This window comes from Sturnus vulgaris, chromosome 4, assembly GCF_052056855.1.
Source record: "Sturnus vulgaris isolate bStuVul1 chromosome 4, bStuVul1.hap1, whole genome shotgun sequence".
Classification (NCBI taxonomy): domain Eukaryota; kingdom Metazoa; phylum Chordata; class Aves; order Passeriformes; family Sturnidae; genus Sturnus; species Sturnus vulgaris.
Window position 1 is genome coordinate 65,541,209 of NC_142246.1, and position 72,089 is coordinate 65,613,297.

A 72,089-nucleotide genomic window follows, 5' to 3' on the forward strand; every position below is an offset into this window, starting at 1 on the left:
CATAAAGCAAGTTCTGCATATCTAAGTCTACTAAACAGTTCCTTGGAAGAACATGCAATCATTTTAAAGTATACATAATAGTTTTAAAGCAGTAGAATTATTTTTACTATGAATTATTCATCTTCTGTACTCATCATGTAAAGGGGAGGTGACTTCTTTTATCAACAAAATACTTTTTATTGACACCAAGAACAGCATTTAATTGAACCTCTTTCCCCAATTATCGTCAAAAAAGAGTTTACACTTGTACTTTGGAAAAATGTTTTAGGAAGATTTATCAGAGCTGCAAAAAAAGCTGTCCATGAACTAATGGAATTATGCTATCTTTGAATTCTCTCCACCAGAACTTAGAATGGTCACTAATTCCTTTCTTTGCTCTTTTGGTGTTTGCAAAGGGGTTCACTAAAGCCTGAATTGATATAATTATTGGCTTGGATTGTTAGAGATTTAGGCCAGATGGCTATGGGTTTCTAAAGTCCCAGTTGCTTGTGTTAGCTTTTCTAGTTTGCCTATAGGGTTTGGGGATCAGCAATTTGAAAGGGCTGCAAACTTGTAAAACAGTATTATTCATGGGGGCAGAATGTTCATCAGCGTGACCCAGTACTAAATACATTCATTATGGGCATTTCTATTCTGCACAATTTGCCACACGGTGCTAGTTTGTGGAAGAAAAAAAAAAGAGACAATGGCTTATAAAATGCTTTTGAATGCTTAAAAAGAAGGAGAGTTCACACTGAGCCTCCTCTGCTTTCTTTTCCAGCAAAAACCTTCTTAGTGACTTTGGCTGAGCTCTGCTGAGAGTAAGTAAATTGGTCAAAGAAGAGATTTACTATTTACATTTTTGGATATGCCATAGGGGGACCATAAGAGAGGGAGAAGAGCAATAAAGGAGTGATGGTATCCTTGTGGGCAACGCTAATAAACAAATGGACAGAGTTAGCAGAAAAACAAAGAGAAACATAGCAAACCTGTGGATAAAATGATAAAAACATATGTTAAAAGGAACTAGAAGTCACATAAATAGACACATTTGGAGTGAGAAGAATGCATCACCTTCCATGTCCGGAATGCAGCCTGAAGCTCACACATGGATTTGTAACATTTCTGGTGTGCACAAAATGCATGCTCGACTCAGACATAATATTATATTTTTGTGTGCAAATGTGTGGGAGTGTAAATAGTTTTCTGCAACAGCAGAGAGGGGAGGAATTTGTCGTTTTCTAAACAATCTGTCTTGTGGCTTCTTTTCCTTTAAAATACTTGGCATGTAGAAGGTGTGCTTAGCCCAGACTGTCACGGTGGAGCATGAAGTGCTGTTTCAAACAGGATGAAAAAGATCATCTGAAGTAGGGCTGGAACAGCACATAAAAAAGCTCAGAGACAAAATCGCACACATGAACACACAGAGGAACGGGGCTCCGGCAGAGGCGGCTGCGCTGAGGGCAGAGATGCTGCGAGAGGCAGCGGGGAAGGACCGGAGAATGCCAAATGTTCCTGACTTGGGAAGGAGGAGGGCAGGTTTCGCGGAGCGGAGAGGCTCTCGCAGGGCTCCGGGCAGGAGCACATAAATTGGGAACATGCAGGTTGTGGGTAAACAAGCAGCAAGAAGACGCTCTTGCGGCACGGATAGCGAGACGTCAGTCCCAGCTCTTTTACTAAGCGAACCCACTCGAAAGCTCCCAGCGAGTTAAACAGGGGCTAACCTAAAGTATGGAAATAAGGAGCGCGATCGCATTTCTCGCGGCAGGAAGGGGAGGAATCAAAACCACAAAACCCCGCTTGAAACTGCCATGAAAATTCGGGGGGTGGGGAGGAGAGACGTTGATTTAAAGTTGCCCATTAGCCATTTGCGCCCCCCAGCCCCCATCCGTGGCCGGCCCGGAGGCCGCCCGCGCTCCCTCCCGCTGCCCCCGCCCCGGCGCGCCGGGCTGCGCGCCCCCTCCCCTCCCTTTCCCTCCCCTTCCCATCCTTTCCCTTCCCTTCTCCTCCCATTGGCTGCACCGGGCTCAGCACAGGCCGGGCAGAAAGCTTTGTCTGGGGACTTGGAGTGAAGTTGCGGAGGATTTTAGGCTGGAGCCGGCGAGGGAGGGCGTTCAGTCGGGCGGCGAGTGCGGAGAAGGGCGGGAGGACGGGATCGGATCCATCCCGCCAGCGCCCGGCGCTCCCTGGATGCAGGCGGCGGGAGAGGAGCGCGCTGCCCCGGAGCATCCCCGCCTGCAAGAGGAGCGCCGAGTCAAATTGAGAAAGCGTGGATTGCTTACAGATTGTATCTGGATGTCCCGGCACGGTGTGTATAAAAAAAAGCAAAAAGTTTTCTGATCTGTAAGTTATTAATACTTGGCTGGCTAAAAAAAAAAAAAAAAAAAAAAAAAAAAGGCGTTTTCAAGCTGGAAAGGACCAGATGTGCTTTGGATTTAAGGTACCGAAAGAAGGCAGAATAATTGCTTTTTAACTTATTGGGAGAAATTAATTGCGAAAACTTACAAATGTATCGAATCGACGGTAAAATGCACTTTCTGTTCATTTTTGCACTGATCATAATATCTTGCAATAATGCTGTGCTGGGCAAGAATTTGAAATACAGGATTTATGAGGAGCAGAGGGTTGGATCAGTAATTGCAAGACTATCGGAGGATGTTGCTGATGTTTTACTAAAAATGCCTAACCCTTCCTCGGTTCGGTTTAGAGCCATGCAGAGGGGGAATTCTCCCTTGCTTGTAGTCCGTGAGGATAATGGAGAAATCAGCATAGGAGCTAAAATTGATCGGGAACAACTGTGCCAGAAAAACTTAAACTGCTCCATAGAGTTTGATGTGATCACTCTGCCCACTGAACATCTGCAGCTTTTCCATGTTGAAGTTGAAGTGCTGGATATTAATGACAACTCTCCGCAGTTTTCCAGAGCTCTTATCCCTATCGAGATATCAGAGAGTGCAGCTGTAGGAACTCGGATCCCTCTGGACAGTGCTTTTGATCCAGATGTGGGAGACAACTCCCTTCACACTTACTCCCTTTCTGCAAACGATTTTTTTAGCATTGATGTGAGAACCAGGACTGATGGTGCTAAGTATGCAGAGCTGATTGTGGTCAGAGAGCTGGATCGCGAGCTGAAGTCCACTTACGAACTCCAACTCACTGCCTCTGACAAAGGGGTGCCTCAGAGATCTGGGTCATCCCTCCTGAAAATCAGCATTTCCGATTCCAATGACAACAGCCCTGTGTTCGAACAGCAGTCATACATTATCCAGCTCTTGGAAAACTCTCCTATTGGGACTTTGCTCATAGACCTCAATGCTACTGATCCAGATGAGGGCGCCAATGGGAAGGTCGTGTACTCCTTTAGCAGTCATGTGTCTGCCAAAATTATAGAAACTTTTAGGATAGACCCAGAAAAAGGTCACCTGACCCTGCTGAAGCAAGTGGACTATGAAGCAACCAAATCCTACGAAATTGACGCTCAGGCTCAGGATATGGGGCCAAATTCTATTCCAGCTCACTGCAAAATTATAATTAAAGTTGTGGATGTGAATGACAACAAACCAGAAATCAACTTAAATCTGATGTCCACGGAGAGAGAAGAGGTAGCTTGCATTTCTGAGGGGTCACCTCTGGACACCTTTGTTGCCCTGGTCAGAGTGCAAGATAAGGATTCTGGTGTCAATGGAGAGATCGTCTGTAAGCTCCATGGGCATGGCCACTTTAAACTTCAAAAGACTTATGAAAATAACTATTTAATCTTGACTAATGCCACTCTTGATAGGGAAAAGAGATCTGAATACATCTTGACTGTAATAGCAGAGGACAAGGGAACGCCAAGTCTCTCCACAGTGAAACACTTTACTGTCCAAATCAGTGATGAAAATGACAACCCACCCCGCTTCCAGACAAACAGATATGAAGTTGTTATCTTGGAAAACAACTCTCCGGGAGCATACATCACTTCAGTCACAGCCACAGACCCAGATCTGGGTGACAATGGGCAGGTGACATACACTATTTTGGAGAACTCTGTTTTGGGAAGCTCTATAACCACCTATGTGACCATCGATCCCTCCAACGGGGCTATCTATGCCCTGCGAACCTTTGACCACGAAGAAGTAAATCAAATTGCCTTCGTGGTCCAAGCTAGGGATGGAGGGAGCCAGCAGCTCGTTAGCAACACCACGGTCGTGCTCACCATCATTGATGAAAATGACAACGCTCCCGTCATCGTGGGGCCGGCGCTACGCAACAGCACAGCAGAAATCTCCATCCCTAAAGATGCTGAAATCGGCTTTCTTGTCACCAGGATAAGGGCTACAGACAGAGACTCCGGTATGAACTCTGAACTCAGCTGCTCCATAGCAGCTGACAAGGAAAACAGCATCTTTGTGATGGATCCCCAAACTTGTGACATCTCTATCAATGTGAGTGTTGAATCGGTTCCAGCAAAACAATGGGAGTTTTTGGTGATAGTCCAGGATAAAGGCAGCCCTCAGCTCAGTACTAAAGCTCTTCTGAAATGTACCATTTTGGAGCATGTTTATTCATTTTCAAGCACCGAAGCAACTTTGGTGAGCCAGCCCTCCCTGGACATCTCCATGATAACGATTATATCCTTAGGATCAATATGTGCTGTGTTACTGGTTATCATGGTTATCTTTGCTACGAGGTGCAATCGAGAGAAAAAGGACACCAGGTCTTACAACTGCCGTGTGGCCGAATCCACCTACCAGCACCACCCAAAACGTCCCTCCAGGCAGATCCACAAAGGGGACATCACGCTGGTGCCAACAGTTAATGGCACTCTACCCATCAGATCTCACCACAGAGCTTCACCATCATCATCCCCCGCCCTGGAGAGGGGGCAGATGGGCAGCAGGCAGAGCCACCACAGCCACCAGTCACTGAACAGCCTGGTGACCATCTCCTCCAACCACGTGCCTGAGAATTTCTCCCTGGAACTCACCCACGCTACACCGGCTGTCGAGGTAAGGTCCAGACCTTGGTTTTGCACATCCATGTGTGCAGACACTCGTTTGGAGCCTTACACACACCCCTGTGTGCAGCCTGTGAGAGCAAGGGCCAGCCAGGTCTGTGCCTCATGGGAATGTGTCATGGATTTCTCTTCTATGTCACAGCTTTTCAGTTTTACTCCAACATCAACAGATTCCATTACCCTGAGGAACAGGGTTAGATCTGTTGTTAATAGCATTATTCCTTGGTTCTTCCCTGTAAGGTCAAAACAATGGAGTGGAACATAGTGCTCTGCACTGGTTAACTGTTCACTCTTTCTTCCTTGCCTCCCCTCTCTCTCCTCTCTGTAAAGCTCCATCTGAGAAAGAGTGCCTGAATATTTATATTAAGAAACAATCCAGGAAACTCTTTTATTAATGGGGATGCAGAACTAAAAACATTCTGACACAGTTTGAGTACAGCTGCAGTAATATATGATCACAGTATCTCAAACTTTGAGACTCCCTGTCTCAGTTTTTACTGCAAATGCTGGGTCATGGCTTAAATAAACGAGAGCTGTGTCCTGGTAACTCTTTACATGTAAAGCAAGGCTGGTTTTTGTTGTTTTTTTTTTTTTTTAATTAGGATCCTGGAATTATACATGCTTGATTTTAATATATTAAACCAAGGCTAAACTCCACCTCTGTTTAATTGCTAGTTTTACTTATTAAGGAATTAATTATTATGAGTTCAGAGACTAATGAACAGCAATGAACTTCCTCATTTTACAGAGTCTTCAGATGTTTCCAGTATCAGACACTACACTACCAAATAGTCTGTTGTACTGCATTATATATGTGCAGGAATTTGATTTAATTAAATCTTAAAGGAGAAAAAAAATAAACCACAAACAAACCTGTGAAACAAATTAATGCTTTTATGGCTAGGAGCTTGAGCTTTCATTTCAAGGAATCAGTCTTTTCACCTTTTCTTTAGCAGGTTTCTCAGCTTCTCTCGATGCTTCACCAGGGCCAGTATCAACCAAGGCCAAGTTTTCGAGGAAACAAGTATTCCAGAAGCTACAGGTAAGAATCCTGATTGTTCTGCTACATCTGAATGTACATGGATCAGAAAATACAGACGTATTTTTAAACAGAAAGTGGACTATAGCATACTTGAGATAATGTAGTTCTCCACAATTCTCTTTACAGATATGCCCTACAAGATATGGATAAATTCAGCTTGAAAGACAGTGGCCGGGGTGATAGTGAAGCTGGAGACAGTGATTATGATTTGGGGAGAGAGTCTCCAATTGACAGACTTCTTGGGGAAGGATTCAGTGACCTTTTCCTTACAGATGGGAGAATTCCTGCAGGTAAGAGCACAATGGAAGCTGAGCAGTTTATTTACAGTTCAGCCTGGCTGTCACTTTGATAAAACTACTACTGAGAAAGCAAAAATTCTTCAAGCTTTCAAGTCCTGTGTTTCCTTCCTTTTTCTTTGCTTCATGATAAATACTGAGTTGAAGCCTTGATGTATCTACTGAAATGAAACCTGAGATACAACTGCAAATCTACCCAGAGCAATGCCTACTTTTTTTGTTACTCACATCATGAGCTGGCTCCAGATTCCTCCTAAAAGTATGATGTACTCCAAGTCCTCAGACTTTTAATGACTGGGTGGATGTTTTTGCAAAGCCAGGCAGTTGTGGTTTGTTAAAAATACAGTGAACTATAATTTGGGAGATAGGTTTCTGCAGTGGATTTTATCCATGTGATACAAATTTTTACCATTCAGAAACTGAGTGTGAAAGTGAACTAGAAATATAGATGGAGAAGAAAGAAAAATGTTTTTCCCACTGAAAAATGATCTTGAGTAGCAGGGGAAGGTTCTAAATATTACCCAAATTTTAAATCTTGCAACCCTAATTCCTTTAAGCAAGAGCTTAAGAGGTACAATTCAGGGGCAGAGGGCAGAAAAGAAAAAAAAATTAGAAAAAGGTGAGTGGCAGTAGTATAAACATACGTATACATATTCATGTGTATGAAGTGTTGCTTTTTAATTTATGCCCAAATAAAAGTTGAATAAAAGGTCGTGGGAATTCATGCTTAATACAGATAGAATAATTTTGTAATCACTTTAATAATTATACAGCCTCTGGTTGTACCCTAGATCTTGTTCTTGCTTCAGATCCTATTTAGTTTTCTCTGTATAACCAGAGGGCCAGATAATTTCAGTAGGGTTCACTGAACGAAGTTTATAAATTTAACAAGTTTAGTAAAGTAATTTTATAAATGGAGGCCCTTTTGCTTTGGGGGTTGGTGCAGCTCATGGCCTTCCTAAAGTGACCCCCATGCATTAACCGGGGTTGTTATGCTCAACAAGACAGAAAGCCAAAAGTTCAAGTACGTGTTTTTCCTATGCATTTTAACTTCAAAATTTTCTGTGCACATTTTGCTCCAGTCTAGGTCTTGTATCACTTACCCAGCCATTCCCCTACCTCCTCAAATGTGCTCAGAGCTGGAGGCCTTGAGGAGTTACTCTGTTTTCAGAATCCTTAACCTAAATCTGGACTTCTGATATATTTTTATCCTCATCCTCCCTAACTCCTACTACTTATTCCTCTGCCAGCTAGCATGAGCCATGTCTCATTCTCTCCTATGCTTTAGCAAGGAGGCAGGGGGGGATCTGCTGGAGCTCTCAGTTGGCCTGGGGAGCTTGAAGTGCAATGGTGTTTGCACTGGCATCCAGCCCTGCTGCTGCCAAGGAGGAGTGATGCCTTTACAGTGGGCAACTGGGGGCTGCCAGCAGACAGGAATGGTTGTCCTCTTAGCTGGCTGAAATGCCCATGACCTATTTTCAGCTCTTACAGTTCCCTCTCTAAAACAGTAAGCCTAAGGATAGGATTTCCAAAAAATGCCAGGCTAATTAAATTCAAAGTGAAGGAAACTCCTCTCAGTGCAGACGGAACTGGGTTGGGCTATCAAGATTGGTATTTAGTCTCACCCTGATGTCCATTTACTGCTATGCATGGCCTTAATCCTTCAGATAAGTCTCTTGAACCTGTTCAGATGAGGCCTGAATTGATCTACAATCCCAGTATATGAAAAGGAAAAGAAAACTTCCTGAAGGCTTCCTGTTCTCCATTCTGAAAGGTTTCTGCATTGTCAGTCTGGAGACACAGGCAAAAATGCTGTGGGAAGTTTGTCTGTTTAAGGTGGAACAAGAAAGGAATGGAGCCAGTCCCTCAAAACTCCACAAATTACATGATCAGAAAGTTCCATAACTGTCCTTGAAAGACTTTTTTCTTTTTCTTCTTTTTAAATCTTAACCAGCAAGCTTTAGATTCTGGAAAAGAAATTAAAAGAAAAAAAGAAAAGCTGTTGTGCATCTGGACATTTTAAAACTTATTGCTGATTTAAGGACAGATTGTGTCACCATTCAGTTATTCAGTTACTTCAGAGTATTTTTTGATCTTACGTTCAGGAATGTCGGAATTTATTATTTTAAATCAAAACCATTCCTGGTAACAACGGCTTCAAAACTGGCACTAAGACAAACTTCACTACTAATGAAATGCTAGACCACTGAAAGTATCTAATGAATTTAAAGGAGTCTTAAAGGAATCTTCTTCATTAGAAGTGTAATCCTCACCTTCTGGGATGACTTGAGAACTGTTCATGGATCACTTAGATGTCTTTTGACAGTTCTAACTCTTGGGCATTTTCTGTTAAAACGTCATGCATGGCAACAAACACTTGCAGGCATTTCAGTCACTTGTATCAAAACTTCAGCTACGGATATATTCTAGTTTGTTTTGTTTGTTTGAAACTTCCTGGATCAGCAGTTATTTTGCAATAGATTGTGCAATATCCAGGCTGCAGTCTAAGCTTGTAGTCTTGAAAATATTCATACTGTTGCATGCATGGCACAGAGAAAGTTTATACTCACAGGAATGGAAAGGCCATTAGGAAAGCAAACAATATGATAGGCTGTGTAAAGTGCAAAAATAAATAGTGCTGACAGTATGAGAGTGGGTCTTTATAAATCACTAGTATGCCCTAAAGTGAAATACTCTCTTCAATTCTGCTGACACCACCACAAAAAGATTTTTTGATAAACGGAGTGGATCCAGAGCCAGATGGGAAATGTGTTGAGAGAGCAAGGAAAACTTCCAGGGCATGACTGCAAACATTTCTTATGCAGTCAGTATATACTGAGAAAGAGCAAGAAACTCTATTCTGCGTGGGATAATCTATCCATTAAGTGATTAGGGCAGGAGTTTCTTATGGTCAAAATATGCAAAATGCAAAGAGTCTGTCATTTCTGAAAGCTGTCTTTTGAAGCTGGTGACTCAAACCCGTTCAGGCCCCAGCAGCACCCAGATCCTCTCCAGCATATCTGGCAGGCACACAGACACCCAGCCTAAGGCGAGGCTTTGTGTCCTACCATGTGTTCCCTTTGAGTGGAAAATTTAGCGTCTCTCCTGGCACATCCCTCTCTTCAGGTCTGTCAAACTGGGCTTTGCCTGTCTCTGCTTCCAGGAGCCATTCCCAGAACTCTTGGAATGTTTGCAAAGGACTCTTGCAGTGCCCCTCCGTGGGCCAGTTTGGACCAGTGCAGCGCTCAGGGTTGCAGTCATTTGCCCCATCTTATTGTTTCTCCCTGAGAGACATCAATAAACCGAGAAGCTGAGAGAGCAGCTCTGCTGTCCCTGTGCTCTTCACCCCTCATGGCTGGCCTGGATTCCCATCCCGTGGGATGCCCTCCTTATGCCAAGGCCTGAGCCAGCACGGGCCAGCAACCTGAGCTCCAGAGCTGCAAGTGCACCTGAGAGCATAAATCCAGTATAAACACCAGAGTCACACAGGCTGGGCATTAGATCCTAGGTGTTCTGATAGCATACCAAAATTTAAACTGATTTAGTTAAAAAGGTAATATGGCAGTGGATCACTTTGAGTTCTACATACACTTCTTTGTCAGAAAAAAGTAGTTGTTTAGTGGAAAAGGAGATCCCTCTGCATGTTATTATTCTTTGCTCTTTTTTTCTGCTGTCTATTTATTCCCACTTGATTGCTCTGATATGCCTCACTAGTTGCATGTGGAAGACTTCACTAAAACACAAGTGAGTGCTTGGAGGTAGAAATTTCTTCCTTCTATTTTATATTTTTTTAATGAGCCAGAACTGTGCAAAGGGCTTGTGTGGCTTCAAGCCACAAGCGCTTGTTTTTCCACGTGGAATTTACGTGTTTATCTTCAGGCTTAGTTAAGAGATTGCATTACTGTCTTACGTGAGCTGCATTGGTTGTTCTCGTTCTTGGGAGTGGAAGTACGAGGCCATTTGTGCTCGCCACCTTGAAGGTGAAACCAAACCGTGGATTTGATCATCTCTGGGGAGGTTCCAGAGATGTTCTCCTGCAGAGACAGGCCGAGTGCAGGTGCTGGGAGCAGCAGGAGGGAGGGGACGCTCACCCTGCTCGTGTCTCTCTTGCAGCCATGCGCCTGTGCACGGACGAGTGCAGGGTCCTGGGCCACTCGGACCAGTGCTGGATGCCACCTCTGCCCTCTCCCTCCTCCGACTACAGAAGCAACATGTTCATCCCTGGGGAGGAGTTCCAGGCACCCCAGCAGCACCTGCAGCAGCAGCAGCAGCAGCAGCACCAGAGCCTCGAGGAGGACGCCCAGGCAGCGGACGCCGGTGAGAAGAAGAAGAGCTTTTCAACATTTGGGAAGGACTGCCAGAGCGAGGAGGAGCCAGGGGACACCTGCACCTCCTCGCTGCTCTCCGAAATGAGCAGCGTCTTCCAGCGCCTGCTGCCTCCCTCGCTGGATGCCTACGCGGAGTGCAGTGAGATGGATCGCTCCAACTCGCTGGAGCGCAGGAAGGGACATCTGCCAGCCAAGAATGTCAATTATCCGCCGGGGGTGGCAGCCTGGGCAGCCAGCACGCACTTCCAAAACCCGGCCAACACCGGGCCCGCTCTGGGGACTCACTCGGGAGCGCAGCCTTCGTCCAAATGGCTGCCAGCCATGGAGGAGATCCCGGAGAATTACGAGGAAGATGATTTTGACAATGTGCTCAACCACCTCAGCGATGGCAAACATGAACTCATGGATGCCAGTGAGCTGGTGGCAGAAATTAACAAGCTGCTGCAAGATGTCCGGCAGAACTAATTGTTTCAAAAACCTATTTTTCCATTTTTATGGAAAACTGGAAGGGGGAAAAAAGAAAAAAAAGGAATAAAAAATAGACTGAGGAGAACTGGCATTGCCAACTAGTTGCATTTATCATAAATGTGTCTGTGTATGTTGAATATTAAAATACTGTATTTTCATATGTACACAATGCAAGTGTGATTATCTTTATCTGTATTTTAAAAATACATTTGTACCTTATATTTATGTGTAATTTAACAAATAAATTTTATTTTTGTACACCCACAGCAAGCATGTTTTCCTAAATGTATATAGATGGTACCACCCTTGTCAAACTGAGATCATTCTTGCCACACAGGCATGTTTAAAAAAAAAAAAAAAAAAAGAAGAAGGATATTGTTTCCCTTATTATTTCTTTCAAATATTTCAAATACAAATTCAAAGCACTGAAAAAGTTATGCAAATGTTAGTTTCAGTAAATGATCCAACACCGTTCTTGCAATGTTTTATTCTTATAATAAAGAATTGTAACTCCCACAAAACCTAAAATGTCCTTTTTTTGTTTTGATGCTTTTGGTCTATAGAATCATTTTCTCATTTAATTAATGGATTATTGCAGGTTGAGGTCTTCCTGTCTTTGGCACATAAGTGTTTTCCCCAGTGAACAAATCATGGAATTCAGTGATAGGTCTTCCACTGTGATCTCTGCAAAAAAATGTAAATTTGTTGTGCTGCTGTTACACTGCAAAGTCAGTTGAAGTCAGCAGCGTATACTTGAAAGACAGCAATAAAATCAGATTTTCTGACCTCAAGCTGAATTCTGAATTTATGTAAATACAAAAATTAAAATGAACTGCTTTATCTTTGTAAATGACACCAAAATAAAAGGAATGTTGCATCTTCCAGAAAAACAGCTATATTTTTCCTCTGCACAGCAACTACATTTTTATATCAGCTATATTCTCTGTTATAAGTGTGCCTGTCTTTTATTTACAAAGTAGTACAGAAATGTTTGAACTTCCTAGAAAAGAGCAAGCCTGCATGTACATTCTCTTTGGCTGCATCCCATCCTTCCATGGGGATGGTGGGGCTTCTCTCTGTCCTGAAACTCGGTGAAAAATCAATTCTATTATGATGCCATTGCTATATTGGGGGTGATGTAACTAATATTGCTCAGATAAAAGTCATTGTTGTCGTTTTAGCTCCTTTTTTCAATCCTTTTTTTTCTGTTAGCCTGTCATACACAAGGAGATCTTTGTTATAGTAAACAAATGGATTTTACAGTTGAGAAACATGGGTGGGTTTTGAACCCCCAGTGCTCATTTCAGGAGTTTTAAGAGATGACCATAAAAACCTGCATTTTTGGCATTTCTGCAGATGCATATTTTATAGCACATATATTTTTTTGCCAGAACTTTGAAAAACTGTTGGAATAATCCAAGTCAACCTGGGCATAAAACTGATACATTTTTTCTGGAGAATCACCCTTATTTTATATATATGTATATATATATACATGTATATTTTTTTATGCTAGCTACAAAAATTTCTGCTTAATGTTACCCCAAAAAAGCAAGAATTTTGTTGCATGCATAAGCTTCATTTGGGTTATTTTGTGTGCAAGGAAACTTTAATGTCCTTATTGGTGTCACAGTGCTGTAGATGGGACATTTGAAGATGTGTAGGAATTTGTTGACCCCTGAACAATGGAGAGATTCTCAACTTGTTTACACATCAGGAGCTCATGCTATGCTTTACTGGTTAGAAATACCAGGACCTCACATTGGGAGGTTTGTTACAGCACCTTTGAATGCCAACAGGACTTGGAGTCTCACTGAGCTGCCATCTGTTATGGACAAGTTGTAACACCTCATTAAATATTTGACACCTCTTCCCTGGTTTTTGCTACTGGTAGGTATTATTGGCCCCACAAGCCCCACCTGGGTCCCATTCTCCCACTCCACCTGACTCCAGACTGGAGCAGGCAGCTGTTCTGTGAGTGTTTGTTCTGTTTGGCTCTCAGGGACAACCTGAGTCTGACTTTATAGCTGTGTCCCCAACCCGTATCCAGCTGCTGCTGACAGGAATCCCTGGATCCTCATCCTGGTTTGTCACCTTGGCGCGGAGCCCTTTGCCAGCACCTCACTAAACCTGCAGTGTCCAGGTGCTGTAGGGTAGCACTTTGTCAGGGTGGGCACTGCTCGTGCTGGGATTGCTCTCAGCTCCTGCTCTTGCTGCTTTAGAACAGCAACACCAGGCTGGCTCTGAAGCCAGAATGCTGGAACAGTCAAAGTTCACAGAGGCATAACTTCCTCCTCCTTAGCTGGGTTGTTTCTGTCTCATCTCAACCCTCTCCCTGCAGTTTCCCTCTTCTTCAGTGTCTGGTTTTAGCCCTGTTCTCCAAATTCCCTCACCCTTATCTCGTGTTAATTCCTCTCGGCTCTCTCACTCCATTTCTCTTAAAATCTGGCCCACATACTAATCCTGCACAGCCCATAGACATGTTTACAGAGTGTATTGTATCCCAATAACCCTGCCCATGACTGAATTTCTCAGTTTCTATTTCTTTAGTTGGAGGTAGCTAGCACATCCCTTAAATCCTCTCTTGCCCTAACTTTTTGATGTGTAATTGTAATTACAATGTAATTGTAAGCTCCACTGGATTCTTGAGTTCCCCTTCACGCAATGCCTTTCTTTTTTGGGTGCCTGTACAGCATGGAAAGGGCTGACTTGCATAGCTAAACCTCCCCACTGCTGACTTTTCACAGAAGTGGGAGGATCAGGAAAGCAATTCTGAAGACAAAACTCATGCCTGCCTGGTTATTTGATTCCAGCCTGGGCACACAGAGTGTGTGAGGTATCCAGGGGGACTGGTGGTTATGTTAAAAAGGTACAAGGTGGTAGTTTGAAAATAGTTATTAAACTGGTAGATTATTTTTGACCTGGATAAAACATTGTTGTCTATTACAAAATCAGCAGAAGAATATGAAACTTCCCTCCAAGTGGTGTAGATTCCTCCATAAATAAATGCAGAAAGCTGTTTCTCCTTATTTCTAGAAGAGGAAATATTAGACATTCAGGCTCAGACTGCTTTCTGACTACAGGCTTGCAGGGCAGCCTGATAAGCTTCATTTTCACAGTCATATCATCCACTAGGGATTACCAACCTGTTTTAAATTTAAAACCCTTAAATCAGTTTATGCCTGCTGGCCTATGTCACATGGCTAGTCTCAATGATTTAAAGAGCCATTGTTTGCAGAGAGGACTTTCTAGAAAAAGTAGATTGCAGTGAATTTCTCTGGTAGCACTAGGCATCCAAATATCACAAAACACATAAGGTTTTCCTAGAGGGGATTTCTGTACCAACATACAGTAATAGTATTTGGTATATGCATTGCTGCAAGAATCTTATCATATAAAAAGACCAGTCACCAGGAGCAAGAAAGTTTACTTAGATTATATCTGAAATGCATTGGAGTTTGAGTTGTATTTATTATTGATAGGAAGCTTATTAAAAGATCTGTAGACAGCAGTAAATGAGAGAAAAATATGTCTTAATCCTGTTGGGTTTTGAGTTCCTCTTTTTCTAAGGCTTCCTTTATAAATGAGAGAAATTATATAATATTTATATAAGTGTATGTACACAGATATAAAAACCCTAGCACCAAATCTCTTCTGTATAAAGAACAGGGGAAACTGATAGTATGCAGATTAAACAAAATATATAATAAACCTGGATTTGCTGCATTTTGACAACTAATAGAGACTTAGAGGATGCTGGTGTGGTTTAAGCACCAAATATGAGGATGATTATCCTGCCCAGAAGACAAATTCCTAGTACTTCTCTAAATGCTTACTAGTTTTATCATTCTTGGTGGCATAATGACAGAAAAAGTTGTGAAAATCATCAAATGGTAATTACCAAAATGCTGATCATCCCTGTAAGTGTTCAAGGCTCGGTTGGGTGGGGCTTTGGGTTGAGTGGTCCAGGGGAAGGTGTCCTTGACCATGGCAAGGGATTGGAACTTTAAGGTCAAACCCAAACAATTCCATGGGCTAGTGGCTCTGGAATTCCTTCTGTACATGGAAATACTGAGACTTTTGAGCAAGTACAAAGTTTATTAATGGATGCTCAGCAGCTCCTTTTCTCCATGCTTATGTAAGATTTTTTAATATTCACTTCTGAATGCACTGAAATAACGATCAGAATTGTTTGACCACTTATTTAAGTTGTGTTTAAGCATTCCTTAATTCCACTGCTGCATCACACTTTGCTATTAAGTGCCCATTAGGATAAACACATGGAGAGGATGTGGCTGTCAGTAATGTCTTTGCTGTGTTCTTTATCCTGGCGTTTATAGTTGAAACATCTAAGAACAGCAATAGAAATCAAACAAATCCACCGCAAAATATTTAATCCTTATAGTTTCCCTGCCTTTTAAAATGCAATATTGGAATTAATAAAAAATGCCAAGAAGTTTAATTTCTTTCTCTGCAATCTGCAGAGGATTTCAGTTTCCCAAGATTAGAAGACTTGGAAGCCTCCATTTTTAGCATTGGGTTAATATAGCATCTGACCTAGGAGACTATGGTATATATGTGTTTTCTTCCATAAATCAGGCTGTTATATTTTCAGGCTCAATTTATCTCCTTTCTGTATCCCAGGGTCAAACTCTGCCTGCACATGAAACTTGGCCTGCCACATTTTCTGCAATGCAGTTTGTATTATTATTATTATTAAAAGTGATATTATAATTACTTTAATCAATAAAATTATTTATAATTAACAACCCTGCTGTATTTTGCATCCTTAGAGCTGTAAATCATAAATGACTGAGCACTTGTAAAAAATAATATTCTGAGATCAAGTAACCTGCTACTGAAAAAAGCCTCTCTGAAGAGACACAAAGGAACAGTTTAAACCATACTGTAAAAACTATTTACAGCAGAATTGGTAAATAATGCTTTGTTTAATTAAAACTCAGTGGAGACCCTGGTAAAACTGGGTAATAATTGAATCTGAAATCTGACCAGTGCCCATATTCTCCAACCCCTTGCCCAAGGATCAGTGTGGGAAACACAGTGAGAAATGACTTTGCAAACTCTTTTATGGCTCACAGGAAGTATTTAAAGCTTCACCAGGCATCCAGTTTCATTGCATGACTTTGCAATCTCTTGCCCAGCTCTGTGCTATGGAGGTTTGCCCCTGAACACACATGCAAGCCTGGACTCCAGAGGAAATACAGGAAAAGGAAAAGGAGGGATGTGTGCTCTGCCAGGCATTGGAAAGCAATTGTTTACCCTTCCAGCCAGTCACTCCTCAACTCTCATTTGTTTTGTTTTTGGATCTCTGTTGCTAAAAATAAGTTTTAAACATTAAATAAAGGCAGCAGTTTCAATGGGAAAATTTGAAATTGTGTGGTAGGGTAGTGGCTAGAAGAGATTGAAATTTTACCAAGAATTTGAAGCTTCCTGTGAAGACAAAGGGATTTGAAGCTGGGCTGTCTCATAACTCAGATAAAGGCAAAAGTATATGCTGTATTTTCATATACTTGCATTTTGTGAGAATTGTCCCACGCTCTTGTCCTGAAGATAGCAGAGATAATGGTGGGGTTTTAGTTAAGAAAAATAAAATTCTAGCTTAAAATATTTTTTTTTAAGTTTGCGTTTAATCCAAGACCAGTATGCAGCCCTCTCAGAGATGGCTGTGGAGGGTGATCTTTCCCCATAGACTGGAGATTTAATCCATACTGCAATAATCTGCTTTTCTTAATGGTTTGTTCAGGTCTGACATCCATTGTCAAACACAAAGTTCTTCCCATGTACTGCACAGAAAGCATGTGAGTACTATAGATCCTACTGTGTTTCATTCAAATATTTCCTTCTTTTTTTTTTTTTTTTTTTTTTTGTTCATTCTGTCTATGGTTTGGATGCCAATAACCTTCATCTCACTAAAACACTGAATGATTTTGTGGTGAAAAATAAATAGCAACAGTGGGCAAAGGGACTGGGAAGCAGCACATTCTGATGCCCTGTATTACCCAACACAGATTTCTTCAACATTCTTTACAAAAGTCTACAACAAAACACTCTCAGAGAATAGCAGCAATTCAAGTTAACTGTGCAGAGAGACAGTTTCTAGTTAGTGTAATTCTGCAGTTTTGCATACATTAAATTACCTCATACCTTCATTTCAAAGTGAAACTGCTTTCTGGAAAAGGTGTGCACGTGTTATTAACTGCAGTCTTAAAGTGCAAGCTTTGGACAAAAGAAATCATGTAATATAATGTGTCAGCAAAGAGCCAACAGGATTATTTCACAATTAAACTAGAATGAAACTTCAAGAGTTTAAATATGAAGTATAACCACTGGTATCCATGGAAACTTTACTCAGTTGAAAATCAGAAAAAGAGGTCATGTTCTTGTGAAGGACTGCATGCTATGGAATTCTTCATGGCATAATTTCTGAGAAGTATATAAATTCAAATATAAAATAAGAATCTGTATGTGGAACACCCTACAGTTTTGCAAGTAGATATAGGGGGTTTTTTAGATTGAAACATAGATACTGAAAGAGAAAACATTCGTAAGTCTCTGCTTTATTAAAAGACTAAAGGTTAGACATTATGGCAAAAAAATGTGTAGGATTTTGAGTGTGGTTATTTCATCTACTTACAACCCATCTTTGGTATAATTTCCATGAATAAAAAAATGACTAAAAAGTTCAGAAAGACTGGTGTTAAGAACATGGTTTTAGTGGTAGTGCATAATTGAAAATGAAGCTGCAGTGGAATGGCAAACCATATCATCAGTACCAACTTTAATTAGCATTTAGTCGAATTAGAATAGACACCATTTCCCTGAGAGTCTACGAGAACCTCCCAAAAGGCACAGTCGTTTTTCAAACAACTTATTTTAAAACCGATTGATCCAAAAAAATAGTCTTCTTCACTTCCTATTCCGCTTGTTATCCCAGATTTCCAAGGAAAAGGAAGAGCAGGGAGAAGACCTGGCCAACAGCTCTGCAGTTTAAGTACCTCACTGAAGGTTCTGAGCCTGTTTGGACATGGAACATGGTTTTCTGGCTCAATCCTCTGAAGCCAGGTGCTGTGCTGGAGTTGGGGATGGAGGCTGGTCAATCTTTCCTGGGGTCTGTCACCTCCAGGGTACGATTTGTCTGAGGCTGATGAGAGCAGGGGTAGATTCTGTCACTGCAGAGCTGATTCAATGAGCCCAGTGGTGCCAGCACAGCCTGTTTACAGCTTGGCTGGGGCCTGGAGAGGCTGGGTGTCCATCAGCACTAGCAAGAGGAATCCAAATGGATTTGATGCCTCCAGCCAAGGGCTGTTGGCCGCATGGGTGGCAGCCAAACATATGGTGATGCTTTGGGCTGGTGGGACAGGAGCAGCTGGCTGGGAAGGAGCTGCCGCTGGAGGCTTGTGCTCGCTCTCTCATTTCCTCTCTGCTTGTTGTACTGATGTCCAAAAATATTCACATCCCCCTTATACCCTGGGGCTCTTACTGAGCTGGCCAGGTAGAAAACAAATTCTGGAAAAAGCCCAGCTTGTAAATTGGGGAGTGAAGGGTGAGATCTGGCATCTTTTTTGACTGAGTGCATTGTCCTCAATAATGGTCTTTTTCACTGAAAGCAGCAACACTGTTATTATCCCTCTGTGGAGTCAGTAGGAAATAAATGAAAGCCCATCTGATTTTAGAAATGAAAATTGATTCCTTCAATTTGGAGACAGCTTGTGCTCTTTCCATTCCTCTTGGAAGCTGAACACACAGAAACTGCTGCGAAAATTAGGATGGTGCTACAAGGGTAGAAGAAAAGGCTCTTGTAAATATCAACAGGAGGGGAAGCACAAATAAACATGGGTACAAAAGATAGTGTCTGTTTGGTTGTGCTGGGGGTAAATCCTGAACAAGAAGGAGGAATGTCACCCGGCTAGAGGGTGCATGGGAAAATATTTCAGCTCTAGTTTTTGTCTTGAGAGTTGTTCTGCAGTATGTTCCCAGACAATTTACAGAAGAGTTACTTATATACATTGCATATTTGAAAGAGTGTTTTTGGGCAATTGAGTTAAATGTTTAGCCTGGGACTCATTGTACAAGACCAATGAAATTAGCTAAGATATGATAGATTGCTGCTATTTTTTTTTTAAGGGATAATACGTTTAGTAACATTACACAGTTCAGTGATATCTCCCCATGAAGCATAATTTGAAGGAATGATACCGAAAAGTAGAAATAAAGAACAGACAGAAGTATTTCTCCAAGTATTTGTAAATGTGAGGGAGTTTGGAGACAACATTACTCTCCTTTCTGTTTTACCTCAGACTTCAAAATACTTGTTTCAGCAGAGATTGTCGGTGAGAGAGAGATTCCAGTTGCAGCACAGTTATAATTGTTTTTCCAGTCTTATTCCAACCTACTTGAGGATAGTGGTCTGGTCATGGCCCTCTGGCAGGGCTCCATGCACCTCCCAGTGTTTCTCTCCAGAGCTTTAGTAAATTCATCTGTCACCCACAAGGAGTTTTAGCCACTTTGGGAGAGTCTCAGTAATTTAAGTATGTAGAAAAATTGCATTTATTAGGTTATTTTAGCAAGCTTACTTAGGCACAATTTTCTGGGCTGTCCTGAAGCTCCAGGATCAGTTAATATGCAAGTCACTCCTAGCCAGCACTGGAGTGCTGTGAGGTTGAATCACTCAATATTTATGGTTGTTTAATCCACTGGGCAAATAACCTAGAATATATATATATATCACTAGGACCAAATTTATTTTATAACACATGAAATTCAAGAAAATACTTATGTTCAATCCATTTAGGTAAGAGGACTGTTCTCTCTAAATTATTTTTGATGTGTTTTGTTGGCATAGAACTGGGGATATTTGTTTGTTTTTGTGGTGTTTTAAGAAGATTGATGCAGAGTATGTTAAATACTAAAAATAAAATCAGAAGAACTTATGTTCCAGGCAAATTGAATTGGCTGCAGGACAAACAAATTATGACTGAATACAAAAATGTTTAAAGTGGTTTTCATAAAGTGAACATCAATACTGAATTACTCAGTAGCTTTACAAAAAGGATTTTTTTCCAAATGTGCTTACTTTGAGAAATTCAATGAGGGAATACACTGGTTATTTAAACATGAGTGTATATAGAAGTGTGTTACTCTGAGTGAAAACAGTACAAAATCAGCCCCTGACAAAAACTGTTTTGCAGAGAGCTACAGCCAATTACATCAGAAAATACAATGGGTTCATTGTTTATGATGATGCTAACACCAGAAGATATGCAGATTTCTTTCCTTCCTTTTGAGAATGGTGTGTATGTGTATATATATATTTTTTTATATATATGTATGTATGTATGTATAGTTCAATCACTTCAAGTGGCAGGTAGGAAAATAACATCCCAGCTGGAGATAAAATAAGAATATTTCTAAAATCATTCATTTAACAAAAAAAAAATTAAATTCCCATATTTCTAGAGATATTTTAAAGAAGCAATTCCAGTTTTTGCAGGTAAGAGCTGATACAGACATAGGGAAGTTCAAATAACTGGAAACCATTCATGTGTCAGCAGGTTACTTTCTACTCCAAACCATACTTGAAACAGGGTGAGAAGCACTTTCAACAGAGTTGTCTAGGAGATTAAGTAGTTCTGCCATATTAATGGCATAGACACAACAAAATTTAAGACAGTTTAGGCTAAGCAGTATCACTGCTAGTGGAAACTGCAGCATATTATGTCTTACAGCTTTTTGGGAAAAACACAATTTTCACTCAAACTTGTGTTTTTAATGAAGTAATTTGATATTTTTGGAGTGGCATTTATCAGAAAAAGCTTGCCAAATGCAGTATATCCCAGCACTTTAAACTCCAGGGTGGACAAATATCTCCTTTTAAAAGAAAAAGTATTTTGTGAAATAAGGCAGAGTCTGCTATAGCTTAAAGAAAACCACACATTGATAGCTGTGAGAGTTTAGTGCTATAAGACTGTCTTGGCTGGTTTGATGACAGAATATTTTTTCTCCTGATGGATATTGAAAGTGCTTAGTAATTTTTAAAAATGAGCATATGCTTAACGTAACTCTTCACATACCTGGATGGTAGCTTCCTCCTTTTCTCTTTTCTCTAGTCAAATGCAGTTTATAAAAAGCTATGTGGTTCCCTAACCCAAACCCCTCAAAGGTCTTGTCTCCCATCTAAAACAGGAAAAACAAAGCTTGAGAGGCAATCAGGGGGATGTATCTTAGGTCAAATTCAAGGACATCTTTAACAAGGAAAATGGTACCTGGTTTACTGAACGTGAAATCTGATCTCAAAAATATTACAAATGGAAAAATCCACATCTTCATCTTGCTTCCACATCTGAATTTATTTTTAAACAAGTATGTTCCTTGATCTGGAGCATGATCAATAGAATATTGGAGTATCAGCAGCTGGCTGTCCAAGAGAAGTCCTCAGGACCATTTTGACCAGGTAGAGAGCAGAGAACAGCAGAGGACCAGCATCATGGAGCAGGATCACAGCTAAGAGCCTTAGCAACCATGGATTAGAAGACCTTGTTAGGAGACAGGAGCAACATTAGGAAGAATGTAGGATCCTCATGGTATGTCAGAGTGAAGGTAATTTTGTGTTCTCTGTATGTGTTTGTTTAGCTGGAGGCAATTGGGAACTGAAGTGATGAGTAACAGAGATGCATGTTTAAATTTAAATGAAGGCTTCAGTTTAAATTAGGATTCCAGGACTTGCAAGAAAATTCTGTAAGTATTAGGAACTTGGAGGAAATGCAAAAGGCAGTATAAGAAATGACAGAGTCATTAAAAAATAAGTTAAAAAAAAATTAAAATAGCAGAAAGGAAAGAGCAGAACACTGTTTTTTGTCCAGAAACTGGCAAGGAGCTCTGCGTAAGCAGCTCATCCAGTTCCTGCAAAGCATAACAAGATGGAAATTATAGACAGAAAATACTTATTATGTTATGCAGTCCATTTTCCAGTGCTAGCAGAGAAGGAAAGGAGTGGAAAGTACATCTCGTGTCACTCTCATGTCCCCTCTGGCTATATTCGGAAATGGCATGAATAAACTCAGGAGGGAGCCGCACCCAGTCCCTTCTGGGCAGAGGCAGCTTAACAGAGTCTGAAATGCTGGGAACTGGGAGGGGAAATCTGGGGATGCTCACACAGGTGGCAAACCCCTTTACTTTGTGACTTGGAGTGCATGGCAAGTGACCCAGTGCTGCCATGATAATCTGGTTTGATGTAAGAGCTGTTCTTGCTTTGTGCTCATGCCCTAAACCCTTCCCTTCTGCCTTCCCCCCCGGGGACTGTACTACGGGATACTTGTCAGCAATTCGGAAATTTTGCAAATAAATTAAAAAAAAAAAAAAACCAAAAAAAAAACACCACAAAAAACCAACAAACCAAACCAACCAAAAAAAAAATTAAAATCAAACAAACAAACAAATAAAAATCACAGGACTCTTCCGACCTAGTAAAAAATGGTAAGAGGTTTGAAAGTTTCATTCAAAAGGGGGAAAGTTCCTTTGACTCACCTCAAGCAGCTGACAACTAAAAATAACAGTTTCAAACTAAATGAGATCTGCCTCTCTCTTTCCCACTTTATTTGCTGTTCAGCTCTGTGCTCTTTTTTTATTTATTTTGGTTTTGAAGTTAAATTCCTGTAACCACTACCACCAAAGCCAGGTCACATGTGTAGCAATTCAAGACTGAGTAATTTTGTGAGCCTTTTTCAATCACTCAACTACAGGCCTAACTACAGCTTCCAGAAAAGAAGTGTTTTCTTTTTTTTTTTTTTTTTTGTTTTGCTGTTGAAATTTGATCAAGTAATTTTTTTTTTAATTGCATGTTTTTAAATATGTTGGCAGATTACTCTGCAACCAGCTGACTGGGCTTTTGATTTGTTTAATTTTTTGCAAGCACAGTTATACTTAGACTCCCCTTCTGTTTGGTGAAGGTGTTTGCTGACGTGACTATTTAAAATGCATTCCCAAGCAGCCAGAGTCAGACATTACTGTAAACGACATGGGCTATGAATGTTTGAGTAGGACAAAGGAACAGACATAAAAAATATTTTTAAATGTAAATTATTCATCCTAGCATGTGAAAGGTATGAAGTGAACTAATTATCAACTTTAAAGGTTAAGGAAATATATTTGTTTTGTTTTGTTTTAAAGAAATACCCTGGCATATTGAAATGTGAAGTGGTGGGTGTTAAAGAAGCCAAACTGTGCTGGAGTCTTCTTTTAATGGCAAAAGTATTCTACTGTTCTCCAAGACTCCAGTCAGAAAATGTTTTTTAATTGTTACCACACGATGTCTGGGAGATCTGAGAGTCAGCAGTTTATGAGGAAGTGTGGGTGTGACATTTGTGGTGTCAAAACGGCTGCGTCCTTTGAAGTCATAATCACTGAGCAGACTTATATCAGCTACAATATCTCGCCAAACTGATGAACTGATTGCTGCTGTGTTTCGGAGAAGGCTGGCCTTTGATCTCAGGTGCTTTTAAATGAAGGGACAGTTCAGAGTTTTATACTCTGCCAGAGCTTTCCTGTGCAAAGTGAGGGGAGCTGGAACGAGATGATCTTTGAGGTCCCTTCCAAGCCATGCCATTCTGTGATCTCAGAGGAGTTTGTGCTGGTGCCTGAAGTATCTTGCTGCTCACAGCCTGATGGGGATGTTCTTGGTTACCTTCCTGACCTCGGGGGATGAGAAGCTGCCCTTAGCCTTTCCTTTGAGCAGTGACCAAGGACTGTGTCCCTTTTATCAGTTTGGGTTTGCCATTCTGGCTGTATCTCCTTCAGCTGAGGAGCTGAAAAGCTTTTGACTTAGACTAAACACTGCTCAGCCACAGCTAAAACATCACTGTCTTATCAGCATTGTTATCCAGAATCTTAAACACAGGACTTAAACACTGTACCAGATACTAGGAAAAAGATTTACTATCCTATCCAAAACTAGGACAAACTGTTCTACCTCATGGGGGTAAGAAACCCCCCAAAATTAAAACCCCAAGCCTAAAGAAATCCCTACTCAATACGCATATGTAAAATCGTTATTAAAAGAAATAGCTGTTTAATATTAGAGTGTTCTAAAAAAGAAAATTCATATTGTATGTTATATTTCTTTCTTACTTTTACTCTGATTCTTCCTGGAGCCAGTTTAGGAGTCCTAATGAGGAAAGGGGAGAAGATAGGGGAAAATAGGGGATGGATATAAATACTCTCACACTTACATGATGAAAGACCATTAAAATAAATGCTAATCAGCTATCACCTTTTTTAATATCATTTTATATCTTCCCTTATCATTTGGGAAATAGTGGAAGATTTTTTTTTAACCTATAAAACAGGAATTACCTTTTTTTAACTATTAAATTAGAAATTAAAGTAAGTATTGTGGTTTCAATCTAGTTAAGATCTCTGTGAATATTCAACTCTACGACACCAAATATGATTTAGTTATTTACTGCCATATCATGACAGGTTTTTATAACTATTAATTTCTCTCCCAAAAGATTACCAATTGGTTTATTACACAGAAGTAGATAAAGGTCAAGCAAAATAAAAATGAGATGGACTGTATGGCAGAGAAATGCATAGATATTAATCAGACTAATAAGAATGATGTTAGACATATACTGCTAGAAAGACTGATACTCACCATCATATAAATTGGATAATGTTTTGAGTAAATGCAATATTAGCAGAAACTGGCAAACAAGTTGGGGAAAAATATGAATGGCATAAAATTTCTATGCATATTTTCATAGGGAGTCACACAGCATACCAGTTTCTCTTAGGGAGAATGTGTTCTGAGAGAACTGAAAATAAAATATGAGCGAGAGATAAGTGGTCCACATGTACATTTTTTTGTCATTTAGTGTTTGTCTATGTTCCGAAGCATCTAAGTATGTAATAAAATTCAGTGACATACAGAAGTGTTTTTTTCCATTTATATTAATTAATTAATATTAATATTCACAATTTCAAAACACCTTGAATTACAAAAGCTGTTGAAATTGTGTAATGTTTTCATTATTTTTATTATTAGAAAATTATATTAGTACATATTTTCCTGATAAAAAACCCCGTAAATGTATGTATTGTTTTCATATTTTGAAACAAAATGGAAGCTAGAGCAGAATAGCCATAGATTTTTATTTGATGACTTGTAATATATACCGAAAAATACCTTCTTTTTTCTGGCAAATAAAATACTTTTTTTCTTTCATGATTGAAAGCATTATACTATGCTCTATTCCATTATAATCTAAATGAGGCTTCCATATGTCATATTTTCAAAAATAAACTTATTGTTGTGTTGACTGTCTGTTGTCTTCTTACTTTTCACATTAATGGTTGGACTCAAAGATCTCAGAGCTTTTTTCCAAGCTAGACAAATATTTCTAAAAACATCTCTGTGCTTTCTGATATAATGGCAGCATATTTGTGACAGTGAGTCCAACTGCTTAACTGTATATTGCTGAAGAGAAATAATTTTATTAGTTTTTAGAGAGTCATAATAGCATTTGAAAGAAAAAAAAACACTTGATTTGCATTGTCTGTTTCAAATTTTTTATATTAATTGGAAGGTCAGCATTCTCAACCAAGTGTGAATATAAATAAAAGAAAATTTATGTGCAAATCATTATGCACTACTAATTGAATTATGAGAAATTATTGGTTTTTAACTTGTGTTTGAGGAAACTATTGTGGCTACCTGATGGGGGGAGAAGATAAAGTTCTGTCCATTTGAGGGTGTCAATGAGCTATTGGCATTCTCCATAAGTCTCCCTCTTGCAAACTTAATCCTTTTCAAACTAAAGCCTAAAGACAACCAAAGAACATCTGCAAACTCTCCACTACCCCTTGCATATTCACCAGCATGTAAACAGACTCTGTGAAATGATAGTAGAGGAATGTGAGCTATAATTAATCTGTCTTCACAAAGTCCATTTATAAATTATTGTTGCTAATCCTCCATCTATTTTTAGACAGGGAAGGAAAAGCTGGCCTTACAATATATCCAGACAATCAACAGCTTCGAGGGCCCCATTGGGGGAAAAAAAACCCACAAAAACCCAACAGTTCTGAGAAAGCTACTCATGGTGCTACTCATCACTGTTTTCATTCTAGATCTTCACAAATTTGTGCTAAATACAGCAAGTTCAACATGAATATTAAACTGAAAATCAAGAACAGAACTTCTGGCCTTGTGTACCTACACATGTGGCTTCCTGATTCCATCATGAAGTAAAAACCAGAATAACACAGGTACAATCAGCTCTGGTTTTCATTAGAAGAAGGGAGATGATCATGGTCAAGACAACTATATTATGTGCTAATTATCAGTTGAGGCAAAGACTCTTAAAAGTGGCTGCCTGTCCACTTATATATTTAAAAAACACCCAGCATTTACAATCCTTTTAGAAACCAATGAACATTTGAATTGGTCTGTGAGGCTTAAAAAGATAAAAAAACCCCGAAACAACAACCACACACTGTCACAGAACCACAGAACATGCTGTGCTGCAAGGAACCCATAGGATCAGAGTCTAAACCTTGGCCCTGCACAGCACCATCCCCAAGAGTCACACCATGTGCCTGAGAGGATTGTCCACACATTTCTTGAACTTCTCCTCCTCCTTCTCCTCTCTCAGACTGAATTTTTGTGTGTTGGTTGGTTTTTTTTTTTGTTTTGTTTTTTTTTTTTTTTTGTTTGTTTGTTTTGTTTTTGTTTTTGTTTTTGGTTTTTTTTTGTTGTTTTGTTTTGTTTTTGGGGTTTTTTTTGGTTTTTTTTGGGGGGGGAGGGTTTTTTGGGGTTTTTTTTTGGGTTTTTTTGTGTGTTTTTTTCTGATGTCACATGAGCTTTTCAGTATTTTCAATTTTTTAGTGATTCTGAGAATATCTGGGGGGATGAAATCTTTAGCACTGTGGTTAGTTATTTTTTGTGTTTCAGCAGTGTCTAGACGTCCCAGTGTGAACTAAAATCCCACTGTGAAATAGGCAATGAAAACACATGATAAAAACAAATTCTTGCCACATCATGCTGCTGGGGAGGAAATTGGTAAAAGCAGGTAATCTTTGGACCAAGGGTAGTGAGGGCAAAAGATAGCTCTAGCTGATGAGGAAGGTTGTAACCTATCTTTGCATATTTACAAGAGTCTTCAGGACTGAGATATGCAGATTTGTACTGATGTATTCCCCAGTTAATTTGCAATTTTGCAGTATATTCACCTTCAATTCACCCTGGTAGCGCCCATATTTACAGTATTTTATCTTTTATGAGCCAGATATCATCTCTGCATTCTAAGTCATATTTGAATTTATTGGAGATAAATGATGGAAAGATTTTGATACAAAGTAGATGAGAATCTATCAATACCAGAATTACCCATGGGTAAGATGGAATTTTGACAGAAAGCAAAAATACGAGGCAAGATAATTAGAAAAAAATGGATCTGAAATTTTAAATGAGAATGTTTAATTCTACTATTACAAGTGGTGTTCAGAGCTAAGGCATTTGCTCACAGTGCATTTCACAAGGTTTAGTGGTTTAAACCTTTTCTTATGCCAAAAAAATCTTATCTACTCAGGACAATGCAGACACTTGTAGGTTGCTCTACAAACTGGATCCTGATAATCCACCTCATTAGGAAAATCATTGCAATGCTGTGGAAGATGTATACAAATAAATATTGTTGTATTACTCATTAATTACTGCTTATTTTATTATGCTTAGACTAACAGTCAGTGGACTCACAAGAATGTTAAACAGGTGATCATGAACCCGGCAAATTTGAATTAGATTTTTAATTCTTATCACATTTTCTTGAGCTTTTCTGAAGAGATTCTTAATCAAAATGCTGCAGTCTCACAATCTAAACATCCAAAATATTATTGAACATAACTACTCTTCCAGAGAGAAAAGTTAATGAATTTTCAGCCAGCATCACCAAGAACCTAAATCTTTGCCATGATGAGTGACTTGTACCATCTTTCTTCAAACAAATTATTGGAAGTCGTCTGTTTTCAAAGCTTGCATTAACTGTGGCCCTGAAATATTAGAGAAAATTGGGGTTTCAAGGCTCAATACCACAAGCACAGATGGAATTGTATTGGCATGGAATAACTTAATTGGCATGAGAAATTATACTGAAATGAAGTTTGGTATGAAGGAAGGCAACATGAATGTCAGTCCTAATGTGCAATACTTATAATTTAAGTAGAAAATATGTATTTTATAAGTGCAAAAACCTTATTATTTTAGATGAAATTATTATAGGAGTAAAGATAATGTATGCTTGGAAAATCAAAATCTCAATTACTTGCAAGAAGCCCACAAATACTATTTTTTTATGAAAGTAGGTTAACTTTTATGTAATAGTTAAAATTCCTTTGCAATTCATAGAGTAGTTTAGAGGGTCAAAACCCAAAGATGCATAAACTTTTATGGAGACAGAGGGCATCAGCCTACCTTTAAAATGGGGATGGTAATCCCATTTCCTATGCAACTAAGTCATAAGATGCATCCATTATGTTTTCCATTTAAGCAAAGATGCAAAGTTTTCTGGCTAGAGGCAGCAGCATGGATGATTGTGATCAAGCATAATAAATTTATTAATTTACATGTAATCAATATAACGTTTTTCAAAAGTTATCCTCAGTCAATCTGTCCTAAGGATGTACACCCTAAGATGGATGTTGCTTTTATAAATACATTTTTTAATTTCTGTGGAAGGATAAAAGAATCAATTCTTTAGTAAAGCTGCTGAAACACTGTCGTCTCTGAGTGGTGAGGCATGAATAACTGTGTGAAACTACAGGAGAGAAGAGTTTGCCTTTTTTTTCCCCCTCTCTTTCCTGCTTTATGGTTTGTAAATGATAAATGAAATTTACTGGCAATACCCTGCAGTAATATTTCAAATTATGTTACAGAATACACTGTGAAAAGTATTGAGTTATAGCAGAATCAAAGGAAAAGGCCCTAATTTTTTTCTTTCTGGAAAAGTGTGCTGCATTAGAACATTCGTCACCCAGTTTCACTATTACAGGATGCCACAATGCGTCAACTTCCACGGGCTGAAAGATTTGATTTCATTTAAATTACTTTGAAATTATGCCCACTATTAATACTGAGACTTAGGAATCGAGTGAAGTTAAAAGTCAGTTTTACAGTGTGACTCTGGGCAGCGGTGGGTGCCCCATCATTCCCAAAAACAAGGCAGGAAAGAGGAGCTGGAGTGGCACATCCCTGCGGCATTACTGCGCAGACCTAACAGCAACCCCCCCTTTGCCCCCTCCCGTGATAGAAAACCTTGATGGACACATTTTTATGATGTTTCATTTGTTAACGCCCTTGAATGACAAAAACCAAGATGAAAAAGACATTACCCTAAGCCAGGGCCGTGGGTAGTGCCTACAGTGTCCTTTCAGCCCTTTGAAGCGGGATCCTTTTGTTGGCTCGGGTGAGTGGCGGCTCTTTAACATTCTGAACCTGCCGTGGCTGCTGGGGCACTTCATCACCAAAGAATAGAAAAGGGCCCCTGGCATATCAAATAAATAAAAAAAAAAAAAAAAAAAAAAAGGGGGTGGGGGGAGGAAAGGAGGAGGGAGAAAGGCAAGTGTCCAGCACACAGACCGTGCATTGTGCTTGCGGGGTTCCGAGGGTCTGCCGTTAGGTATATTTCATAATGTGAAAAGACAGACCAATTTTGGCCCCCTCGCCTGGTGGGATCAGTGCTGTCACTGCCATTTATTTTCAATCCCCCGTGATTTCTGTATTGCCAACAACCCTTTTTTGCATAAAAATGAACCATAAAGGCAGTCAAAACACCTGCTTTACTGACAGCCCCGATTAAAGCTTTGATTTATCCCTCAAAGTGTGAGCTGATCTGCTGTTCCTGGGGCCTGGCGCTGGTGTGTAATTCATCGGGGGCTGAAGGTCTCCTTTCTGTCTCCCCAGCTTCAGCTGTGGGTGCCTTTTGTACCTGCTTGAGAGCTGGGCTAACTCCGAGAACACCCACCCCAGCTGGAGGCTGGGATTTTTCCATCCCTCCTTGGTCCGTTTTATGAAGTGACAGTAAATTACAGGGATAATTGGGGAGGCCCCCAAATGCAGGGCTGAGTGGCTCTGAGGAGCCAGCCCCACTCCCACTGTGGGCTCTGGGGAGCAGCTATTCCAGATGGAAAGGAACCGCCTTGGTTACTCCCACTCCATGTTTTCCCATCACTAAAAAGATTGACATTTGACGTGGAAATTTTAGGTCATGTGGGAACCCCTTCTTTATAGGCAAGTTTTGTTCTGTGGTCTTAAACCTTCGTTTCAGGCTGTGCACAGTGAATTTCTCCCCAGGCTGAAAAACAGCACAGCATGTGGGAGTGAGCCTTTCAAGCTCTTTTGGGGCCATTGGGTGGGAAAGTTAAAAAGCTTTATCACTGTAAGTGTAAAAAAAAGGTATTTCTTAAACCTTCTGGAAGGTTAAATTGGGTCAGAGTTTCTTTCAAAAAGCCAGCTTGTGTCCTGTGTATGAGTCCCCTCCAAAATAAATAAAAGCAAACAGAAAACCAAACCTCAGCCTTTAAAATACTTAAGACAAAATTGCCTTGGGAGTATATTTGACTTATGCACCATCATTGATCCATTAAACCACTAAGCTGTTATAGATGCAGAGCATGGTATAAAAGAAGGCTGAGCAAATCGTTGCATGTGGATCAATGCTTAGAAATTTCTCAAAGTGAGATTTCTTTTATTTGAAAAGTACTTTTTCACCGAAATGAAAACATTCTGAGGAAAAAATATCTGTGTATTATTATTTATAAATTAAACAGGGGCAAACAGGATGATTTACATTCCAACTCTTTGTTCTGAAACAAGACTTGATTTTGAAATGTTGATTAAGTCAACACATAATCGAACACAGTACATATGCAATATGATGTTTCGTTAACATCAAAGTGATTTTTCATTTGGCCAGGTGTGCATTGGAAAAAAAAATCATCAGGAAAGACTGGAAAAGCTCTGTGAAATTCAGCCAAATCCTTAATAATAATTCCCTGTTAAAAAAAAAAATCAATTTTTTGTTGCTACATTGCTGAGAATTGGAGTGCTAATTTAAAAATAGCTTTATTATAAATTCTTTAAATGATTGAAATAAATGTAAAATTTACATTTGCAGTTGATTTAGCTCTTGGCATAAGTCTAAATTGCAAACAATTTTCCTGACTGTTTGGAATGTAAAGTAACGGGATAGTGGAATTTGTGCTGCAAATTGAGCAGGTCAAGTTGCAGAATTCCAGAGCACCAGAGCACCAGGCACAGGCACCTCTGTGTCCAGGTGTGACACAGGCATGAGCTTGTCCTTACCTGGGTGATTTCCTTGCAAAAGAGAGAGGCACAGGGCAGGCAGGATCCAACCAGCCTCAGCTGAGTGTTGGCTGCACATGTGCCAAGAAGGTCTTGAGCTGCCAATTTCACCCTAAAAGTCTGCTTTGGCATCTCTAGGTCCTTGGAAGTATGACTAAAGTAATCTCAATGCATAAAAATGGAGAGCTATGCAAAACCAGTCACATCTTAGGTCTGCAGGAACATCTAGATGGATGTGAGGATGTACAGAGCCATCAGAGAACAAAGCTGCAGCAGTTTTTAAAGAAACTTCATCTGGTGGAATTGGGAAGGAAAGGCACTAAAACATCTGCTTATTCTTTGTTTGTCACTGCCTTTCTCAGTCTTGGCTTACTCACCCCACACTATTTCCCTGTTTAGGGTGGCATGTGTTTTACAACCCTACATACAATAAATGTAATTCTTGATTTTAAGGCTGGAAAATCTCTTGCAACTGATATCCTTTTAAATAGAGCAAAACCTCTTTAAGAAAATCTGGAACAATTAATGAATAAATAAAATTCCTAAATAATTTTTACTGACATAAATACTGCTTTTTGTTGGAAGAAAAAAGCAAAAACCCAAAGGTCAGAAACAGAGATAGCCAAACTAATTTTGCTTTGTTTGTACAAAGGAGGAGACATTTTGCATGAAAATGGTCAATCCTGATTTTTGCCTAGTGCATGTGAGCTTATCAGTCTTGACATTAGTTTTAGTTCCTGCTGGAGGGGAAACTTTCAGTCAGCTATGACTAGCAAATGCAGATTTGAAGAAATGACACACATACTACAAAATGCTGACTTTTATCCATTTATACGGAGCATATAAGAATTTTTTCATGTCTCCCTCATCCATACCTGCACCTGTTCCATACAACTTTTCATACTGACCATTCTTTGCTCCCTTCAGCATATTTTGCTTCTGTAAATTTGAATTAAGTGCCTTTCTCCTAAACTTTCATTTCCATGTACTCACTCTCTTGTATTGAATGTATAAGCTATATATATACACCATATAAATGCAAATGCATATACATTTTGTTGTATAGTACAGTTAAGATTAGACTGAAAACATGTCTCCCATAGCCTGTAAAACTCCAATTCACATGGGAACAAACCTCTCTTAAGAAACTTAAGATATTGCAAAGCCATGTCAGTGACAATGTCAGTTCCTCTTTCGTTCATTGCAACAAATTCTGTGGTACACCAGGAAAAATAACACTGAATCCTAGTTAAGCATCCTTAATGGAGATAAAGATTGATTATACAGGTTAAAACCTTGCTCCACCACCCCTGTGTTGCTCTGCACTGACATATGATGTCAACGTCCCAATGGAAACTTGAGGGAGCAAGAGAGATGGAGCAGTGGATGTTGTGAGGCAGGGAAAACACACTGGAAAAGGGCTCAGGCAGGAGTTCTTACTCCATAGTCTCAGTAAAGGCAGTAGTTAGATGATTTAAAGCAACTAGATCATCTCTAACTTTTGAATTTTCAGCATCAGAGGTGCGACAGCTGAACAGCTTTAAATATATTCTAAAGAGAAGGCATGAATGGCCTTTGGTTAATCAGCACATTACTGACCCCTACATGATTGTTGATTTCCATATCATCTCATAACTACCTCCTACACCCTCCTCATAACCTAAAATAACTTTTTAAAATGTCGGCCCTGGATTTAGATTTGTTTATTCTGCCTGGCCCTAATTACCATTTCCCATATGAATCCAACCTCAATTTAATCCTTATCTTGTATACAGTTTCTCCAGCGTGGGCATGGACATTCCTCCCTGCTGTACCTAAAAATTAGAAGGAAACAATCAGCATCTGACTGTTGTTCAATTGCACAACATCTAAATACTGTGTAACATTACAGGTTCCCATTTACTTGACTGCCTTCTAAGAGATGTTGGAAAACCAGGCAAAAATCTCATCTGTCTCCTAGCTTGTCAGAAGAAATATTTTGGAGGTACAAGACCAATGGTTCTGTGTCTTTTCCTTGCTATGCTTTATCAAACCTTCTTTCAGAATATTTTAAAGGCTGCTTTCCTTACTCACATGTTATACCTTGAAGGTTCTCACAGTGGTGTTCTTTATAAAGAAATAATGATGAGTGTTTTTAACAACAGTCTAAAAAAAAGGAGGTCTTAATAAACCCTGTAAAACAAAATGAAGGAAAATGTTCAGAGGTAAATCTCCAAGCAGAGAGGTTGGCAACCCTGAAAAAGATTTGCAGCCAAATCTCTTTAGGTTGATGTAAGCACAGGAAAAGGTGCACAATGAAATTCTGTCAAATGTCTGCAGCTTAGCTGTGACTGAAAAAAAATTTACAAAAGAAAATAGAAAAGAAACCCGTACCTGTTATTACAGATATGTAGATACATATTTTATGATATTATAGATCATTTTTAAAGTATTTTTCTGGCAAAATGCTTAGTTTTACTTTTTGGAGTAAGTTCCCCTTTATAAAACAAAATTGCTTTCTTATAGAAACCAGAGCAGCTTTATGAATTTTAAATCACCCATAGCACATATAGCAAACTTTGGATGTTAGGCACAACTGGTTTGAATAAAAAATTTACTTCTCTTTTTTGTCCTTAAAATGTTACTTAGCCAAAAATATATTTTAATAAATGCATAAAACATGTTAATCAAAATGCAAAATTAATAGAGTGCATATTTCCTTGCAGATACTTTTGTAATTGGTTTTGCCAAGGGTAGTTTAGTTCAGATGCAATCCCTGTTTGTTAACTAAGGGTCTATTCATTATATTTTATATAATTTCACTGTGTTTTCTATGTCATGTATTATTCATACTGTAAAATTTTAATTTTAGCCTTATTACAAAATGATTTTATTTATTACTCTATGCAATCTAGACTCATATGAAAAAGGACAGGAGCAACTTGCAGTAACAAAAAAATATGAACTTGACCACGCAGGGATGTATCATTTTCCAGCTGCTTGTGCTGGACCAGAATAAAAAACTTTGTATACAAATATAGTGTTGCTCACAAACATTCAGAACCAAACTCTGGGTGCCACCCTGGGATTTTGCTGTTCAAGGCTTTATCTCTGGCTTGGTTTGCTCATACCTGTGCAGTGTGCAGAACTCCAGCTCTGCACTGTGACCTAGGAGAGCCAGTGAGACTTCTCGTAACACAATATCTTCTGGGAAAAGAATCCAAACCAATCTTGGCTAAATGTAGGCATTTGGGGATGCTCTACCTGTTCAAAAAGCCAGCCCTGGGAGTACAGCCTGCCAGAGAAATTTTGTTTATCAAACATGTAGAAAAATGTTTGGTCTAGAAACAAGGGAAAAAAGAGACCAATATTGAACAGCACTACAGGTGTATCTCCTCCCCTAAACAAAAAGATTTTTTTTTTCTTAAGGAAGAAATAACTAAAAAAACTAGAGTGGACTGTTTTAAGTGTAAACAGAAAACTTAACAGCCTGGCAATTTTCTCTTTTCTTATTTGAAATACCCTCACGTTTCACAACCGTACCACATAATCTGTGCAACAATAACCCGGAGATCTGTTATAAAAAGGTTCATATGTATGGTCAGAGTAGACTACTTTCTTTCCAGGGATTCTGATAGCTGCTAGTCAAAGTTACCTCAGGCAATGCCTGGTTGGGCTCAGTGAGTTCCCACTGGACAAGACCTTTCCTAGGACAGACACAACCAGAGGAAAAAAAATGTATTCAAGCTGTGAGTGTGGAAGACTTCTTTTCCTGACAAGTGGGTGCTTACATTAAAAGTATAGAATCAAAGAATGATGAATCATAGAATCACTAAGTTGGAAGATACCTTAGAGATCATTTATTTCCAACCCCTTGCTGTGGGTAGGGACAGCTTACAGAGACCAGGCTGATCAAAATCTGAAAGTCTCTAGGATCAGATAGACCCTGTAATTGCAAGCACAGGAACTGGTGAAAATGAAAGTAACTGCAACAAATCTTGAGTTTATAAGAGTTAAGTGTTTAGCTTTGGTTAGCTTGAAATTATTTCTCTGCATATACATAAGGAGACTCACCTTTAATATTTTTGCTTTTAGAATCTTCCATTGATTTTACTTCTGAAAGTCGCAGCCAAAAGCAGAAAAAGAACATTGTAAAAATGTTTCACAGCAACATGGCCTTCTGTCACACCACGTTTTGAGTCTGCATTTCTAAGTTTTAAAGCTGGAAGGGAACAGCAGGACATCAATAGTACATGCTCTCTAATTAAACACTGATGACTCTGCCTAGGACTCTGCCTAGAATGTTATTTTAAGCAAAAATGTCTCCTTAATGTTTGCTGTAACAATAATTTGACAGCAAAGAAACGGTGTTTGTTTTTCCAGCTGGTTCAGAACATGCCAATGCATCCAGAACAGGTTTATCAATTCCTTTGATGGTTTTGTTCATAGTCTTGAGAGACTTGCCTCCGAAATCTGACTTTATATTCATATATCCCCAGTAAGCTGCGTGTATCAAGGAATCAGGTACTATGTGTTCTCTCTGCCTACAAATAACTCATCTTCCTCTACAGAGCACAGAAATTTAACTTGAGTTAACTTTTTTAAGTCAAAAGATGTTTTGAAAGCTGAGTGCTCTTCAGGTTAGCTATACTTATATTTTGTCATTGTATCTTCCTATACTAATATATATTATATTCCTATATTGTATTTAGGAATATAATATATATTATATATATTAAATTCCTATATTGTATTTAGGAATTTTATATATATATATATAACTATATTAATCTGCTTTTAAAGCCACCTATCAGTGCTTCAAGCTAGTTCATCTATCCTGTTCTATCTCATTGTCTGCAGTCATTCTGCATTTTGCTGAAGACCAGTCCAGACCCATAAACAACATCAGTCTTGTTCACCTTTTAGATAGGTGTTGTTTATTGAATGCTTATAATTAATTATACTATATATTACATGGGAGGAAATAGTCTGTCTCTTGTGAAGATTGGATTAAAGGGGAAGTAATTCCTAGTCCCTCCCAAAACACAAAATAAAATATAGGTCTAGGAGATGTGCTGTTGCAAAAGCTGACAGTATGCAGAAATGTGACAGCTGTATGTAGTGTTTAGTGGACAGCTGGCTTGCTCTTATATCCAATTACAGCATTCTCTTACAGCTGTATTTGCATATTGGACATCCTTCTGTTCCTTTCCAGGATTAGTGACCATGATTAACCTGAGAGCATTCCAGTATTAAGTCAGGAAGAGTGTGTATGGGAACACCTAGGAGTACAGCTTCCTGGAAGAACCACAGCTTAGTTTGGTGTTTCTCTACACACACTTGCTTTGGGGTAACAGTAGAGGTTGATGTTTAAGTAAGAAGATACTGATCAGAGACCACAGAAAAATTGTAATATTACAGTGGCAGAATAGAAGCTTTGGCATCACGTAGCAAAATACTGAAATACCAATTAGCTTCTTTGCACATGTCTAAATGTTATTTTGCCAATTATACCCCAAACCAATGAGAATTTCTGTACCTCAGATTTAAAACAGGAATTTTGAAGGCAATGGAAAACTGTAGCTTATCCCAGGGGGTTACTTATATAAAGTAGAACTTGCTTAAGGGTGTTTATTCTGGCCATGTCAAAGAGGAGAAAGAACTATTTGAGATACTTTCTCCTATTCCTTAAAGATAATTAGATTTAAAAAAAAAAAAAAAGCCACAAAAGAAAACATTCTTTATAACAAACATTTACTTAGAAATCTAAGACTCTCTGGAGAGATGAATGCTTTTCTGTGACACTCTCTTTAAAATTATCAAGTCAAACTCAAGCAATTTTTCAGCACTTGTACATAGCTTTGAATAACAACTACTCCTGCTTCTTATGTGAAAAAAATTGGTGTGTTAGAGAGTGTGTCTTTTGCTCTAAGTGTTTTAATTGGCCAAGAATAGATATATACTCTGTAATACTAAAGTTGCACTTAACAACAAGAAATACACTCTATTTGTAAGAATTTCTCATTGGAATATTTATTGCAAATTCCATCCAAATTTTTAAGGCCTAACATTAAATTTATTGTTTTGCACTTGGCTGCATCTTGCAAACAGTTAATATAACCAATGTTACACAACAAAATTATTGAGTGGAAAGGCACAGAGTTCACTGGTTCACAAGTTCTTGGATGTCAGAACACTCTGATGAGATGCTCATAAGAGACATCTAGAGCTTACCTGGAATATGAGATAGTGATTAATTTGGCAGAGCCCTGTGCTATCCAGCATAAATTTATTGATTCATTTCCTGACACTATGAAAAATGTATTTAAAATACTGTCTTCCTGGAAAAAAATTAGCACTTGATTCAAGTAACAGAGATACAAAATAAGAAAATTACCTCCTGTGTGCTTTTTTTGTGCTTGTGTTATTAGAACCATAACATATGAAAATAAAAAATTTATTCCTTCTTCTTTTTTTTAAGAACATTATTTTTATTTGACATAGTCAACTTCTGTCTGTACAATGACATGTGGATTGTGTCAGCCCAGAGGATATTTTTTTCCAGTAACAGAGTGTTCTGAATAAGTTATTCACGAACAGATGAGCAAGTTTCATTATCTTCCTGTTTGATTGAGAAAATTACCTCAACAACTTACATTCTCCTTCACCTTTGCATTCCAAACATTGTCAGACTAACCTGAGATTTGAATGAACTTTCTGTCTGTGGTAAATCCTAAACCAAACCTGATATGATTTTAACATATTTAGTGAACAAACACTTCCTGAGGAAATGAACAAAAAGAAGAAAGAGGAGATCATGCTGCATGTTTCGCAAGAAAATCCTAAGATATCTGGACCAGGTAATTTCTTTTTTTTTCCCTTTTCAATTTAGTAGGGCTGGAATTTGCTGAATTGCTTAAGAAATGCATTTCAAAAGATGAGGAAAGTAAAAGCCTATGAGCAATTAGTAGGTAACTAGAAGGTAGTAAAACCAGAGGATGCTAGAAATCTGACTGAGAGTCCCAAGGAAGGACATTCATACTCCTCAGACTCCCTCTGTTTCCACTGAAGTGCTGCTGTAAGGATGGAATTACAAACTAACTTAATCTTCCAATATAACCTTTCATAGCCAGCAGGTGAGTTTGATATACCCACTTTGAGCAACGTTTCTGGTCTTTTTTTCTGTCCACCAGTGATGGAAAATAAATTTCACTGGTAGAAGCCCTTCTATTTTATCTCAGGAAAGGGAATTTTGTTCCTTGGAACAGATATGTCAATAAATCACCTTGAACAACAAATATAAATTAAGTTTTTTTTTTCTCTTTCTGCATTCATTATTTTAAACAGAATGAGATTTGATTTTAACAGGCATAAATAGACTAAAACTTCAGCTTTCAAAAACTATTTGTTTTCCCCATCTCTTCCCCTGCACAGGAAACTCTTATTATGTGGCTTAATCAGAAACATATTTCTGGGATGGGAATGCACAAGAGATAATTTTAGCCAGCTGAGGAACAGAGACAGACTGCTTTGGAAACATACTATCTGATGAAACAACAAAGGTTTTGGTATGAATTATTCAAGACCAAAGTCAAACTATTCAGGAACACTGATATGATGCTTGAAGAAAACAAGCCTGGAATCTGTTTAGTGAATTTCTCCAACTTGGGTCTCTTGAGATTTGTTGAGTTCCCCACATGGGAGTGAGGGAGATGCACTTTTTTGTGATCTTGGGAATGGGATGAGAAGCGATATTATCATTGATAAACACGTGCCAGCATTTTCACCAGTAATTCATATCTACAGGGAGGGTTGTATCACAGTTACATTGATTCTACATGGTTGCATCTACCATAAAAACTAAATTTGATAGATACACTGTCTATACTTTGAATATATAAATCATTGTTGAATTTAATATTCAACACCAACAGAACAGACGATTTGGGGATATAGGCATCATACAGTCACCCCAAGACATTCATATAAAACAGTAATGGTTCCTGGACATCCTTTGTGATGAGGAAAATACTCTTGTGGGGGTGTGTGTGTATGTGTGTCCATGTATCAGATTTTTCAGTGCAAATTCTGAGGAATTTTTAAGGAAAGAACAGTTTCTGAGAAAAAAAAAGAATTTAAAATATGTATTTTAATGGTAAAGAAATGAGGAAATATCTCACTATAAAAATTAAACTATCAGATTTATAACTAATCCATGAAACTGTATACCTTTCAAAGTTCTGGGATCAGCAGCTGAACTCACTCTATTTCCACACAGAGCTACATGATGGCAGATATCTTTGCATGGTCTAGGTTAGAATGACCAATTACAACTCAGTTATATATCCATCATTTGTATTAGTATGTAGTAATATTTTTTTCACAAAATAAATAACCATTTTATGAAAATACAATATAAAAAGTTTATCACAGGTTAGAATATCTGCATCAGTCATTTGAACTGTAACTATGTCAACATACCAGAAAAAGGAAAATTCAAGCCATATTTGATTTAAATTATTGCCTAAACTTTAAAAACAGTCCTAAAGTCATGCCAAGATTATCACAATCCCCCCTGTAATAAGTAATTCAGCCTTCATCTCAAAATGAGTAACTTTGCTACATACAAAGGTACTGTCCATCTGCAGTGATATTACCAATTCACAAATTATTTGCTAACAAATCTTTTAACCTTTCAAACAGTCCTGTTTGATTTTTTTTTTTTTCCCTCACTTTTACAGATATCCCGAGTCTTTACTTCTATTAGCCTGAGCTTATGGGGCCAATAGCAAGAGACAATCATCAGACATGAAAACTTAAAACAGGACTGAGATCTGTCTGATGTGAAGAGAAGTAGGTTTAAGCCAATTTAAATCACTTCAGGCAAAGAAGGAAAGAGCAATATAGCCTCAAGATATGAGGCACTGAGTTTCTTACTTTTTTCTGTCTTGCTAGGATACAAGGATAAAATTATTGTTAAAATAACTATTTCAAAATGTTAACAGCCAAATAATTTTGGGTCATGGTAAGCTCAGAAGAGGCTGAAAGAAGCAATTGTGGCCATATTTCTCTGAAAAGACTCAACTTCTTTGTCCTTTGAGTGGTCTCAATTGCACTGCTGGAACTCCTGCCTTACCCTCATGGTACTCCTTACATATATGTCCATATTCAGTTTGATATCAGACCTTTTGAGCTTTTCACGTGTATGTAAACATTTAGATACTCTGTAATGTAATTTTTTAGCAGTAATAGATGCTATTTGTTATCATTAAGTGTCAATGAGAATGGTCAGATCACTTACAAATGTGTTGTTTTGACATGTGGATGAGCCTAATCTAAACCTCAATGGCATACAGTAACTTCTTCAAGAAACAAGGCTGTACTACAGAGAGATTTTGACATTTCATGATGTTTTTTATGCCAAATAACTGCGATTGACAACTCCTGAGTAACTTAAAAGTCACTGTCCTCCAGAAAGTCAGTATGAATTAACATCTTCTGTCTCTTTTGAAAATTAAACATATTCTTCCAAGACACTCAGGCACTGGAGAAAGCATTCTATGCCTGCTAATTTTACAGACAGTTTCATGGAAATGATAATTATATAGTGAAAAATTAATTATAACAGCTATGCTTTCATGTAAAAGAAAAAAAAGATACTGTATTAAGACAGTTATTGGAATATAATACAGAATTTCATTAAAATATTTTGGCTTTGAATTAAAGGAGAGGATCAACAGTTCTAACTTTTGGCATTTAAAACACATGTGAGCATTTACCAAGGTAGTAATTCATATAGCAGCATTTACACTTGAATACTTGATTGTATCAAAGTTGGAATTGTTGCATTGAGCATAGCAAATTAAAAAAATAAAAATCCTCAGTTTCACAGTTCTCAAAAGAATTTTCAATTATAAAACCAATATTACAACCATTGACTGGGCCGATGTCCCTGTGTTCTGGGGTGACTTTATGATGCTTATATACCCAGTTGTCTGGACACTGAGTTCTGCACTTTTAGGACTGGTTCTGAGAGCAGAGGGGGAGAAGAATCGTGGAGTTTGTTTGCAGAAATCCCAGTTGCTCCTCTGCATTCCTTGTCGTGGACTGTGCTGTCTGCAGCACGGACAGCGGGTAGAGCTCTCTTGGCTTTCAGTGAGTTTGTTTATTTTTTTAGTTAGCTGAGGCCAGAAGTTTTATGGGAGCTGTTCAGCCATTGTTCAGTTTGGGAACACCGGGATTATGGTCCCTATGGTCCTTATTTATCTCTAAGCTGCTCTGCTGCTGGGACACAGGACCTGAGCCCTGGAGAACCTGAGAGAAACCTGGAGGGCTTTCTCCAATCTACAGAAAGACTTTCTGAATTTGTCATCCCTTCAGAATGAAGAGAGGTTCCATTGTTTAATACTATTTTTTTTTTTTCATGTTTGTGAGTACTTTCCTTGTTAAATAAACATGTTCTTTTCAAATTTTCTCCAAGGAAGTCTTTTCTGAACCGATAGTGGGGTGGGGGGTGTTTCAATTTGCTTTCTAGAGGGCCGTCAGTGGGAGGTTTCCTCCCAAATTTTCCCTAAACCAGGAAACCCCGTTGGCTAAAACCAAGGGTGGATCACATCAAAAAATAAAAATATAGTTTGTTAAAAGGAAATAGTTTTCCAAAGGAAAATTTTGTTATGAAACATATCTTCTGTGTTTTTAACTTTAAATTTTCAAAGCTAGAAACATAATGAATTACCCATGCAGGTTTAGGTTTCATTTCCTTTTTCAGGGTTATTTTGGTGATTTTTTTTTGTTGTTGTTGTTAGATTTCTTTTTTTCTTTTTTTCTTTGTCTGGAGATGGGGGAATAAGAATTTTTGCTTGTTTGCTATTCTCATTTTGAAACTATAATAGTCACAATAGTTTCATAGCCTCTGGAAAATGTTAGCAGTTTTCCCTTGAAATTTATGTTAGAATAGATCTAGCCTGAGGGAAATTTAGAATACTGTAGCTAGTTTAAGTACCTTGAGAACAGCTCCTTTATGGCATGTGTGCAGGACAGGTGTAGAGTTACAGAAATAAGTCATGGATCTTTGACTGGAGAAGTTCATATTGTGAAAGATATCTGTGTTGAAAAACAAGCTGGAAATGCAAAAGAAGAAATTCTCTTTGTAAGAGAAGTACAATTGAAAAACCAAATCTCAAGAACCCAAATTAACAAAGGTTAATTTAAAAACAGAATCTTGAGAAATCATTGGCTGAGAAGACAATGTTGAATGTTGAAACCCTATTTCCCCCCTTTTTGCTCATGTTCTCATCACAGCTTTTATAATAACTTGCCTCAGACTATGAAAACTGAAGTTCAAAGTAAGCTTTCTAATTTATACCACACAAGGCCCCACAGTGAATTCACAGTTCCATATTCATGAAGACTAAGTTTTGAGGGCGTTGTGTCTAATCTTGAATGAAGCCATGCAGCATCACAATACATTTAAGAATTATTTTTACTCACATCACAGCCTACAGGAATCACAGAATCATAGAATGTTAAAAGTTAGAATGAGCCTTAAATACATCTCCCAACAGACCAGATTGCTCAAAGCCCCATCCAATCTGGCCTATGAACACTTCCAGGGACAGGACAACAACAGATTTTCTGGGCAACCTCTTCCAGTATCTAACCACCTTCACAATAAAAAATTTCTTCCTAATATCCAGCCTAAATTTACCCTTTCCCTTTGTACCCATTATTTGACACTCTACTCAGTAGGTCCTTGAAGAGGCAAAAGTCTGATCTCCTGAAGTCCAGGGCAGCGAGCTTGCTGTGTGCCCTCCTTGGTGCCCTGGGGATCTCCAACCCATTTTATGAACATTTTATGTTCACTGAGCAGAAAACAAACATTTTATGTCACTTTAAAGTGAACATTTTATGGTCACTGCAGCCAAAGCTGCCTTGGAGTTCTGTGCTCCCCACCTGCCTCTCCATGGTGATGAGCACCACAGAACGATAACCAAAATATTACAAGAGAATGATGAACACAATGAGAATGATATTAAAGCTCGACATTCTGGACAATGGATGAATTTCTGCTTGTTTAATTTTTCTGTTGTACTGAACAGGCCCTTGATGTAACTGTTCAAGAGTTGTGTGCTCCAGAGCTGCCTTGGCTGTGAGCATCTTCACATACATCTGCCAGTGCAAGCAAGCTACAAGACTTGGACTAATGGACTAATCAAGGATGTCAGGAAGCAGGAAAATCTGCCATCAGCTTTTCCCTGCATATTATCCCTTAAGCTGTTTTAAATAACATCCCCCATCTCCTATAATGAGAGCCAAAGCAGCCTCAATTTTTTCATGCCCAGCTGAAAATTCAACCTTTCTCTATTGCAACAAGTGGTGGTTCATGCATCCTCTTTCCAAATTGGAGGTAGCCATAGGCCTGAGTGTTTACCTTGTTTTTTACCTAATCTGCATTTGTTTTTTACCTAATCTGCATCAGTTGCTGTGCAGCGAGTCCCAAGGACTTTGTTGAGTAATACAGTAAAAGGAAGGGTTACTCTTTATGATTTATGCTTTCCACAGATTAAATACTACATGAGATACAACCAAATGAGTTTTACTATCTTTATTTTAATTATGTGCAATTAAATCTGTTCTATCAGAATTACAGTGTTTCTTGAAATTATTCTCCCCAGTTAGTGTAATGACTTTACTACTTTCTGGAGAGCAAAACTAAAAAATAAAGAACCTAAGCAAAAGAACAAATAAATAAATAAATAAGGCTAGCCTGAGGTATAACCTTTTCTTGATGCATATCAAAAATAGGAATAGTTTTGGGTTTTTTTAAATTATTAAATATTTATTAAGTTTTGCTTCTTTTAATGAAGAAATTACTGGTGTAGTCACAAATGATAATCACTGGACTCCATGTTGTTCTACTGAATGTAGAAATATTGCAACAAATAATGAAGGGAAGTTGATGTATTGATAGGCTTTTGTTTGAAGTTGCATCTATGTGAATATCGTCAAGCTATCCTGACCCAATATAATAAGACTGAGCTGAATGAATTCTCTAAAATAGGAATTTAATGTTAGTTTAACAAGGAACTGACCAGAAAGTCATCACTTACTGCATGTCAGCAGGATGAGATTACAGGAGAGATGAAAAATGTGAACTGACCTATAAGAAATATTTGTAATCTAGATGAAGAATAAGGCATCAGGTTGAAGCAAATGCTGTTCCTGTGAGACAAGACCAAAGCATCCCCAGCATGTGGCACTTGCCCCTCTGTCCTTGACTGTAGAGAGAGAGAAAGCAGGATTGTCACCTTTTCACCAAGACACTTCACCTGGGTTCTCTGTGCCCCAAATCATCACACCAAAACTTTCCTTTCTGCCCAAGGAATAAAGCACAAGCAGGGTTTTATGGCAGCGCTATCAAAAAGTTCTCACATCCTCCCTCCAAGCAAGTTCATGTAAATCTGGGTACTATAATTTAGCTTAAATTCTGGGCTTTTTTTACATGCTGAACTTGGTGGCATTTGGGAAAAATGCAATCTCATATTCATCCACTGTGCATTGATAGAAAGTGATAGGCATGCATTAGTCTTGACAGCCAGCTCTGAATAACTGAAAGCTGTGTACAAAAAAGTTGGATCCTTGCCATAGATTAAATAGATACTGTGCATAGATTGATAGGTACAGATTTTCTTTTTGAGGAACAAAAAATAAACAACAAAAAAAGGTGGCTTACCCAAGAACAGTATGTGGGATGAATTGGTGACAGAAGCCAGCTTAAAGTAAAAAAAAATAAAACCCCAACACACAACTTTGAAAGTTCCCATGTTTCTACATGCAAAATCCTGACATCTTTCCCTTGAAGGGTTGATTCATTTTATAATACATCTCTTCACAATGTCTCTGAACTTTTAGGAATACTGATGAGATGTCTGAGAGTTAAAACAAAAACAATGTGGCTGCAAATATTTTTCAGATTATTTTTACTTGTGAGAGGGATGGATGGGATAATGCTATTAAAAAAAAAAAGCAGTAAGTAAATCAGGTATAGAAACAAACTGCAATTTTGATTTTATAAAGACAAATTATGACATGGGTGAAATCAATAAATGAGAAAATGTGATGCTTTTGAAACACTGGCTTGTTCTCTGGCTACAGTGGAACCTACAGAGAGAGGGGACAGTTTTTCTCTGGCAGTGTGGAGCAATAGCTGAGCAAATATTTGATCACTTTTGGCCATCTCCTTTTGAATAGTGATGTGCAAGGCATTCTACCCTCAAACTTGAAGGCTTCTTGTCTTCCAAAATGGCCAGAAACTCTTCTTCTCACTCCAGTTCTGTATGTTGACTTGATGACACAAGCTTTTCCTCACTTTTCATATATTTATGTTTGATTTGCTACAGATACCTTTCTCCCACTGCAAAGTCACACTGAGCTGAAATAGAGGCAAGCACTAACATCTTCTTTCACGTAGCTGATAGTGTAAGGGTACAAAGCAGCTGGGGGATGAAAAATGTGACATGGTACTCTTGGTAGTGTATCCTCACAGGAAATGTGCCAAGTCACCTTCTGTGCCAATTGATGCTCCATGAGTGAAATAAAAAAGGAAGCACATGACAAGGGTGTAGGGAGCAAATAGAGGGGACTCATACTGGGTTTGTTCATGCTCTGGGTGAGGGGTGGTTCTGTCCCTGCATCCATTGCATTTTCCATCTCTTGCATTCGAAGAGGAGATGGAGCAGCAAGTTCCAGAGCAGGCAAGGCACGTTCCTGTTTGTGTTTGTGCACAGTGAACATGTCACATTGAAACAACAGCCCTGAAAGCTCCCGGGGAGCTCTGTGTGTGCCCAGGAATGCTGCAACTCTGAGCTGTGGAGGAGGAGGAACACAACCTGCAGTGCCTGCTCTGCAAACCCTCTGTGGGACATTCCCTCGTGGTCCTCAAGCAGATAATTGATTGCATGACATTGCTTGCCTTTGTTTCTAACTGGGGGAAATAAAAGGAAGGGAAAGAATAAATAATGTAAGGCATAAAAGTGGACTGACATCCAAAAACCATAAACACATGTGACACTACAACACTGGGAAACATCCTCATTAAATGTATTGCAATGTATTTTTTATGCTCTGTGGATTTGACCCATTATATTTATAATAAAGAGTGTGATAATGTTCTTTCCCAGATATGGGATTGCTGCAACTGCTCTGGCATCACCCCACTGTGACAGCTCCCAAGGGTTTTAAATAGTGACTGCAGCTTTGAGGAGCACATGAATACATGAGTACTTCTTGTGGGCTAACACCACCAAGGGGCCTGCAGCTTGCCTGCAGCAACAGCCATGTTCCCCTAGGGAGGTTGTGATTTTGGGAGACACTCCTTTTCTCTGGGAAGATCTCCTGGGTTAGAAATAATCTGGATTACTTCTATTAAGGGATTTTGTCTCCCAGGTATAGTTGAGATGAAGCATTAGTTATACCTAAGCAATACCCATCAATAAGTTTGGGCTGTGGGATGCACAGTTTTAATTTAATTGTACCTTCTTAATTGAGTTTCTATTTGTAACTATAGCTCTAAATCTTAACAGACATATTTTTAGTAAGAGATCATTTTCTTTTCTGAAGAAATTTCTCTAAGATATGCAAAAATAAGCACCCTTATTAATTTGAAAAAAGTTTGCAAGAAGCCTAGAAAGAGTTTATTTCTGCTGATGTTGATAAATAGTTCATCAGGACATGAAGGACAGCAGAGAACAAAGTTTTCTGATCTGCAGAGACTGGAATAAAGGGAAAAAAACCCCATTAACATAGCTTATGTTATTACAGCTGGGGAAACCCATGATGATCTCTTCTTAATGACTTGTAGATCCTAGATGTTTGGGATGGCATTTTATTTTTGGTGATGGCTTGTGTCCCTTCATCCCTAGTGCAATAGATATGTTGGATATGGATATGATAAGAAATGCATATGGACCTCTTGCCTTTTATAAAAATAAAATACCATTTACATATCAAGATAATTTTTTTATTGCCTATATTAAAACACTTGGGGAGTAAAACATGCCTTCTAGATATTTTCACACGGGGAACTCATGCTCTGCTCAATTCTTGGTATGCGAAATAAAATGTCCACACAAAGTAATAAAAATTCCAAATTGCTATTTTCCCCCTTGGCACACGTAGCAATTAGTGTCTGATTTAACATTCTTTTTCTATAAAGGTGTTTATGTCAACTGAGCTGGATCTTTTTCAAGTACTGGTTTCTCTGCTTCTTGTTCGACTCTACATGAAACCCCAAAACACATTAATCTCTTCAGCAGGATCCTTGAATTAGAAATATTTAGTATTTAAAAACCCAGAGGACTGAAGGTGAATCTTTCTGATGAAAAAGATTTTTTTTTTGTATTTTGCTTTAGTATTGTACACATCTTGATTATGCACCTGTAGCTATATGGCCATTCCCAAGCACTTTGGATTATAATTATTGTTGCACTTTTTTGGGTATTTTGTTATGTGGGAATTTTATTGTAAATAGGATATCTTTTCTTCTGCACAGAAGGTGTATTTCTCCTTGGAATTGTGTTGGAGCATCACAGGACTCTCCAAGATGAGCTACATGGAAAAAGAGATGTATTTCAAGGGTATGATTAGTTCTTTTGGAAGAGATGCTAAATTCTTTTTGCTGTGTCTGTCTTTATAGCAATGGGAACACTGGTTTAGGACACTGTACACAAACATAGCACTTGGGACGACTCCTAGCAAAACATCCAAGAGAGACTCAGATCTCATAACTTTCAATCTGTCTCTCAAATTCACGGAGAAATCAAGATAAAAAGTATTGCAAGGAAGCTTTTTTTGGGACAGAGTTTTTTGGGGACATCTCTGCAGGTCTCTCCCTGTTACCCGTCTTCTTGCCCACTTGCCAAAGAGGGAATTTAACAACAGCAACCATCAGGCTTTTCTGTTTGCTGCCTGTGGCACTGGTAGCCAGCCTTGCCTTGTGCTTTGGTCTTCCTGAGCAGCCAGTGGAGGAAGCCCTGCAAGCTTGAACTAATTGTGCTGAAGAATACACCTGATTCTCTGTGACAGCTTACAAGATACAGGGGTCAGATTCCCTGATTGTTCAGTGAGGGAGGGGAGTGGAAAATAACTCTGTCCATCTGTCAGCCTCACTGGAACCATCTGAGAAACCTCGCAGATTGCTTCCCCTTTGTCCTTCTCTTACAGGGTTTCCCATGGGAAAAGGAAAATCTAGCCCAAAATCCATGGATAACTTTTTTCCATTAACTTTTCTGGTTTTCATTATCCGGTAATTGATAATAAACACCTAATAAAAGTTTTTCACATTCTTTCACAATTTCTTTGCCAAAGCAGAAAGGAGCAGAAAACTTAATAGTGAAGGGATAGGACGTTGCAAGGGGATTTTTATATATATATAAACAAAGGCTGCTTCCATATAAGGATAAGAAGATTAAATTTCTTTAATAGCTGGGGGAAGGCTTGCTTGCTTTAAATAACTATAGAAACTTCCTTTGTGGTGCAGCATTCCAGAGCGAGGCCACATAATCTCCTGGTGCATGTAAATTGCTGTGTGAATTATGTTCCAGTTATGAATTTAGAACTTAACTGTGACTGACTCTAAAGGGAGGAAAAGCTCTCACTTCACACAGCTATGGAAGAATTACCAGGACCTTTAGCACTGGAACTTGACATGAGTATTGGCAATGTCAAATACTTGGATTGTTCTCAAAACAAAATGCTGGAGAAATGGAGTTTTTTCTGCCTTTCCATGTGTCAGCCCATGTAGATGGAAATATGATGGATTCCAAAGAGCATTACCCCCCAAAAAAGTCTGAATTTCTCCTGCTGGCCCTTCCTAATCATGATGGGAGTCTCAGGGGTGTGTGCCTGGTTGATTAAGCTGGTGGCTGCAGTGTCTCTTTTTCCCCCAGGACACTGTGCACATATCCCACATTCTCCCAAAGACTAAGCCTGGAGGGGTGGTTTATTACTTGGCAATTAGCAATTCATTAAAGTAATATCGTAATAGCTGAGATAAATATTTTGATAATAACTTCATTTTACATTTTTCATCTTCATTTCTCATCTGAGTGATCAGAAGGTTTGAGTGGTTCTTGTTTCTTTAGTTAAGTATATGTAAACAATTAATGTAGTTTTGGTGGGATACAGCCTTTAGCAGTGTGGAGTTAGTCTATGAAAGTACAGGTGCTGCAGCTTCTGAACACACAGTTTCTGATACAACTTCAAAAAAGAACTAAATTTAGAAATATGGAACCTAGTACTTCAAATTCAGCAGAAAATAGTTCCGAAGAAAGTACCAAGTACCTAATTCAAACATATATCAAAAGCACATCTGTGCTTTATGATGCTTTGAAAATAAACATTCATTGCTGATGATTGGAAGAAATCTAATGTCTCTTCCCTTTTAGAAGCAGTGTGTTCTGAACCATCTGCTGTGTCCTCTATGCAGATCTACGAAACACTTAGAAAATGAAAAAATTGGAAAAATTGGACATGGGCAGAGAAATCTGTTAGATTTTCAGATAAAACTGAAAAGTGTAAAATCTTATTCAAAATATGAACTAAAATGAAAAAGACATAAAGAAATTACTGTAGCTCACTAAATCTCTATTTTACAGTGAGATTTATGGCCTTACTATTTATGATAGTAAATTTTCTCATTTTAATATCTAAAAATATTCCCTGTTATATCATTAAGGCTAATTGAACCCTTGTCTCAGTTCATTTGTGCAGCAGCTGACAGGAAGACTTTTGTACTCATTTTTGGTGTCCATTACAGGATCCATTTGGACACCCATAGGTGTGCTTATGAGCATTTTTGTAAGACTTGAAGTGGGTTTTACTGTGTGCATGTTGTAGGAGGCAGGATTTCACATAATTTAAGCTATAAAGAGGGGAAAAATGTGTACCATTAAGATTGCAACCACTTTGTAACCTTGTCCCTGCAAATGGGAAATAATCCTTTTCATTAACTGTAGCTCATACAGTTTCAGTGCACTGTATCACCTTAGCTGAATTCTGACTGTAAACTCCAGATATCAGTGGGATGGAATGCTATTCTAGATTTCTTTATCTATGCCAAATGTTTGCCCCAAGTATAATTTCTCCCTAGAGTTTCTCTGTGTGTCTTGGCTGCATACCATAAGCAATTTTACTGGATGTTTTCGAGACCTGTCCAGCTGAGTCAATTCAAGTTGTGCTTTGTCTTCAATAGAAGAAGGAACTAGTCCTAAATGAAAAGGCTTTCCCCTGTTTGGAGACTTTTGCAGGATTACATTATCATTTTGTTCAGCTGAGGTCTGGCATATGCAGGTCACTTCAGGATATTTTCATGCTTGGGACCAGATGGAAAATGTCTTTTGCAATCAACAAAAAGATTCCATTGTTGACATTTCAAATTTTTTTCTACAACTGTAACTGATTTGCTTTCTACAACATTTAACAGTGTCCAGAAATGATTACAAATACTTTGCAATGAGATTACTTTCATGGCTCAGAGGGTATGCAGTGTCATAGAAATTCACTTTATTTTGGCATGTTTAGGTTCAGCTTGAGCAGAATCTGTTGCTTGGCTAGCTTAACTGATACATTATTTGACTTCCATGTGGAATAACTTCATGGTTGTTCAGTCCACTAATGAATCTATCTGAAAAACCTAATCATATCCTGGTAATTGGATTTCTCTCACAAACTCTTCCCTTCTTCACAAAATAATTAAGTTATGTGACAGAAGGCTCTCATCCATGCAGACAAAGAATAGAGGAGCAAAGGTGGGTGGGGGAGCCCCCCAGTTCTTGGCAGAGGGATGAGCACCTTGATCTGGCCCCACACTCTGGAGGCAAGGCCCATCCCAGTATTCCAAAGGAAAGGATTCCCAGACCACTTTTGGGTGCTGCCTTTAAAGGGTAGTGAATGGGATGCAAGGGAAAACTTCTGGGGGGGATCACGAGGCACAGGTGTCTGGTGCCAGCACCTAGAGCAGCTGAGGGACTGTGCCAATGCCATTCCCAAAGTTACAGGAGCTCCAATCTACACTTATGGAAAGAAAAATCCTTCACAAACCCAAGGAAAATAGGTGGTTGCTTTGCTGGGAATCTCACCATATACTTGAGTAGACATAATGCTAAGAAACACGGGCCCAGGTAATAGAATTGATTCATGAATTGATTAAAATAAAGGTGTGTGGGGAGAATGGAGGGAATTACAAATTTATACAGTGTTTTAAGGTTTGCATATGGGAATCTTCCAGAATTGGCAGCTTCTAAATCTAAAAACACACAGATATTCTTATAAAGACACATATTTCAGAAATCTTCTTCCAGAAATAGGCAAAACAGTTGCTGTCTTTTTTTCTGACTGAGGTAGGAAACAACCACTGGCTTCACTATTCTGCAACATATGCCCAAATTGGTTGTCTCATTTCCAGAGTGAAAAAAAATATCTTCTGTTTATCAGCATTGTCTGCAGTTTCTAAAAAAAATAGCTAGTGTTTAAGTCTAAATCAACAAGAGTTTAACATTCTTATTAATCAAAATCTGGATGTACAGAGAGACACTGTGTCAGGATTTTCTCTACTTTAAAGAATAGGTAAAAATTTGCAGCAGATGCACTTGAGAGATCAGGATATTAGTTTCCATGTAAGAGATCCTTCTGTTTTGTAACCCAGGTATGTAGGTTTGAGATTTTTCAAGATGAGTCCTGTGCCTTCCACTGTCAATGGCACAAAAGAAAGGAATAGAGGACGTCCTTACATCCTTCTGCTTTCCAGAAGACAAATGAATCCAACAGGACAAAGTCATCTTCATACTCAATGTACATAATTCATTTGTCCATAATTTATCTAAACTCTGTAGTAGTGGCATAATGTTTAATGAAACTGGAAAAAAAAAAAAGAAAAGAAAAAAAAAAGAAAAAAACACCAAAACCCCCCTCTAAAAGCCTAAATAGTTTTATTTTTAAAAGCCAGGTTTTGAGAATGTAGCATTTTGAATTGTTTCAAGAACCAGATTGCAGTTACCACTGCAGAGGTAATTTTGCCTTACAGCACCAAGTGAGGCTCAGCCATCAGGACCAGGGCTGCAGGTTCCTCAAAAATTCCTCAAAAGTGTTTTTCCCCACATGAAAAAGATCTCACTAAAACATTATCTAATTATTTGAAAACGTCTGGAAATTAGGGCATAAATCACTGTAGTGCATTGCTACATACAAGGGTTTAAACACTTTTTTGTTATTGCTCAAGTTTCCAAGAGTTTGTATGAGAATCTTCCACAGCCACATGCCTCAGATGTGAGATATTTCACAAGCTGCAAGTGAGGGATGATTCTTCTCTGAAAGATGGTCAAGAGAGGGTGAGGAGCACAGAACTGGTTTTGGGAAAAGCGTGACGTGGCCAAGTCATTCCAGAAAACAGTGTATTTGGAGCTTAATAAAGGATTGGTGATTTTATTTTTTTCTGGAGAGAAAGTGTCAGGGTGCCTTTGGTGATCGCTGACTTGAAATTTTTTTCTTAACTTGCTCTTGGAGCATTGTGATGCTTCTCTTTGGAACTGGGCAGGTGATATTGGCACAGCAGTTCCGTGACTTATCACACTAAATTCAGCTTGTTATGAAGGGATAATTATATTTACTTATATGGCCTGAGACATTTTTATGTTACCTTTTAAAGCTTGATTGCTCTTGAGTTTTATTTATATTTAACAAATGAAATGTCTGAGTACTACATATTCAGTTGTGTTATTTTCCTGCTTATATTCTAAGATGAAAGAACCAAGGAAGCTGGAAGTTTGATTGTAATGTCAGTGAGATGTTTGCTCTGAATCAGCGAGTTACACACCTGCAGTAATGTATTTAGTGTTGATCCTTGGCGTGTATGTCAGATTATAATCCTGAGATTACTTTTGATGAGAAAAAACAACTTTGGCAGTGACTGGGAGTTCGGTTATATGGTTGAAAATATAATTTTAATTATTTACATTCATTTTTTAAAAGTGTGCTTATCCCTAAGGCTTTTCATTCAGGTGACCCTCACATATGACTGAGCACAACACTGGCAACAGCCTGTGGCCACAGAGGTAATAATGCTGCCTCTTTTTTTTTTTGTTGTGTGAATTTTGATCTACTCAGAGGAGAGTGCCTTAAGTTATGGAGGATTTGGAATCCCTAATGAAAGGAAAATCTGGTTTAGCTGTCCTCAGAAATTTACTTTAGGAGACAAAAGGAGTAACAGAGGCTTAATTTGTAGTCAAGATTATTTTATGCCTCCCTAGATAAGCTGTAAAATATTTATACAGCAGATTTCTGCTTTCTGTGGCAATAAGTTTTCCATAAATATATGAATGTATGCAGTTGTACACCACCTTGTTAGTAGATGTCCCCAAGCTCGGACTAACCTGAGCTGGCACATCCAGGGGACACAGTGCTCTGCCAAGAAGATATGAGCCCGATTTCTCAAAGCTGTGTAAAGCCTGAAGTAGAAATTACAGATTTTAAATAGTAATAAACAGCTTGGGTGTTGTACAGCACAATGTCAGTGTGCCCAGATTCTGGTTTGAGGGATAGAACATCAGTCTTTTTAGAACATATCATCATGTGTCCTGGCCTAGAGCTGGTATGCCCATCTCCTCTGACTGTCTGCTGCAAACTAATGTCAGATATGAAAAGCAGTCAACAGAACAGACAGGGATACAACTTAAAAAGTGTCACACGAAGTTGCAAAATAAAAAAAACAAAACAAAAAACAAACTTTTCCAACAAGGGGAGGAAATATTTTAAATGCACGAATACCTTGTTTTGTTTTGTTTTGTTTTGTTTTTTAAATTTTTTAAGGCTCAGTGTATTTCTATTTATTTACTCTCCCATCCTTCTCCAAGATATGCCTCTCTTCTGGAAGATTTCATTCCATAACAGTCCTCTAATAAGTAGGAAAATGGCAACAAATTAAGTATCATAATTTGTTCCTCAAGGCAGGCGAAAAAGTAGAGCTGGAGGCTTACCATCCACTCTCTGCAACATATTAAACAAATTGTAGAATAAAGGTACTTGAAGTTTCTTACAAAAATCTTGTTAAAGTGACACTGGTCTCTAATTCTATCAAATTGGATTTTTAAAATCTCAAACAAGAATATTTTTATTTAGGATAGAAAACTGTATATTGTAAATTTACATGGAGTATGTAAGCAACACGTAAAGCTTAACACTTTCACCATTACTACATTGTTTGGCAATGAGTATACAAAAATATATATATAATTCTGGATTTGCAATATTTTCCTTAAACCCTATTTTGTTTTGACCAAATATGTGCCATGGAAAAAAAAGATTATTTAATGTATAGTCTTTTTCAGACACTTTTGCAGTAACATTTATAGCTTTCATTTATGTAAGCTCTTATACTGTGTAATAACTTTGACATTTCCAAGTTTAAAAATGAGATTTTGCAATAGTTTGTTCTTCCCTATGGAAAAAAAACTGGGACTAGAAATTTGGACAAAATGTGATTAAAAACCTTTTATTTTTTCCTTTTTAATCTAGGTAAGGGTTTCTCTTAATCCTGATGCAATGACATATAAAAGTGTGTGCATGTTCTGAGATGGTAAAGCCTTCTACATAATGAATTACTGGGACACAATTCAATTACGTGCTTTTCACCAACTAATTCTGAGTGCAATCACTCCAGCTAGGTTATGATTGCTGGATGAGCTGGATGGAGCTTGAGTGACCCTGGCTGTCAGATAAACTGCTTGAGGATAAAAAAAAAAAAATAAAAAATCTTGGAGTGTGGAAGCAGGAGCACGATCATCACTCTGCAGCCTGCCTCCATGTTTTGACGTTGCTCTCAAATAGTGTTGGATCACTTCCAGGAGCAAAACAGTACAACAGCTGGTCCCAATTACTCTAACTACAGTGTGTCTACAAGCACAAATGGCCAGTTTTCTAATTTGGCTCTCTGGTTTAATGAATTAGTTATTTAATAATTTGACAGGAATCCTAGTGTTGTGTTTAGCTGCTCGCTTCTGTTTAATCTTCTCGTTGTGGCTGTGTTCATACAGTCCTGCTGCAATCACTGGCTGCTATTGTGAGTTATGTAGATGAGAAAGCAAAATACACTGGCAACAGACAGCATGCAGTTGTTGTTATTTTACCTCAAAAGGCCTACAAGCTGAAAATCTATTACTTGAAAAGTTATTTTGCTAACATGAGTTATCACTTAGTACTGGTAAGGATCCAGAATTTTGATCATCTTATTCTCGTCTCTCAGAAATTTTAAATTAAAAATTAACATTTGAAAGACCCACATTCTACTTACTCTTACACATTCATCTGCTTCACAGGATGTATTTTCAGAGGCTTCTGGAGAGTTGAAGAAAGATGTACCTGTATGAGCACAAAGGGAGCTTACTCATGCAGGTGGTGTGGAATGATGCTCAGCTGTCACAGTGGGATAAGGAAGCATCAGCGTCTGCACAAATGAGAAAAGGTGCACATGCTATGAGCACACAGCATAAATCTGCAAAGAAGTGGTCCCAAATATATTGAGAATTAGAATATTCACCTATTTTCTCTCGACACTTTGCTTCTGATAAATCACCAAGAGGTTATAGTTACCAAGCAACCAAAACCTGCTAATTCATAGTGCAAGATTATGAATTCCTGCTGACTGGTAAGGAGGAGTAGGAATTGAAGGATGCAGCTTGGAGAGAGTGAGGGAGAAAAACTGTTTTGAAATGAGATTTTTTTTTTTTTTTTTAAGTGTCACAGTAGTATCAAAGGAAGCAGCCAATTCACATTCCTTTTGCATTGTGTTGCAATGAGAACATGCTTCTTCAAGAAGGCCCCAGAGATTCTCTGACTACAAAAAGCCTTGAGGGAACTGAAAGTGGGGTGGGGAGGGGTGTTTATCTGCTTAATATCTTCTGCAGCCTGGGATCCGGGTGGGTTCCTGCTCCTCCAGTACCATAAAGTGAGGAAAACAGAGCAGGAAAGGTGAGAATCGTGCTGGGGCTGAACAAGACTTTTACTGGATTAAACTGGTTTGACACCTATTGCTGACTGGGGACTTTGCCTGTAAAATATCAAAATTCACTTGAACCTTAGGGATTTTGAGATGAAAGATTGAAATAGGTGGACAATATGACATCATGGCTTCGTGACATGTAGTTCTTGTGCTGAAGTTCACAAAATGTCATTTGAATGACGAAGATTGAATTCAGTGTCTCTTCATTTTAGAGATAACTGGAAAGATGTGCAGTGTGAAAGTCAGATTTGGTGCAAACTATGAGCTGGAAGCACAGCAAAGTCAACGGTAAACAGAATAATAGACCACATTACAATCCAAAAATCACTGAGGACTGGTTGCAATAAGGAAGAAAATTATTTTATCAGCAACAACTTTTTTCTCTAAAGAAAATACATAGTCTCTCTAAATAGGCCACACTGCTGCTGCTACTACTACTACTACTACTACTATTACTATTACTACTACTACTAAACAGATTGCCAGCAGTAAAAATGAGCAATTATTCCCATCATAAAATCGGGACAAATTTTTTCTTTATTTCCAATCTTCTGAAAATAGGTGCAGATAATTTCAAATTCCTTTCTCTAGTGCTCAGTGAAAAACAAATATTGACCATTTAACTTGAAATAGCTATAGATTATGGAGGTATTCAAGACCAGGCTGGACTGGGGCTATGAGTAAAGTGGTCTAGTGGAAGGTATCTCTGCTGTCAGAGACTAAAATGTTTCATGCCTTAAATATTTTTATGAAGGAATTTTGCCCATTGCAGCAGAAACTGTATAAAGATATTAAAGGTATTAATTCATTGGATTCTGTGTGTTTTGGGGGGACTCTCACCACCAAGAAGACCAGCTGGAGAGGATCAGTGGGACATCACTGGGATCCATGGAGTGGTGATACTTTCTTCAATCTGTTTCTGTCACTCTCTTTCTGCCCTCATCTTTTTTCTATTTTTTTTTTCTGTTCCTTTTTCTCTCTTTTTTCTCTCTCCCCCTTTAATATTTATTATCAGATAAAAAACATGCTATTGACTTTGGCAGATGCTCCCATTTGCACCTTAATTCAGGCAGAGGCATTTCTAGTAACTTTAATAACTTCTAATAACTCTAAAATCTGGACTGTAACACCTGCCCATGGCAGGGGGTTGGAACCAGGTGATCTTTAAAGTCCCTTCTGACCTAAAATATTCTATGATTTATCCATGAGTTGTGTTGGCTATGAGTCCTAACTCATGTTTTACCTGAGGTTATTTCAACCTCTATTTTTAAGTGATTTGAGAGTCCTTACAGCAAGCTTGGCAGTGGGCAAGGCTTGTTAAAAGAAATGGCAGGAAATGCTAAGTGAAAACTTCACCTCTTGTCTGTCAAAGACACCCGGAGTGTCCCTGGCAGCAGGAGCATGGCAGGGTTAAAGAGGAAACGTGGCCTGCTCTGCAGTCTCCTGATGTGCAGGAATAACCTCACTCAGCATGCAGCTGCTCAGAGCTGGCATTGGGCTCCTCTTCAACCTGAGCTAATGCACCCCTGGAAGGAAATGATCCCCGAGTGCTGCCCATGGAGCCTGCAGCAATTATTGGGTGGGTGGAATGTCTATCAGGAGCAGGTAGCACATCCACACACCACAGACTGCTTCTCATGGCACAGGGAGATCACAGAGTCTGCTTGTCACATCTCTTTCTTGGTTCACCTCTTCGGATAAGAATGCAAATTCTCTCCTTTCCATCGTAATAATGTTATCAGCAAAGATTGGTATGGAAAATATCTGACTTATAGCAATATCCATAAACATGAGATTTATCAGAGCCCTGAAGTTAATATTGGAACTGATGTTCAATTGACACTGTTTCTGTGTAAACATTGAGAGAAATTCAAGACTTATAAAAAGAAGGTAAAATGATATAATTTCAGACTAACTGGCCTTAGGAATAAGACATAAAGTGCAATTTAAAAAACTCTATTGGTAAGGCTCTACATTCCTCTTGGGGTAAAAAGAAAAGCCCATATGGAAGCGTCACATAACAGAAATATTTCTAGAGGAATTAAAATAGTTAATTAGAACTACATGCTGAGGAGCTGGAAACATTTGTTTAGGAACAAACTTTTTTTTTTTTTCCCCAAGGTAAACACATTGTTCCAGCAAATGTTTCCTTTTAGAATGGGACAAAAAATTATTTTGAACATGTGGACTTTATTGTGGTGGAAAAGTTAAGTTTTACACAATGGTAATTGGGCCATTTGTCACCTACTTCAAAGAAGGGTTTATTAAGAACAGTGTGATCCAAAATGTGTCCAGATAATCTGCATTTTTATTTGACTAAGACACTGTAGCATTTTTCTCATGACTTTGGCATAAAGTTTTCTTACATAAAGTGCCCCCTTTCAGTTTTACAAGCTCCTGCTTAAATGAACATTAAATAAAGCTGACTCTAAGAAAAAAATGATGGAACAGCATATCATCCAGCCATCAACACGAGAATATCTAACTATGATTATCCAGATAAGCATTTTAAATTCAGATTTTATTGCTATAATTCAATCCTACACTGGCAATTCCTTGGGAAGAATTCAAATTAGTTTACAAGGGTGTTATTGGAAAAGAAAGTTATCTGAATTTTAAAGATTTGTAACAATTTGTAATTATTACCCAAAACTAAAAAATATTTGTAATTACAGGAAAATTTTCAGTGGAGAGCAGTTAATGTTGATTTTTCAAGTTATGGATTGTATGGAGCTGCACACAGATATATATTACATAAAACTATCAAAAGAAGTCATAGGTTAAAAACTAAATTCTTTCATTCCTATTATAAGGAATTCTTGTGGGATTTAGTACTTCAAAGCAATAATTTGTAAGTTCCTAGTAGATGCTTATTCTGTTGAAAGCAAAAAAACATCTTCCAGAAAGGCTAATATTGCATCTGTGAAAAGTCAAGGGTAAATTTAATGACAAATTAAGACTGCATTGTGCTGGACAAGATTTAAGGAAATGGTTTCTGAGCCAACATTAGTTTTCTTAGATGTGGCTACCAATATTTCTCAGGGCAAATTATAGAATTTAAGTTTCCCAATAAGTTCAAAAAGCAGATATTAACTGAATTGACCTGAGTTATTCAGAGAAATGAAGTTTCTGCTAGTACTGTGGTATGCTTACAAAGCCATTGTGATTTGCAAGTTTTAAATTAACTGTATTATGCAGGAGGCTTTTTTGACAAGACCACAAAAAAAAAAAAATTAGTGCAAAACAATACAGAAGGAGCAATATCTCCTGACACTGCTGTCATGCACGTTTGAGTTTGTAGATATAGGTTTCTAGAGCCATTTTAGATGTCCCAGGGTATTCCACCTGGTTACCAGATGTTGTTCCAGATATAATAAGTCTCTTGGTTCTCTATCATGTTTTTCTCTATGCTGAGGTCTAAAAGAAGCCACAACATCTCAACCAGCACAAAACACCTATATTTAAGGAGATAAGTCGCTCCTATGCATATTAACACCCTCCTTTTTTAACAGATAGATACCTTATTGCATAACAAAGTCTATTGTCAGAAAGTTTGTCTATTAAAAAAAAACCCTATAAGCAACTTTGACCCCCTTCAAGCTTAGCTAAAGACAGACCCCAAATTTGCAGAGGCAAACTGTGACAAAAAAGATCATGTGTTGTTCTTCCAACTGAAAAGACAATGCTGGAAGAATCAGACTGTTGCTCTTATGATGAGTTTAAATACCTCAGAGCATCATCTCACCACAGTTTGGTCTTCTGCCAAAAGTAATTTTATTTCAAAACAAGAAGGCCGGTAAGATCTTGAGATATAATGTAGCCCCAAATCTGAATTTTGACTGGAGTTTTCTGGTTTCTTCCAAAGTTATTCTTGTAACAATTTCATTTGGGAATAGTGAAAAAAAACAACTGAAATGTGGTACTTGATCCAAATCACCAAAGCCAAATAAATTTATATTTGGAGTTCTGCTTTGCACTTATCTCTATGATAGATTTAAGTTACCACCTACTTTTGGAAGGAATTGTTTCCTGAAGATTGTATGGTGAGTGTCTCCAAAGCTAATTAAATATAAATACAGTAAATGAAATCTTAATAATTGCTAATAAAGAGGTAACATTAATTATACCTTCACAGAACTGTCTGGTAAGATGAGAAAGACGTACCTGATAAATCCTTTAGATTGTATCATACATTGCATAATGCTTTTTTTTCAATTCTGTTACAACAAAATTTCCATCCCATCCATTATCTACTGCCTAAATTTCAGGAAAGAACAAGCCTCTCCATGTAATATTCAGATCTATAAGAAGAGAAAGAAATTAAATCTTGTTGCTGTGCTAGTAGGATCTTGGCTTCTAAGGAGATGATGAGCACACCACATTTGAAAATGTCATGTGTGTATTTCTGGGTGATTAGTGATACCTGTGTCAGCACTGCTGCAGCAGAGAACTTCATAGCTCAGGAAAATTGGGGGAAAAAACTGCACAGCATTTTTCTTTATAAATTCTACTAAATATGCAAGTCAGAACATTTCCTGGTTTTTTTTCTCTAAAATGTATATACTTTTCCCAAAATATAGCTTTGGAAGAGCAGCTAAATATCATTTATCTTTATAAAACACTCCTAATTACCTACTCTTCAATGTAGCTATGAAAATTTGCCAATAATGTGCTTTTTCATTTTTTTTTTTTGTGTGCATACCTTTATCTCAATATATATTATGTGCTGCAAGTCTAACAATGTTCAAGACTTAACAGGATGCTTAGACCTGGTTGTTCATTCATCAAGATAAAAATTAAATATTCTGCTTCCAATGCTTTTTCTCTGCTACATCTTCTGGAACTTATTAGTTTTGTATATCTGAGGTATTTCCTGAGAAAAAAAAGGGGTAGTGGTGCTATGACACTGCAGAAAAGTCCTGTGGTTTCTTTCTAGCTAAACGATTACTATTTGTGAATAATTGGGACAGGATGGCAGAGATCACTTTGCAACTCTGGCTTGAAAAAATAAGAGCTATAATTAAGAGGAGTTATCAGGGTTTCAGTGGCACTTTGGGATATGTGTCAGTGGTGGTGGTGAGTGGCACTATGGACAGTATTTTTTTAAATTGAGGTGTCCAGAAAGTATGTTAATTTGCAATAATGTCTCAGAGAAACAGTCTCTGATTTCAACTTTGACTGTAACCATTTCATAATTAATTTGTTATTGACTTGTTTCTGCTTCTTTTCATCAGTGTGTCCACTATCTGAACTTTTGAATGTCCAGAAAAGGTTTTACAGGCAATTCTGCTCAGTGAAACCTAGGCTTATCAGCTAAAATGTTCCCACTACATTGTTACATGAAATGCAGTATTTTTTACAACAGCATTTTCTCGGAACCATAAGCAGAAAAAAAAAAATTGATCTGGGCAAGGATCTGAAAATACCCATTATAGTCAGGACAGTGCATCCATAGGCAGTTGTTTGAGATCAGGGAAAATTAAGTTCTGCACATAATACAGGTTCAGAATTTGTACCTATGGATTTTTGCCTGACAGCAAGTTCCTTACAGCTCAGAATTTAAATTCTTCATGTTACTTAAAATGCATTTCTGCTCTAGAGCTGCTGCCTGACAACACAGATTGAGACCCCAAATTACTATATCTTCTTATTCTAATTCTTAATCCTGTAATCAATGGAAAACAACATTTCCCATAGCCTATATGAATAGTCACATTTAAAAAAGCAAGTTGAAATATTAAATATTTGAATGCCAGATGCTCACAACAAATGTTTGTTTTCAGTCTAAAGTTTTAAAAACATAAAAAGCCATGCCAAATTAAAGTAACTTAAAAAATATTTTAAAACATTCAACTAAGAGAATGAGGTGTTTAGTTTTAATTTTATTCATAACCACATGTATTGATCAAGACTGAATCCACCTAAAGATAAAAAAAACACAACAAACCAGCATTAGAGGTTTTGAGACAAAATGATGGAGCCCATGCAAATTTTTCTTTCAGTTCTGTATGCATAACATTGCAAGTCCATCTGTATAATTTATAGTATATACCCTGGTTTTAATTTATCTAAACACAAAGTCTATTTCATAAACATCAAAGATAATGAAAATGCCTTTTTAATTAATCTGTTGGAATCTACATGTTTATTCCACATTAACTTCCTTTATTTGTCAACCTCACACATGAGAAATGACCCCTCCTGTGCTGCCTCTGCTTAATGTCAAAGCTGTAGGGAATAATGTTTATAACATTAGCTGCATTCTCTCACTGATGTCTGGCAATTAACGCTGCATCTGGAATCAGAAAACTTCAAAATGTCTTTCATTACTACCTGTCTGGGTGGCAGGGAGGAAATGAAAAGTTTTTTATTGTTGTCACATCTAGTTGCAGGATTTACTTGCAACACACCTTGTTCCAGTTACACGGAGTAAAATTATACCAAAGCTGCTGGTCTATTTTCAGAGGAATTGTTACAATTCCTGAGAGAAATAGCTGGGAGTAATGGAATTTTAGTAGAAATGAATCTGTTAACAGCTAGGAAAAAAATTGCTACAGTCAGATAGACCTGTGGTGTCATACTTAAAATTTTACTCACTGGGACCAAATCTGAAGACTTTGTCACGATCCAGATTATCAGGGAAATGTTGAATCTGTTTTCTCTTGTAGTTAATGTCTTTGGGTTTACACAAGTAGCCCTGGTATTTGAGGTGTCAAAACAATACCTCTAATCCAAAAGACATGTTGCTGTGGTGGTGAGAGGTAATCTAGCATGCCTTTCATAGGTCAAGAGATTGTCTATTTCTCCAGCTAAATATTTTCAGTTTTAACTAGTGCTTTTGAAAAAAAACAAAACAAAACCAACCAACCAAACAAACAAACAAAAACCCAAAAAAACCTCAAACATTACATTTTTCTGCATATACTCTTTAAACACAAAAATGCTGCAATTATGTTCTTTTGGTAAAAGGAAAGGGAAGTGACAGTTATCCCTCATGCTCTTGAAAAATGGACATTGACATTTCCCAAAATACCTAGTTTAGCTTCATATGGAACATAGCACGCTATGAGGGAAGGTATGGGCTAAATCCCAAACCACAGGTGAGTTCACCAGGATGAGGATAGAAATTTCTAGTTAGCAGACAGTGAGTCATCTGACTGATGTGCCCACAGAGATGCAAACATAAAGCCAAGAGTGCTGCCTCAAACCTGGAGCCAAAATGGTATTGACTGAGTTATAACCACAAACATGGAACACCTGAGTTTGTGATACAGCTCATGGCCAATCTTTACATCCAAGAAGTTTAGATAGATAGCTACAGATATAGATTAAATATAGATACAGATGTAGATATAGACATAGACATAAATTATACAGATACAGACAAGGAAGTGGGGGCTAATTTTCAAAGACAAGCTTAAATTTTGGTGAAATTAAAGAGGAAATCAATAATGTATGGCTGATGTAAACAAAAGAACTGGTGATTCTAGAGCCCAGAGCTACTTTCATCTTTAAAACTGCAGGGATTAATGGTACTTCCAATCAAAATATTAAATATCTTCATATCCAGGATTCTGGGTTAGGCCAAGGATGTTTGCTTTATCTTGTATTTGAAATTGTGCTTAGATTCGTCATAACATGATCTAAAAAAAAAAAAAAAAAAAAAAAAAAATTGAAATTGTGCAAGACCCATAGTTAAATGCAATACAAATGTTAAAGTGGGAAAAAAAAGTAAAAAAAAAACAACAGATGACAGATTTCTGGATCCCTAAGCAGCCCCAAGTGCTGTTTTGCTGATAAAATATCCACACCCTGCTGAGTGGACATGAGCTACGTAAACAGATGTTCTTAAAGAGAAAAGGAAATGTTGGATAGCTGACTTATTTTGTTGCAGTTCTGCTGTGCCTGACAGTTAGGGGTTTAGAGAGTGATTGCCATGACCAGCAAATCCAGCCAGGCTTTAAGTGCAGCTAAATCCAATAGAAACTCTCAACTTTACTCTTTTGCCCTCGAGACTGCTACAGGTCAATAGTTATTTTCTGAGTTATTTGGGGATAATCAGAAAAGCATGTGCAGATGTTCAAAGATTGAGTTGATATCTCTGGAACTGATTCAGGTGCTTTTAAAAATATACTCCATTTAAAAAAATTATTATTATTGTTTTAAATGGCACAGAGACTTTGGTAAATCTTGCAGACTTCTGAATGAAATTTCACTCTTTGTTGGCTTTCAGTGGATTAAACAGAAGTATCCTGAGGCACAAGGAAAAAAACCAGGATATTTATTATTTAGTCAATCAATACTGCTGTACTTTTCTACAACTTTGTTGTAATAAAATGTAGTGTTGCCTTATAAATACAACAGACATTGCCTTGCTTGCTTGCCAAAGCTAGGATTTACTTCAGTTTGAAAATAGATTCCTTTTCTTTTCCTTATAGAAATGCCTGCTTTTAGAGAAGGCAAATCAAGTTGCAAACACGTTCGGTCTAAATAATTCAGCAATACAGCAAACCTTATCGTAGGCAGCCCTCAGACATACTCCAGGAGGAAACCTGCATTGAAATGCCCTATCTCTCTGACCCTTACGGCACAACTCAGTCATGCCTGTTTTGTTTTTTTTTTTTTTTTTTTTTCTTTTTTTTTTGTTTAAGTAAGGGAGTCCTAAGTGTCTGCAGTAGCACAGCCTGCATTCATGCTGGCACACAAAGCCACTCAGGAGTGCATTTAGCCAGCTTAAAGTCTCGGGGAGGGCGAGGGGCAGACAAAGCCCAAGCTGCGCTTTGAATACAAATGCTGAAAACTTTGTCAGCGTTTTAAAATTAAGTTTCAACTATTCATATGTTAAGACTTTAGGGAGATGAATTAGGACAGCTGAGAAACTGATTACAGCCTCATGCTGCATTTTTTCACTTTGCTGTTCGCATAGGCAAGCTGACACGGCCCCTGCTGAAATACTCCTATCTCGTGATACATGTATCAAAAACGAATAGATAGCATGGCTGATTTTGTGCCTTTCTTGTTCTGCCACATGCTTTTACTTTGAACCACATGTCATTAATAGAGCTAATGGGATTTTGGCATGGAACCAAAGGGGTGGGAGGGGAGAGGGGGCTGGGGGGAGATGGATGGGAGCGAGATGAACTACTGAGAGAAGCACTGCTGCCTTTCTCCTCACTAAAGCAACGCCAGGTTTATTAGGCTTCCCTTTAGTCCTTCCTGACAGGACTGGAGGCACTTCTCTATGCTTGTATGTCTCATGCATTCATGAGCCTCTTTGACACTATTGCATCTTTTGTTAGAGCTGAAAATGCAGATCATTGCTCTACCCTTCCTTCAGCTGCCATATGGCATTGTGGAAAGGAGCCCACAAAGGAAGGAGAGGGAAATGGAAAAAAAAAAAAAAAAAAAAGAAAAAAAAAAAGGAGGAGGGGAAGAAGAAATGAAACTACCAGCAGATGAAATTGATTTATTTTCACCATTAGGGAGGAGGGGGATGGAAGCCTTTTGGAACATGAAACCTTCTCTCAGAGCAGGCAGGCAGGCTGCCTGCATGGCAGGTCTGGTACATGTTAAAAAATAACATGGCTTGGAAATAGAAGCGCCATTGTTTTGCTTAACTACTGTAACAAATTTCTATGAAACGGAATGCATCATCTAAAGTAAACTGCCAAAGTTGCAGACTTCTATTTTTCCTGCTGCCTGCAAGAGGTAAAATCCACGTAAACCCACATGCTCCATAGGTGTAACCGTCTGGCATCACTGTGTATTTTTCTAAAAACTCTCAAAATATCTTTGGTCTAGTCTGAATCTTGCGGTACTAAACCCTTCCTAAAGTAAGTAACAATTAGAGCACTCTGTATAATTGCTTTAAAAACAAACCAAAAATGTATTGGAGAGAAAGAAGCTTCGTATTTCAATTCTTTGGTTAGTTTTCTGTGGGGTCTTTTCCTTATGAAACACCAAATAAAATGTTTAAAGGAAACGCAGTGCACCATGTGCTATGTATTAGCTGAACTTGATATTCTTGCTTATTACACCAGGTTTATATTCCTTTGTCATATAAAAACGCACAGCTCAGACTAGATAAAAGCAAATTGTGTTTTTCTAAATAGGTTTCACAAAATTAAAAACTTAAAACCTTACTTAAATTAATCTAATCATATTAATGAATTTACTTCCTCATTTTACTTGATCTTTTAATTTTAGAGTCGATCTCAATAAAGTGGTGGCTTTAAAGATTTCCATTGTGTCACAAAAAATTGTCTATACTTTCTGAGGTTTGCTCACAAGATCTTGTTCAAGAAGTTATGCAATATCAATTTAAATTTATGGAATTTAGTTTGGTTTTTTGCTTTCAGCAATTTTAAGACCGTGTAAGTGATCAAGAATCTTGCTTAATCTTGCAAGAATTAGATGCACAGATTCTACAGTAAGTTCACTCATATTTGGAACAACGTGTTGGTACAGTGTTTTGGAAGGTCCCTTTTAATGCAATGGTTTACTTCTGTACTGAGTTCTGCTCTTCTGGATGTGTGATATGTGATATGTGCTGCTTCTTGGGTGAATATTTTGTTTTGTGTGTGTATGAATATATTCCTGATGAAAATAATACACTACTGCATTTGTTCCATTCACAAGTGTCTAACCTCAAGGTTAGACCTTTCAAGAAAACCAAGGCTGTGACATGTATTGACAGTTGTACATGTTGTATTCCTGCAGAAATTAGACATTTAAGATTATTTGCAAGAATGAGGTTTAGTTGCCATATCTATATGTGCTTCTCTGTGCTGAAAGTGCTAGATTTTCTAGTCTCTACTTGGAGTTTTTTCCCTTCCTCATTTCCTGAATGTCTAAAGTACTCAGCCCTGTCAATGACAGGAAGAAAGATGCAGGCAAGCATCTCCCTTGCAGTAGTATACTGCAGTCTTTCCCAGGTCTCTGTTCCCATCTTCCATCGAAATATCTGTCCAAGAACCACTGAACTTCCAGCTTACAGAACTTCTATGAGTGGAAAGCTAATAATGTCAGGATATAGTAAAGAAGTGGGCAGGTATGGTCTGTGAGTGAGCCTGGTCATGATGATTGTTAAATGCTCTTGGAGTCCCTGAGCAGGTGCAAGTCCTGTTTTTACATTTTAGACTGTGACTAGGTGAACAGGTGTCTCAGGAAGGCTTCCATTCTAACCTACTAGTGCTTGTTGGTTAATGAGAATGGATCTCACTGATGCCTAAGAAGTGTGGTGAGGAATAGACTGTCTTTTGGCTTTGGCCAAGGCAATGACTCCAGTCACAGAATCACTAAGATTTTATTACCTGGACCGACACTGAGCCTAAGGCCTTCTTACTATAATAATATTTACACTGTAGAATTTGCCAGAGTGTTGAACCCAAGTTTGATTGCCTTGAAGCTTGGAGCTTTGTTATTCATAACTCACACACTCTGTCAGGTGCAAAGCATTCATGAATATTTTCTCATATAGATGGATTTCTCATTTAGATGGATTTTTCCAAACTTCTACAATTTCAGTCAGAAACTGCCTTATTCATCACATTCTTATTGAATAATACTTTTGTCATTTGGTAGAACAAGGGACTTATTGTGGCTATCAGGGAATAATTCATACCTTGATAATTATGCATGGTAAGTATTCATCAGCTTTTGTTACTGATCTGAAAGCAACTCAGATAAAATCAGAGTTCATTCATGAATGAAAGAAAAAACTCTATGGCCAATGTTAGTCATAAAAATAATCTACTATCACATTTAAAAGTCTTTGTGCCTCATCAATAAACAAAGTTTAGAAATTATTTTGTTTATAGTCCTCGTCCACTCAAAGTTTTATTTGATCTTCCTTATGACTTAGGGAGGAGGACTGAAAGAGGAAACTGTGAACAAGGATGAACATAGTCTTATAATATTCCGTATGGGAAGACTGGGCATGGCCCCAGCCTTAAATAACTGCTTTTTATTTTATTTAAACTTTCTTTTGTGTCAGTTTTCTTCAGAAACAATGAAGGTGCCAGCTTCATGGTAATAAAGCACAAGACACTAGGAGATAGTATTTTGAGCAACTTCCTCCAGACTAGAGAATTCCCTCCTAAATGCATGACAAGTGTGGTTCTACATTTCACTCTTTTCAAAACAGAACATAAATCTCATGTCATTGGTTTAATCTTAAATTTTATATCACAGCAAAAAACCCTCACTGTTAAAAAGAAAGAGCATGAAAGTACCAGTCCCACCAGTAGTTTTATAGGACAGGACTACACCAAATACTACCTGCATGTCTCTGGTATGAAAATGTTCCCTTGTAGTATATGTAGGTGCTGCTTGCATGGTTAATTCCAAGTATCAGTTCTCAAAATATGTCTCAGGATGAAGATATTGGGCCCAAGTGAAGACCACACATTGGCTAAAATAAAACATCCAGTTTTGGGGGGAGAAATTTAAAGTTCATAGTTCCTGCATAGAAGAAAATTCTCACAAATTAATTTTATACTAAGTAGTCAAAACTTTTGTATTGGGAACATACAGTTAACACTTTGGACTGGCAAGCAAACATAGCTTGATCCTGACTATCTGTTTAAAACATTCCAGAAACAAGAAAGGGGGACAGAGTAAGGATTTTTGGATACCAGACACTCCTGACTGAATGTTTTTTACATTAATCACTGGAAGAAACACAAAACCTGCACTGAGGAGAAAGGAGAATTCGTGACCTGTTCTCAGTTTCCTAGACATTCATGTTCCAGTTAACTATTTCTCATATGCTAAGTGAAACAACCACAGCAGGAGAAATTGCACCTCCTTGCAGCAATTATAGATATCCCTTGGAGGTATGGGTTTGAGATCTGCAGGGTGAAGAGAACATTATATACAGGGCCCTTGACCTCCCTGGATTGATTTAGGCAATGAACAAAACAAAAAATATTTTAAAGAAACCAGCTCCTGTAATTTTCAAGAGTGGTACAAAGCAAAGAATATTGAGGCATTGCCCTTCTAGTGATATATCAGACCACATGATTTTTCTGTCATCCAGACCTTTGTAGGTCACTTAATCTCAGTAGCTTTGGAGTTGGCTTGATAATTTTACTGAAATACTATCACAAAAAAATCCTAAACTATCCATTATGTTGCTGATAAACACTTATTCTAATGTCTACATAAAGAGAGATAACATTCCAACTCCTATGTGTCTTTATATTTTAAGGTGGAGGTGTCATAATTTTTTATACCCATTTCAATGAGTTGATGGATTGATGTGAAAATTCAGGCTGTTGTCTAGTAAAACTGGAGCTCTGAGTATGCTCTGAATAGGTAAAATGTACAGATTACATAGAACTATTTAGGCTTAATCAAACCAAATTACACTAAAGCATTTCAGAATATATTAACAGAGCAAGATCTAAGAAAAGCTTATACTTTTTGCTTATATTTGTTTGGCAGTAGGCAAGGGTTAATTTGAAATCCTATTACATCTGAATGGGATGAAGAAAAATGAATCCAGGAATTATTCTCTGGTTTACTGTAAATCTCTGTCTAGTGTATGCAGAAAGGGAGAAAAGTATATATGTGTGGAGGGGGAAGGAGAATAAATCAGGATTGGATCAATAAGATTTGGCTAGATCCTGCAATAGGTAAATACAGCATGGATTGAATGATTATAGATTATACCAGCAATGTCCTGGGTAGAGGCTCCTGCTTTTATTGATCTTTCTATTTTTAATGGCTATTGTACCCCTTGTACCCCTTTACATGTAAGTTTATTTTCTCAGTGAGCAACTCTCATCTTATTTTTTTCACTTCTGGTAGTTTGTTTGCTTTTTTACATCTTAGTATACTAAGCCACCATAGAAAGTACTTTGGACGTGGAGACCTTGTTGACAACAGGGTTATTTTTCACTAGACATTATTTACTTGTGTTTAGCCACTGCACTGTTTTTACTGGATGCTAACAGGAAATCTATTGCTGTGTACCTGACAAGGGGACAAAGCAGTCTCAATGTCACTTAAGTAAAATGGCCCTCAACACTCCAAATCTCCCCCCATCCTAGCAGAAGTTGTAGGGATTCCATTTTGCAGACAACTGTAAAGTTCCTAAAAAACCCTAAAAAATGTATAGCTCAAGAGTGTTATGAAAGGCTAGTTCTGAAGAAGCACATCCGTTCAAATGGATATTATAAGACAGGTGAAAGTGTGCCTTTTGCACTTTGAATAATTTAATTTCCTTGGCTTGAATGAGAAGATGAAACTCTCCAGAGAGTCTCCCCTTACACACCTGCAGTGAGAGGATGGGATGTCTGTAGGATGGTGGCATGTGGGATCCACCAGCAGATGATCAGCCAGCTTCAGCAAGCAGGAACATGATTTGACCTTTGTTTCTGATGCAGCTATTACATCAAAAGATTATCCAGGAAAAAAGTGACCATTCAAGGCAGGTTTCTGACTCAGCTTCACGTTTATCCTCCTTTTCTCCTTCACTGACTGAGGGATTTGTGGTCATAACTGAAGCCTACTTTAAAAGTCTTGTTGTTTTAATCTTTTGAGAATTCTGACACTGAATAGACCTGGAAAATTTAAATAAAAAGAGGATGAGAACACATCCTGTACCAGCTAAACCTCTGGAAGATATTAAAGCACAAAGCAGTAGGAGAAATGTGAAAAAAAAAAAAGTCATTCACATCTTTTATGATCTGTAATGCCCTAGAGTGGAGAGTGCTGAAAATAATAGGGAGACAGATATGGTGTGATAAAAGGAATCAATGCTTGAAAAAATGTAGAGCTTTTTATTATAATAAATGAAAAATCACACAACAAAACCAATAATTAACTTCCCATCTTAAAACTGGCTTTATCACTCAAATAACAACACTTTATTGCTTCCAGTAGTTCCATGCCATTTTTTTTCTCTTTCCACTATGCCATTAACTAGGTAAAGTTACTCAGACTGAACCAGTGGGTTGCATAAGGAATCTACACAAGGAATAATGTCATTGCACCATTTATTTGTATACCCCAATTATGAAATTTTTGCCTTCATGCTAGTGACTTGTAAGTGTGAAATTATTGGTATATCCTTTTCCTTTTCTCATAGAATGTCTCTCTTTGAGATCATGCCACATACCTGAGTCTGAATATTTTCCCCTTTAGTGGTATTGCTAAAAATATTGCCAGTAGTGCTGTGGATTAGAACAGCAAATACACAGTGCAGTCATGTAGACGCTCATAGCTTTGAAAATCAAATCCCCTTCATTAAAGTGTTTAGGAAAAATCATGAAAGTCTATCAAGAACTATTAGGAAATACTAGGAAATATATGTCCACAACTCAATTTTAGGAAGTCCACAGTCTTTAAATCCTTTGAAATGGGGATCAAATCCTCAGGGAACATCATTCTATTGTTGAGAAGCATCTGCTCCTGCCCACTGCCAGAGACATGGCACTGAGTCAAACACATGCATGTGCAGATTGAGCTTTGGGTAACTTAGAATTCTGAGGAGTTAATTCAAACATTTATGGTGGGGTTCTGGTGGTGCTTTATTGTTGACTGGTTTTTGTTTTTTGTTGGTTTTTT

The 72,089-nt window shown here is 38.1% G+C and overlaps 1 protein-coding gene and 1 long non-coding RNA gene across 4 annotated transcripts; one reads left to right on the forward strand and one right to left on the reverse strand.

The window, feature by feature from the left end:
• Positions 1 to 1,992: 1,992 nt before the first annotated feature.
• Positions 1,993 to 12,002, forward strand: PCDH18 (protocadherin 18). Of its 2 annotated transcripts, none has more exons than XM_014891956.2 (4): positions 1,993 to 4,970; positions 5,932 to 6,020; positions 6,147 to 6,310; positions 10,430 to 12,002. In XM_014891956.2, the coding sequence occupies exons 1-4, from the start codon at positions 2,487 to 2,489 to the stop codon at positions 11,107 to 11,109; spliced, it is 3,417 nt and encodes a 1,138-aa protein (XP_014747442.2). In that variant the 5' UTR covers positions 1,993 to 2,486; the 3' UTR covers positions 11,110 to 12,002. The 2 variants fall into 2 exon arrangements, with proteins under 2 accessions (XP_014747442.2, XP_014747443.2); XM_014891957.2 differs by having other exon boundaries at positions 5,935 to 6,020.
• Positions 12,003 to 17,674: 5,672 nt separating this feature from the next.
• LOC148224058 (uncharacterized) lies at positions 17,675 to 56,167 on the reverse strand. Of its 2 annotated transcripts, XR_015803386.1 has the most exons (5): positions 56,055 to 56,167; positions 55,809 to 55,961; positions 35,543 to 35,690; positions 21,204 to 21,665; positions 17,675 to 18,905 (listed from the first exon to the last, which is right to left on the reverse strand). It is a non-coding gene; the product is annotated as an uncharacterized LOC148224058 (long non-coding RNA). The 2 variants fall into 2 exon arrangements; XR_015803385.1 differs by lacking the exon at positions 35,543 to 35,690.
• Between the last annotated feature and the right edge of the window lie 15,922 nt (positions 56,168 to 72,089).

Coding starts and splice junctions, on each gene's coding strand:
- PCDH18 (XM_014891956.2), top strand. CDS start 2,487: ATGTATCGAATCGACGGTAAAATGCACTTTCTGTTCATTTTTGCACTG. Junction 4,971..5,931: donor ACGCTACACCGGCTGTCGAG/GTAAGGTCCAGA, acceptor CCTTTTCTTTAG/CAGGTTTCTCAGCTTCTCTC. Junction 6,311..10,429: donor AGATGGGAGAATTCCTGCAG/GTAAGAGCACAA, acceptor TCTCTCTTGCAG/CCATGCGCCTGTGCACGGAC.